A 72089-nucleotide genomic window follows, 5' to 3' on the forward strand; every position below is an offset into this window, starting at 1 on the left:
TTAACCAACACATTACATTTTTAACACAAACTCAGCCTATGAGCTGAGGCATAACACAAATGTAAACTTATAATCTTCACTATTCAGTTCATCAATTTACACACTAACATCCCATTGATCAAAACTGAGAAATTTGGAACTTAGACAACCCTGCGTCCATTTCCTCCATCTATTGCCAAAGCCCTTTCTTTGTAAGACTTCATCCAAAAATCTCCACTCCACATGATCATAAGCCTGTTCATAATCAATCTTGAATACCAATCCCTCCTCTTTCTTCTGCATACCCTGATGTGTATTGCATATCAATTTCATTACCACCCCAGTCACTATCACAATAATCAACTAGAATTAAAGACTTTCCTTTCGCATACTCAATTCCAAATTCAAGAGTTCCTTGCACATACCTGAGCACTCTTTTTGCAGTTCAAAAGTCCTTCTTTGTTGGATTGTGCGTAAACCTGGATAAAAGACTGGCAGCAAACATAATATTTGGTCCTTTTGCTGTTACATAAAGCAAACTCCGTACAATTTCTCTGTAAACAGCCTCATCTGCGTATTCACTTTGATCATCTTTCTTCATCTTGTCATTCACAGCAAGAGGAATACTCACCGGTTTACAATCCTTCAAACCAAATTTTTCTAGCAAAGTCGAAGCATACTTTTCTTGGTTCATGAAGATCTCATTTTCAGACTGAATAATTCTCATTCCAAGAAAGTGGTACAATCATCCAAGTTCTGGTTTCTCATATTTTCTCTCATGAGCTTTGAACTCATTGATCAAATCAATGCTACTGCCTTTGTACACTATATCAATCACATAAATGGAGACCCAAGAAAGTGGTACAATAATCCAAGGTCTGGTTTCTCATATCCATAGCTTCACTTAGACTTCTCTGAAAACCACAATCAAGTAGATAGGAGTTAATTTCCTCATACCAAGCTTTTGGAGCTTGTTTCAGTCCATAAAGAGCTTTTCTGAGCTTGTACAATTTGTCTTCAGATCCTGGAACTATGAATCCTTCAGGTTGATCAATATATACTTCCTCATTCAGCACTACATTCAGAAAAGCTAATTTTAGATCAAGTTGATCTAATTTCCAACCTTTCTGTGCAGCAAGAGCTATTGAAGTTCTTATTGTGTCCAACCTTGGAACATGTGCAAGGTCTCATTGGGAAGCTCGTCATACTTGTCCTTTGCTGAAAGCCTCTTCATGTTGCTTTCCTGCAGCACATCCTGACAAATTCCATCACCTCATTTCAATTTTGGTAGCCCATACACCATTCCCTTCAAATGTCTCAGTCTTTTATGCCATTCCCAAGCATTCTTCTATAATTGCTTTTCAAGCTACTGGATTCATATCCTCCATAATGAGAGGGAAACATCTATTCCCTGTCATTTGCAGTTGTTACATGGTATTGTAACTGCATGTCTTCAAAGATTGCTACTAGATGACCTCAATGGGATCAATTTCTTTAAGTTTCTTAGTTCTCTTAATCACAGACACTATATTATCATAGGTTCCTAGTGAGACTAATCAACAACTTCTCAGACAATTCTTCACCATACATCTTCATTATTAATTAAGCCAAACAATCTAGTCAAATAAGCAGGTAATGATTCATCATTTCTCATACGAGCATACTCAAAATCTTGACGAACACCTTGCTATTTCACAGATCTGACTTGTAAATCACCTCTATACCCTTGCTTCAGAACATTCCAAGCCGCCTTTGCAATCTCTTGGTTTGCAATCTGAGGGAAGATCATGTTTGAAACTGCACTCAAAACAACCCCAAAGCCTTTGCATCTTGAGCTATGAGATCCTGAACCATAATCTTCTCCTTCTCAGGCTCGTCTGGAATCGCAGATCCTTGATCTACAAATTTCCATAACTTAGTGACACTTGAAAATCGTCTTCATCCTCGTACACCAGAAGTCATAGTTCACTCCAGCAAACACCGGAGCTTGAAGTTCAGCTCCAGATCCAGCCATTTGATGCTTCTATTCAGCTGGGTTTCTTCATTGGAATACCCGGAAGAATTCACGAGTCACACCCCCTAATTCAAATCAAACCAAGCTCTGAGGCCATGTTAGTGTTTTGTAGTTTCAATTAGGGTTTGACTTGATGAATTGTGGATTAGTTTTGACAAGAAATTGAAGATGATGAAGGCAGCAAAAGGAAGTACATTGCTCCTCTTGGATTTGATTCCGAGAATGAGAAAAAGAGTGAGAGAGTACAAGTGACCATTACAAAACCAGTCATGCAAACAACATGCTCTCTAATCTCAGCCATTCATTCTAAACACTTTAAAAAACAAACACAGAACAATTCTAACAAGCTTGAGGGTGAAGAAATCAGTTCAAATGCTTATATTTAACATTAAACTGCTGTTTTGCCTTTAATCAGCTTCTCAGGCGACTACTTGTATATGTTTCAACTTGACAAACTATTCTTGTAATCCTACATGACAAACTTTAGGAAAACAAGGGGATTGTTTGATAAAATTTAAAAAAATTGGACAAAGAGGGAGAGATATGGAATAATGGAAGGAAAAAATGACAAATGATAGAAATGCCCAAAAAATGAGGGAGAACATTAAACTAAAATTGAAAACTTAAGACATTCTAAACTTGGTTTTTAGTTTTGATTCTGGTAAAGCATTCTATATATCTTATCTCTTATCTCTCCTTCACCTCAACCATCTCTTATCTCAATGTTATCTCCATGTTCTTATCTTTCTTGAACTAAAACAATAACATTACAGCATGATGCCTCCAATCATAACATTTAAACAACCTATTACTTGGCTTCACCTAGCTTGTTTATTCTTTCAAGTTTGAACACAAATGATGTTTCTTGTGATTGGCACATATTGATGGTCTATGATACTTAATGTGTGCAGCTTTAAGATGTAACGCTAATTGTCTCTTTACAAATTACAGGTTCTGGCTGCAGTAATTAAAGCAGGGGCTTCTAGGGAGCATGAAATACTTGCTGAAATAAGAGATGCCGTTTTCTCTTTTATTCGTAAAATGGAACCACAGAGGGCAATGGACACCATGCTTGTATCCCGTGTTAGAATTTTGTATATTAGATCCTTGCTTGCTAGATCACCAGAGCTGCAGTCCATCAAGGTAATGAATGTTAAAGAATAGAGACTTACCTTTTTATTTGTATGCTCCTTTTATTTTTTCTTTGTCTTTTCTCAAGGCCGGGGTGGGTGCTGTCAGTGCTTATTATTTCTTCTTTCTTACCATTTATAGGTTTCTCCGGTAGAGAGTTTTCTAGAGAAGGTTAGTACCGGACGTAGTAGGAGTTCCAGCCGGGGAAACAGCCCAGGAAGATCTCCTGTGCTCTATGTTGATGAGCATATCCAAGGCTTCAAAGTGAATCTAAAGCCAGAAAAGAAGTCCAAGTTTTCATCAGTTGTATCAAAGATACGCGGACTTGATCAGGTAACTGCCATCTCTCTCTCTCCCTCCCACCCCCCCTCTCTATATATAGAGGGAGAAGGCAAAAAGAGTGAAGCTTTCATAATCCCAACTTTGCTCCTCCCATTAGGATTTCAAAAGAAAAAAAATATTCACAAAAAGTAAAAAAAAAAAAAACCACCCACTTAGTGGGACTGTGAGTGGTTAGTAAGTAGTTTATTATATTTTTATTATATTATTTATTGTTTTGCTTTTTTGTTTCTTTTTTCAAACAGAAAAATAAATAATAAAATAAAAAGAGTCAATTGCCACTCACATTTGCGTGTGGAAAGAGGATAGTGTGTGTGTGTATACTGTATATATACAAACAAGGGATAAATGAGAGAGAAAAGAGAATCCCAACACGCAAGCACAAGGCAGACAAGAGAATGAAGAAGAAAAAAAATATCTAGCTATGCTTCTACCATTTTATCTATTTTAATGGACAAGAGTGGAAGTTTCTTTCACTTTTCTCGTGAACCTCTTTCTCATTCTTTGCTTTTTTGGTGCTTCTTCCCTACCCATATGTACACCAATTTAATAGTTTTGACCTGTTTCTGCTAATGTTGTCTTTTGTTGCAAATGTTTTGTATGGTGCGGCACTAAGCATTCAAATGTGCAGGAGACTCCAAGGCAGCAGGTAACTGCTGGAAAGCTTAAGGAAATAAATGAGGAAGCAAAAAGTTTTGCAATTGCAAACAAAGCGCTTGCTGCTCTGTTTGTTCATACACCAGCTGGTGAGCTCCAGGGCCAACTTAGATCCTGGCTTGCAGAAAATTTCGATTTTCTCTCTAGTACAGGAGAGGATGCATCAGGAGGGACAACTGGTCAGTTGGAGCTCCTTTCAACTGCAATCATGGATGGTTGGATGGCTGGACTGGGTGCTGCAGTGCCTCTTCATACAGATGCTCTTGGCCAACTTTTATCTGAGTATTCGAAGCGGGTCTACAGTTCTCAATTGCAGCACTTCAAGGTATGTATTTATTTAGCTGGCTAGTCTCCTACTTTAGAGTTGGTATCCGATATCAGCACATTATAGTTGGAGTAATGTTGCTTTTGCGCCCTTCAAAATGCCTGGAGGCCCAATTATCTAATTTGCACCACGTTATAGTTAGCTTATTATTGCTTTTGCTCCCTTTAAAATGCCCGAGGGCCCAATTACTTTGATAATATGCACCAGGGAAATCTGCACCTTTGTATGCTCTCCACTGTTTTTATGGCGGCCCATATATACTGGTGCCTTTCTATTCATCTTTTGGTAGCATCTCTGTATCTATGATTTTATGCTCATTAGCATTTTTGTGGTATACTTGTTGAATTTGGTGAAATGACGTGTATTTTCCTTCAAATATGAGATGCAATATAAATAGTTTTACTATATATATCTAAGATGAAACTTGTTCTGTATGCTCTATCAATGAATTATTGGTTGATTTCTGAATTTCTTTCATATTCCAGGATGTTGCTGGTACATTGGCATCAGAAGGTGCTGAAGATGCATCACAAGTTGCGAAATTGCTATCAGCTCTCGAGTCTGTTGATCACAAAAGGAGAACGGTAATCATTCTTTATTGATGTATGTGCATATCTTAGAAAGTATTTCTTACGTATATCATGCACTTCATAGATGTAAATTTGCATATCCAACAGAAGGGAAGAAATCCTTATAACAAAAAGGATGTGGTTCTACTAAGTAATCTGTTAAAAAGAAGAAAAAAAAAGCAAGCGAAAGTTTTGGCCCTTTGGGTTTATTAGAGTTTCAGAAAATTACTCGATGAACCTTCCACTGGGATGCGAGTTGAAATTCCTTTTTTTTTTTCCATTTTTATGTGTTGATTGGCTGAAGTTGTATTCTCTTGTTGTGCCGGTTATTGGATTTTATGCTGATTTCTTGATTTCATCAGATTTTGCAACAAATAAGAAGTGATGCAGCCTTATTGACACTGGAAGATGGTGGTCGACCTATTCAAAATCCTTCCACGGCTGGTGAAGATGCATGATTAGCATCTCTCATTTCCCTTGATGGCATATTGAAACAAATCAAGGTACTCTTTTGTACTTCTGGTGTGATACATAATGATTGGGTTATCGTAAATTAGAAAAGAGAAAATGTAATGTTATTTTTTATTTATTTATACAGGATTTAATAAGACAATCGTCTGTAAGCACCCTGAGCATGAGCAAGAAGAAACTAATGCTTGCATCTCTAAATGAACTTGCTGACCGGATGCCTTCTCTTCTTGACATTGATCATCCATGTGCGCAAAGTCAAATTGCTGATGCTCGTCATCTAATTCAGGTGTCTACGAAATGCTGAACGCTAAAAGGATATTTTCCCACATAATTTGTCTTTGTTTCCTCATTTTGTAACAGATGCTTTTTGTGAAACTGATGTGAATGTTTTTGCCTGATCATTCATTTGCTCCACTCCTGAATCTTTTGCAGTCTATTCCCGAAGAAGACGATCTTCTTCAAGAACAATCGCATGCTCGCAAACCATCTAGAGATTTCGGGGGGTTTAATACTGAAACCGATGTGGCGCAGTGGAATGTCCTGCAGTTCAATACAGGCTCGACAACCCCATTTATCATCAAGTGTGGGGCAAACTCAAATTCAGAACTGGTCATTAAAACAGATGCCAAGATTCAAGAACCTAAGGGTGGTGAAGTTGTCAAGGTCGTCCCAAGACCGTCTGTTCTGGAAAGTATGGGCTTGGAGGAGATGAAACATGTATTCTCCCAACTCCCTGAGGCTCTGAGCTTGCTTGCCTTGGCAAGGACTGCCGATGGAACGCGAGCTAGGTATTCTAGGCTGTACAGGACTTTAGCAATGAAAGTTCCCTCTCTGAGGGATTTAGTGGGCGAACTTGAAAAGAGGGGAGTCCTAAAAGACGCGAGGTCATGAAACGTAGTACGTAGTAATTTATTAGGACCTCCACCGTTTGCGTTTCAGAGGTATGTATGACACATATAGTTTCATTTGGAGGTGTCCAAACAATTGGTATTGTGATTTGTAATCTTGTTGATTCGTGTCGTGTGCCCGTATTCAGGCATGCTCATTGATTGCCTCACTTACATGACATATTACCAACTCTCTATTTCTTCTTCATGGTTCTTATGCAAGTTTAAAAATGTTGAGTTAGCGTGGTTAATACGACCTGATTCCTAGTGGCATCGGTTGCATCATATTCGACCGGTGTCACTTCAGGACTCGGTCTAATCCAAATTAATCCACCCTAAATTGACATGTTTAATTCGTCGTGACTCGTGTCAAACGACATGAGACGTGTTCAGCATGTGGTATTAATCGTGTTGTTATCGGACCACCCCACATCATCATATGAACATTCAAAATCTACTGCTGAAACGGATGACAGAGACTTTGCTTCCTTAGCGAGTGAGTAAACAGATCGGTAGGGACTGGTGTGATGATTTGACGAATCTACTTTCCTACCCTAACTTGGAAATTATCTACTTTCTTTTTTTAATTTTCCTGTTTCCAGTCAAATTTACCCTTTTTTCTTTTCCTTTTCTTAATCAAATTCCCTTTTTATTAATGGAATACAAGTATGATGGTTATTTGGGTGATTGCTTTTGTTTTTTAAATCTCCTAGACCTTAGGGTTTAAAGAAATCGTGATCAATCACCGATCGTATCAACTAATTATCAACCTTATTGTACCGATTTTGTGGTAAATTTTTTTACCAATCGGTAATGGTATGCTAATGTTTTTTGAAACAATTTTATGCATTGCAAATACAAAAACGGGTGAAAATTGCACCAAAATGCAAGTGCTGCACCAAACGCTGGTGGTTGTTTCTTGTTGTGTTCTCATTGAGTCCACAAGTGTCCATTGGAGATTGTGACCAACAAATGAGCCGACCTAGCTCCTTCTCCACTCACTAGGAGTTTGAAAGCTTCAGTCAACACAGTTCTAGGCGCACTAGGTCTTAGACTCGCACAAGTGAAAAGTATTTCGCCGCTTTGAAACAAAAAGTTTAAAAATATCGAAAAAATTCAACGTGGACGTAATAGATAGATAGACACCCCCCCTTTGGCCTGGATTGTGACCCCGGAGACATTTTTTCAAGTCTTGTTCAACTTATTTAGGTAAGCACTATGGGAAGGGCCCAGTCAGTAGCCCATTCGTTGACAATGGAAAACCGGGTTTCCAGGTAGTGGTGCCTCTTGGTCCAGGTCTTTCCCACTTATACATATAATAGTGTCCAAAAAAGAGTGATTGAGGCAATGATATAAGCTGCAGTAGAGCAAACCAATACGGGAGGAAACTTGAAAAAGCACATTTGTCTTATATCAAGATTCAGTGTGGTAAATGTGAAACACTTTGACCATCGGAATTCCGGCAAACACCAAGAAGTATCCATTCGATAAAAGAATAGGACAAAGGTATATATTAAAAGTCTAAAGTCAAGCTTTGAATACCTAAGTTCTGCACGCATTGCAGACGACAAGGTCATGCTCGTCACGAATGCAAAGCGGGGAATAAGGAACCTGGTGTGGAAAGGAATTCATTGATTTCGAACAACAAAAAAAAAAGGTCCATGAGCACTAACTTGTTGATTTGCTTATTGTCACTTTCTGGTGCTGTGACTTTTATAAGCCTTCATTCACTTCAGATGAAGTTCCCACGCGCATGTCATCAGTGCAAATTTCGAAATCATCTTATGCGTAACTCTTGGCATACCTTTTGGATCAAGGGTCCCACCCGGTAAACACCCCTGATGAGGAGTCCATATGTCAATTCAAGTTAAAGAAGAAATAGGACAGGTTCCCTTGGTAGACTCCAATCTTCCATATAAAGCCCAACTAACATCAGACAGCTCACAATCATCAAAGTAGATTGAGTAAGCGGATTTAACAACTATGGCACAATCAGTGTTGCGATATCTATCTGAAATAGTTAGATTCCCTGTTATCAGAGTCTTGATGTCAAACAGCTAATGGAAGCGCTTGAAACACCAACTGGTTCAGTCCCTTCCTTATAGCCTTGCTGTCTAATCTTTTCTACAATCATTTCTTTCTTCTAGGCATCAATCCCATGTGAACAAAAAGACATTTGTGTTCCTCGCCCTACACTACTTGCAGTCACTGTGGATGCACCTGGGAAGATAGTATTCATTGCATGAGGGGCTGTACTAGGGCCAAATCTCTTTTGGATGGTCTTGGCATCCCTCCTTGGTCAACTTCTTTAATTTTCCCTTAATGACTCAAGGTCAATCTATCTTCCAACCAAAAAACCAGGTTTCATTTGTGTTGGGGTCAAGTTTTTGGTTTATGTTGTTGGTTCTTGTGGAGGTGGAGAAATCTTGAAATTTTTGCTGATTGTTTTGGTAAAAATAAACTCAAAAAACAATATTTAGACTAAGTTTTTTAGAACGTCAAATTGATGTTTTCTTTGTTTTCAAGAAATAGTTTCCAAAAAAATAGAAAATAAAATATACATCGTAATACAAAGTTAGAGATTTAATAAAATCATGTATGCCGCCGCCACCACCACCATCACCACAACAACATTCTCCACCGTCTCACCACTATCATGACCATCTTTGACACCACCACCTCCCACCACCATTATCGCCACCGCCATCACCCTCGTCGCCATGGCCACCACCACATCTACCTTCTCACATTCAACACAACCGACACTACCACCACTTTTTCACCATTACCACCATGACATGCACCTCCAGTGCCACAACTACCACCACAACTAACATTAACACCACCATATTATCCACCGCCACCATTGTCATCACCACCTTCGTTGTGTCACTGCTACGACCACCACCACTGCCACCAACTTCTACCACCATTGCCACCACCACCATCACATTCTCCACCCCATTACCCTCACTACCACCACCACCACTACCACCACTCCAACCACCATTGCTACCAACACCACTCTCGTCTCAACCACTATCTCTTCCACCACCATTACTATGAAGTACACATTTTTTTTTTCTGACATTTTTGATATTGGTAAGATGTGTTTTCATTCTAACAAATCATTCTCGGACGTGTTTTGATTCTAACAAATCATTCTCGGATTAAAACTACCAAATGCATTCTCAAATCATAAAAATGCCAACGTTTTTGTTTTACAAAACCGTTCTTCACATGTCATTTTGCAAAATGTTACTGACCAACCCTAATTTTTCTATTCTTTTGGAATATGTTCCTTTTAGAAAACGTTTCCAAAATTTTGGATTTATTATAAAAATTGGAGCAATGGTTCCTGAATTTTGGACCAACTGGAGCTTTGGTCCACAAACTAAAAATGTATGAGTCTTGATCCCTCAACTTGCCATAATGTGGAGCAATTATCTTTTTGAGTAACCTGTTAAAAATTCCATCTAAAATAAAGATTCTATTTTAGGGCAAATTATACAAAACTGCCTCAACTATTGTGTTAATCACAGTTTCATACCTCAACTTTAAAACATTTCAATGTCATACCTTATCTTCGAATTTGTTACAATGTCATACCTTCCGTCAGTTTATCTGTAACTTCCTCTATTAAATGCTGACGTAGCTTGAGGCGAGGCCCACTCCCTATTAAAAAATTAATTAAATATTAAAAACTAAGAAAATAAAATCATTTAGTAATTTTTTTAAATGGGGGACCCACCCCTACAAACCCATCACCCCTTCTTCCCATCCACCCGTGTCCCCCTAACCTTCCTTCACCACCAAAACCAGAACCCCATCGCCGCCCTCTATTTCTCCATCTCCACCTCCCTCCCATGACACTCCTCCCCCTCTCTCTCCTCCTACACACCCATCACCCTCAGCAAATTAATCCTTGTAACCAATTTCAAACAAAATACCCCAATTCCATCCAACCCTAACCCTGAATTTCAAATTCTTAGCACTAATCATCCCCACAACAATGTCCACAACACCACCATCGCCGTCTCCCACGACTTCAGTCTCCACCACCACCGTCGTTGCCCACGACCTCTGTCTCCGCCTTGCCCCCAGTCCTAAATTTTGAATTTGCCTATTTCAGAGAAAGCTTTGGCCTTTGCTCACGGGTTTGTGGGTTTTGGCTTAAGGGACAAGAGGCAACTGTGCTTAGGTTCTGGGGTTGAAGGAGAGCGAGTTCGATTGAATTTTCTGGGTTTTGGTTTGGGGTTTAGAAGGGGAGGTGGGGACGATTGGGTTTGGGGTTTGGGAGTATTACTTGGATATGAATGGGTTGAAAACAGAGTTGAAGTTGGGGCTTTTTTTTACAACAGATCTACGAGTGCCAACTACTGATATTGATGACCATGGTGACTTTCTACGACGGTGAGCTGACGAAAAGTGAGATGGTGGTGGGAACAGAGGGGGAGATATGCATGAGGTTTTGATGGTTCAGTAGATGGCGTGGGAGAGGAGGGGTGGAGGAAGGGTGGGATGCGAGAAAGAAGATGTGGGTGGACGAGAGTTGCAGAGAGGTGAGGGCGAAGGAAGGGGATCTGGGTGTGGGTTTGGTTTGGTTTGGTTTTTTTGTTTTTTTTTTCAAATATTTAGTTAATTCTATAATTTAGTTGGAATTGAAAGTGGGTTTCGTCTCAAGCCACGTTAGCATTTAACAGAGAGATTGACAGAAAACCTAACGCGTGTCTGATATTGTAAGAAATTCGTAAGATGTGGTATAACATTGAAATGTTTTAAAGATGAGGTATGAAACTGTGATTGACCCAATAATTGAGGTAATTTTGTGTAATTTATCATTTATTTTATTATTATAATCTAAAATAAAGTGTTTAAAAAGACAAAAAATAAATAAAAATTCTAAATTAGTCAAAAGGTCGATTGCTTCACGTTAAAACAAGTAGCAATACTCACGATGTTTTTAGTTTAGGATATAAAAATTCTATGAAGCTGAAGTTGAGAGCCATTTCTCAAATTACTTTTTATTATAATATTAAAGTGTGTTGTATTGAATCCAAAATTGTAGGTTTGCACGATAGTATCGTTCCAAAGTTTGAATCCAGGGTTTAGGGTTCGTGAAAATGCCATGGCTAACGTGCACGAAGCTGACGCTTTTCACCATAGCTGGAGTCGCGATTCAAATGGTTGGCCTCTCCATCTTCGTCTTCGGCTTCTTCCCCGTCAAACCAACCCTTCCCGGACACAGGTACTCTGCATTTTCTTAGAATAATACCAACGAATTTATATATTCTTTTATAGAGCAATAGTGTTAGTGGGTTAGACAATTAGTTGCTAGGGGAGGGAATTGGTGGGGATCGAACACGCACCAAGGTGCATAAGCATGATTGCTTTTTGCCGCGGTAAAGCGCCATCTCCTACCAACGAATGTTTCCATTGACAGCTTGAAACAGAAACAAATCAACGAAAACAAATTGCAGAATTTTTTAGTTTTATATGCTCCGAGTTTGTTATAAATTGTCTGAGTTTATGTTGAATTGGGGTTCATTTCACTGGATACTGCCAGTGGTTCGGAGAATTTTCGAGCACCGCAGTGCGATTTGGTACGAAATGAGAGTGAGAGTGATCTGCATCCCCATCAGCTCAGGTCACTATATAAGGTACATGTTTCTTTCATGCTATTTTTGGGTTGGCAGCTTTTACTTTCACTCACGTCTTGTTTCGAGAAATTCGTCAGTCTTGCTCTTAGTGTGCACCTGCATTGGTGGGTATTTAGTATTTTTAGTTAGCTTCTGAATTGTTAGTTTAGGTGCCAATGAGGTTGCGAGGAATTCAATGGGGTCCAGGGCCATCTGTTTCCGGATAATATGTTTGCAATTTTGTTGAGATTTTGGGATTTTGACATAACATGCACAATCTTGTGTTCTTTTGGAAATGTAGGAACTATCAGGAATGCCGCCTGCATTTGACCGACTAATACTAATGGTATGTCTAATTTGTCTCTGTAAACTATACCTGTCAAGGTTTGCGTGGTGGTTTGATGTGTTGGTTGTAAAAGATGTTATCTTGAGGATAAGATTTGGTTTGTCCTTTACAATCATGCCAGTTTAGGTTATTGACGGTCTTCCAGCAGAACTCGTGCTTGGCAAGGATGGTAAGCCTCCAAGCAAGGCGTTAATGGAAGCTATGCCATATACTCAGTCACTGCTTGCAAATGGAATGGCAATTGGGTTCCATGCAAAGGCTGCACCTCCAACTGTTACAATGCCTCGTTTGAAGGTTATCTCCATCACAATATTTTGAATATGCAGACAAACATTCTTATATACGTCTTCTTTCTCATCACCCTTTGGTATAGGATTGCAGGCTATGGTTTCTGGAGCAATAGGGGGATTCCTGGACGTGGCTATGAATTTTAACACACAAGCTATGTTAGATGACAATCTTCTCGGTTAGTTAATAGATTGATATTTAATGCTGTCATAGTTCAGTAAGTGTCTTGTTATGAAGACTGTCTTGATTTTCAATTTACATGTTCATTTCTTTGCCTCGCAGGCCAGTTTTTCAAGATTGGTTGGAAAATGGTGATGCTTGGTGATGAAACATGGCTTAAGTTGTTTCCCGGATTATTTTTGAGGCATGATGGAGTCAGCAGTTTCTTTGTAAGTGTGAATTTACACCACCAACTTGTTACATGCAAATGCATATGGTGATCATTGATTAAACTTGCTTATTCAGTTTTTGAATGCTAATGGAGTGAATGTTTGCGTAAGGTATGCTGTTTATGAAAGCTTGGCTCTTTTACGTGATCTATTTAGGCCTTTGCCATTTTTGGTTTGCCAGTTTTCATCCAAATTTCCACTTTCAGAGTGTTAATTAATCTTGTGTTTGATCTTACTGCATTCTTGGAGAAGTCAAATTGATTATTTTGTATCTGGGTATGTAATGAAGATTGTAATATTTGCTTACTTGCAACATGCCCATTGTTCTACAGGTTAAAGATACTGTACATGTGGATCAAAATGTTTCTCGACATCTGGGTTATGAACTTAGCAGAGATGACTGGGATTTTCTGGTTAGTCTCAGTTACTAGACAGTGATGTTTAGTCCTGCACTCCTAGCATACCTTATGAGCAACAGTATGATGATTATTGTTGTAAAGAATATTTGTACTCTTACTTTGCCAATTTGATAACTATCCCAGCATTTTGTGGGTTTCACTCACAAACTGATTTTACAGGGTAGTTCCAAGTTTGTTTTATAGAAATATTTGAAGTAGTACTTCCATTATGATGAAAAAAATCCTACTGTGAATGTATGCAATTTAGATTGATCATCACCTCTTTGGAAAAGTCAAAGTATCCACGTACATGCATTGTGTTGATTTAAAGTAATCTTGAATGATAAATTTGGTTTCTTCTTGGAGGCATTGCTTCATTTTTCACTTTTAACTGAACCTACATTTCAGATTCTCCACTATTTGGGCTTAGATCATGTTGGACATATTGGTGGGCGCAACAGGTGTTCCACTTTCCTAATTTCTGTTGAATTTTCATTTGTTTGATTCAACGATCTTATTTTTTGTACATTTGTTTGATCATTTCAGTGCCTTGATGGCCCCAAAACTTCGAGAGATGGATGAGGTGGTGAAGATGATTCATGTGAATAGTATACTAAATCAAAAGAATGATGAAGGACAGACACTCTTGGTTTGTCATTTCTCTTTTTCTAATTCTTCTTGTTGACCGTAGATTCTTAATCATGTCTCATGAATCTATAGCTGTTGATCATGGGTTTTTCATGTAGGGAGCAATAACTGATCAGCATTTTACCTACCTTGTTTTGAAAAATCCCCAGAACTGACATAAATTAAAAAAAGAAAACGAAGCTTAACACAGAAGAAAAAATGTAACATGCATTCCTAGCTGTAGGGTTCCTTAAGCTGTTTTTTTATTTTTTGGATTTAATTTTGAGGCACCAGTTGTATCATGTAAAACAGCTGTTAATGTGTAAAACTGTTGTACATAAATACATGATATGCTGACTACCACTGATTGGTACAATGTTTTGTTAACATTCCATGCCAGTTTTCTCTACTTTCTTTATTTTGGCGGGAAAGAGAAAGCTATATCTTATAATTATTGTCTCTTTTGGAAATGTGAGGTTTTAAGGTGTTGTATATTCTATATTGTCAGAAGCCTTTGAAGAGCTGGAACTAATAATCACATCTTTCTATATCGTGATTTCTTATCTAGGTTGTAGTAAGTGACCATGGCATGACTGAGAGTGGTAATCACGGAGGGTCCTCCTATGAAGAAACTGACTCCTTAGCTCTTTTCATTGGCGTGAAAAATAACATCTCTGATGACTTCTTGTCCACCCATAACATTGTTCACCAGGTAATTTATATATTGAATTGTCTGTTTACAGTGTTCTATTATTATTTGAATCGAATGGGCTTCCTCAGATTCCATTACAATGCAAGAGGATTAAACTTTAATTTGCTGCCCTAGAGAATTTGGCCCAGAGTATAAGACCAATGTAATTCTTGTAACTCAAATTTATAATTAACCAATGGGAGTTGTTAAAGACACTCCAAAAAATTTACCCTGCACTCCAAACATATAGAAATATAAGAGAGAAATAACACTTGGGAGGACTGCAGGATAACTTTTTTGGAGTGCCTTTAGCAGCCCCCTTCACCACATAGAGCCTAGAGATGGTTATTGTTTCCTCTTCTGGTAGGTGATTTCTTATGTCTTCATCTCTTTTATGAAACTTAATTCATCTATGACCTGCAATTCTTGTGGTTCAGGTTGACATTGCACCAACATTAGCTCTTCTATTTGGTGTTCCAATTCCAAAAAACAACGTTGGTGTTCTGATTGCTGAAATTTTTGGGTATTTGTCTGGTTAGCTCTCTGTTTCTCTCTCCACACACATATCTTAAGATTGATGAAGTCCAATTCTAATAGGATCCCCTTTGATAAGAACTAAAAGAGGCATTGTTGTGGTCCAATGATCAAAACTGTCTAATTTCTTTAACCCTGTTTAAGAATCTTTCATGATTAAGATCAATAAAATCAGAAGTTGTTTGACTAGTTGATTATCATCATGAACATTTTATTATGTATAGGAGACACTGTATGTTAGATGATTAAGTGGTTTTTGTTGTGGGAATGATCCTCAAATGTTAACCTAACCAATGGACTGTTTGGATCATTGGATCCCTCCTTGTAAGTTTTGTATGTCACTATGAGTAATTTATATAATCTGTGTTATAGTTTGACTGTGTCTGCACTTGTTAATCATTATTCTTGGGTTGGTTGTAAGAGGTGTTGAAAGAATGATATTTGGATAATTTAAACAATAAAATAAAAATATTTCTTTAAGTATTTAGAGGATCAAACACTATGATACTGTTACAGCATCCCATTTTCCCTTGGTATGAATTAACGTTTTAGTGTTCGCTTAAAATAGCTGTTACGGTTTCAGGGAAGCTACTTAAATTGATTTGTTGTTGTCTCTTTATGCTCAATGACATTTGGATGCCTTCTTGGCTGATTATGCACAACAAATCAGCCAATTGACTTGTAATGATACTCCATTTGATTATATGGAGGCAATTAGTGTTAGATTTTGGTTACAGCCCTTTTTGTAAGACATCCATAAGAACCTTTTAACTGGAAAGACAATAAAGGTAAATTTGAGTAAACTTGAAACAAGTGGAAGTTTGAGCAACAAAATTTTCCTTTTCTCTCAGTTTATTTATGTATGTAAATATGAATTCTTTAATTGCCTTACAACAAAAATAATTTAAGTTGTTTTTTGACAAATATATGTGGATGATTATTTTTGTTGCTTTTGAACATATGAATTTTATAATCTATGGATCCCTATTTTAGTAGATAAATTATTGACTCTCACACTGAGTTGCAGCAAACTACTACAAAATTGTGTGATTTTCTGACGTTGTTTCCTCGTCTTTGGTGAGTAAAGAAGACCAACAGATGAAGGCACTGGAGTTGAATTCCTGGCAATTACTTAGATTATTGCAAGCACAAATACCTGGTTTATCATGTCGAAATTACCCATGTGATGGCTCAAGGGATGATCAAGAGTCCAGAATAGCTAAGTGCTCTGGGAGCATGGAAGCGATGTTTTGCTGCCTATATACAAATGCTGCACTTCTCCAAAAGTCCTGGATGTCTAAGGAAATCTCCAGGTGATACATAATACCATCTGTTTTTGTATCATCAGAAAAATCCATTAAGTAACGCCTCTAATTCCAGTCTTGCTTGGTAAATGTAAATAGGTCTAACAGTAGGGAAGACTACACCAGCACGGTTGTAGGATACTATGAGTTTCTCAGAACTGCAAGTGAGTGGTTGTCACGCAGAGCGACTGATGTATGTATCTGTCTCCCTTGTAAATCTGAATAGATATTATGATTGTTTTTGATGGACAGAGTTTTAACTGTTTCATTCTGTAAATCTTAGTTTCTTTCACACAACTTTTTTTACTGACAATTTTTTTAAATTCTAGAAACCTGTGAGACTACTTACTGTCGGAATTGCTGCAATGCTCCTATCTTGTCTGATATTATTAAGCCTTCTATTTCATACATGCAAAGAAGTCTACCTTAGAGAGCAGTCCCATTTTGACTTAGAGAGCATCAAGCAGACCTGGTATTTAGACGAGACTTTTGTATTAGGCGTAGTATTGATTCTCATTGTAAGTATGGCATCAAGTTCTATGGTAGAAGAAGAGCAATATATTTGGCATTTTGTGGCTTCCACATTGAATTTGCTATTATTGCGTAAAACAATAAAGTGTCCTACAGGGGCAGGAGCACAAGATCTCCGTAGTTCATCCAAGGGAAAAAACAAAATAAGTTTTTGTCGATTGAGTTCCATCTCTGTGGTTCTTATTTCTGGAAGGATATTGAGAGGCTGGCACCAAGGAGGTGTGAATTGGACTAATCTTCCTGACATTTCAAAGTGGCTTGAGCAGGCTGGGACTGATAATGTAAAATCAATTCAGCTAGTCTCATGCCTTCTAGTAATAAGCTTAAGCTTATGTGTTCTTTTTCTATTTGGATTCAACATGAAATTTGTTCTGGTGATTGGATTCAGCTTTCTTATGTCTGGATTGCTGGTTTTGCAACATTTTGTTAAACATCAAGATGGTATGTTTGCGTCATCGAGTTACAGTACAACAACATTGGTACAAATAATTTATGCAATTATGGGTATTTCCACATTTGGGACTGTTGTAGCCTTACCATGGTTCGTACGTTTCTCAACATCTGAGATGGGCTTGAGTCATGATTTGTACATGTCAACTTCTGTTCCCGATGAAGTTCAAAATAACACGCTGCTGGTGAAATTAAGAGAATCTCTGTATCTAGTTGGGTGGGAATACATCTCTTTCTGGTGTCTTCTGCAACTGCTGCTTCAGCAAACAATTAACTCAATGACTATATTGTTGCTACTTGTGCAAATTTTGGCCAGCATGCTGTATTTTTCTTATAGTGGCCTGCATCAGAAGCAATGGGTTGAGGTCAGTTTCAATAACCTCTTGTTTTGAGTTAAAACTGATTTCAGTATTGTGTTGAAGTCAATGTAATTATAGACCGGTCCAGTCACTAAATGCAATTATGTTGTACAGTTATTTATTCCCTAAGCCCGATTTATTTCACACGCTAATACTTCATTTTACATTTGTTCTTGTAGATTGCTGCGTTGTACTTTTTGGGAATGGCCGGCCATTTTGCTCTGGGTAACAGCAATTCACTAGCTACTATTGATGTTGCGGGAGCTTTTATGGTACTTCTTTACCCTGACATGGTTTATATTATATGCAGAAAAAAATGTATTTTTGGGGTGCAGTTGCAGTATTTTTTGGGTCTAATTTTGATTGTTTACTCGTTGCTAGGGAATCTCAAATCACTCGACAGTACTTTCTGGAATTTTAATGTTCATTATCACCTATGCATCCCCAATGTTATTTATCCTTAGCATGGTGATGTATGTCTCTGTGAGGGACACAAGCTATCTCCCATCTCTCGTGAATGCAGATTCCACACATCTCCTCAAACTGATGCTTGGCTTCCCTTGTCTGGTTCCGCTGGGGTTGAACTCCATTTTGCTAACAGCATACACCATCGTATTGCTGATAATGAGGAACCATCTTTTTGTTTGGAGCGTCTTTTCCCCAAAGTAAGTCTCACTTAAATAAATAAGAGCTTGTATTAGTTTCAACTGATTGTTATAAAAAAATTCTGTGATCATCTATATATTCTACTAGTGAACTCCTTGGTAAGATGTTGGACAATATATGACACCAATTTATATAGGGCAATGGTGAGACATCTAGAAAGAATTGAGAGTCGAAAGAGAATAATGACTGGAGAAAAATAAACAACTTAAAACAAGAGTCATCTGTCAAGAAGTATTAAACTCTTACAATAAGACCTTATCTATGCAATCCACATGATGACATACAATGAGAGTTGTAACCGGAAAAAAAATATTCGGTGATCAAAGATAAATAAAAATGAATCCCTAAATTCTATTTGTATGTGACATACTAATTTAAGATAAAACCGCCATCTAAGCTTATGTTTACTTGTAAAGTAGATATTAGTTTTCCTTGCATCTGCTGCCGAAGACATTTCAATAGCTAAATTGAGTACACAGCTCATTAACTTGACTTACATTGGAAACTATGGTGTACATCCATTTTCCAGGTACATTTATGTTTGTACCACAACTATATGCGTCTACATCGGTGTATTTGTAGTAGCTACAACAGTGACATATACTTACTGGGTGCTGGGGTTGAGGAAAAAGATGCAATCTAAGCGTGGCCATCACCATTTAAGATAGAGCTCGACTGCGGGAGTAATGCTAGTTTGTTGGCGGTAAACCAACACAGACAGATGATTCTTTTATATGGAAGTTTTTTGTAGAAGTAACAGTTACCGAAACAGCAGAAATACGGGCTGATTAAAGTGTTGATTTTTGAGTTAATTTTGTGTTGCAATAACAATTTTGATAAAGTTAAACTTAGAGGGTAAGACCTTTTATAAAATCATTTCCAATACAATGCAAAATGTTTCTTAATTTTTCTTTTGGTCTTTAGGTCTTTTGCAGGTTCTCACTTTTTTATTTTATTTTTATTTTTATGTTATACTTTATTTTCAGCAGAAAGAAGCAACTCACTTCCGTTATCTTTCTAATGACTTGGAAACCCCTTCAACACGTTATCTGTCTGCCATGTCTACCTGTTGTACTTAATAAATTACATTTAAAGGGCACCAGGTTTCTGCCATACAAATACAATCAGCGGCAGCTTCCCTCCACTCTCCTGCTGCTTCCAATCCAACTTTTATTGGAGAAACATGAATGGCATTTTCAATGGTGCTCCAATGCATCCGATGTTTCAGACGTTTTAGACGTTAGATATTTTGTATAAACACACAAAATTTAAGATTTCACAGTTAAAATGTTCAAGATATGGATTTAGGCTTTGTCCTATCATTTTAGAGCAGCATACAACTGTTAAATGATCCGTTTTTAATATATCATTATGCCATTGTTTTGTCATTTATATGTATTACTACATTCGTAAAAACATATAATCGATATGTTGTTGTTGATATTTAATTTCGATCATTTCAACAACCAATCGTCAGAATTTTAGCTAATTACCTGGGACTCACTCTGACTGGGGTCAGATGATACAGTCAATACCATTGAAAATTTTGAAACCCTGTCTCCGCACCATCTGATTTTCTGATTGAGCGCAGACCGCACCAACTGCACCAAAAAGCACGAGAAGTTTGTGCCCCAAGCAACAGCCACGTCTCTCTCCAAGCGTGCCACCTGTAATGCAACGTATTACTCCTCTAAATGACCAAAATACCCTCACAAATTCCAGCTCAAAACCGGCAAATCTCCTCAAAACGTCATGCCCTTTTGTGTCCATCAAAATCCTCCTCTTTAAAACGGGATTCCCTCTCTCCCCCTCTGAATATCCCCCTCAGTCCACTCCGCTTCTCTCCCACAAAGAAAGCACAAAATCCCTGAAAAATCAGAGAAACAAAACAACAAAAAATGGAACATGCAAAATGCAGCAGCGGCAGCGGGTCGTCCAAGGCCCAAACACTTCTCAACCGCTCTGCCCATTGCCTCAGCCGCCGAGATTTCTCTACTTGCCGCAAGCTCGCTCTTCAAGCTCGAGAATCCGACCCCTGCAACTCCGCCTCCGACCAAATCCTTGCCATCGCCGACGTTCTGCTCGCCGCCAACCGCCAAAACCCACCTGATTGGTACTCCGTTCTTCAAATACCCCGACCCGGACCCGCAAACCCGACTCTCATCCGGACCCAGTTCGAGAAACTCAGGACCCTCTTGCTCTTGAAACCCGGCAAGAACCGGTTCGCTTTCTCTCAGGAGGCCCTGTGGCTCATCAAGAAAGCCTGGTCCGTACTATCGGACCCGGAGAAGAAAACCCATTTCGAAAACGGGTCTGAGGAAGGGAAAGAAAGCGGAAAACAGAGAGAGGAGAGGGAAGGAATTGTGGGTAATGGGAAAAATGGCCGAGGGTATAATGGGGGAAAGACATTCTGGACTCTGTGTCCGTACTGCTATTATATGTTTGAGTACGAGAAGGTGTATGCAGATTGTTGCTTGAGGTGCCAGAATTGCAGGAAAGGTTTCCATGGCGTGGCGATAAAGCCGCCGTCAGGGGATGTGATAGTGGAGGGAAAGGAGCAGTACAATTTCTGTTTTGGCTACTTTCAAATGAGGTATATGGACCCGAATTCGAAGATGGAGTCGGAGGTAGTTGACAAGAAAGACGAGAATGTGGTGGTGATCTCCGATGATGATTCCGATGAGGACGATTTCGGTGATGGTAATGTGGGTTTTGAGGGAATGCATGAGGAAGTGGTGAGGAGTGGGAGTCATGGAGCTGAAGGGAAGACGCCGGTGAAGAGGGTGAAGATTCCTGCTGGGCGGATAAAGAGCACGAAATCAAAGTCCGTGGCGAGGAATACGAAGAAGATAATGGGGAATGGGATGAGGAGCAGGAGGATTGAGTTGGAGGATGTTGAGAGAGTGAAATGTGAGGACATGGAGGTTGAAGAGGGAAATGGAGTTGCTGAGGGAGAGGGGGGTAGTGGGAGTGGTGGAACGGGAGGGCTGGAGTTTTTTGAAGGAGAAGATGATATCTTTGTTGGAATTGGGGATGGTCCCATATGAAAGGAATGCATTGCTTTTCGGGGTCGTTGACGGAAGCCTTCTGAATGGTTGAGGTAGCTAGTGGAAGGGTTTTCACAGTTGAAAGGAGACTAGATGACGACTCAATGAACCAGGTGATTTCATATCAAATCTGAAAATTAGATGAGTAGTTTATTTTGGTAAATTTAACCGACTTTTATCTTGTAAAAATGAAAAGTAAAGCAGAGGTTCTGCTACATCTCTTTGCTTTCGGTATAGTGCATCTGTGCTAGTCACTGAGAGTACATGCCTGTTCTACTTCTTTCTGACTCTGGTTAGTTTTGTGGAAGAACAGATGGGGCTTAATGAATTTGGGGACAGAAATTAACCTTCTCATAAATCCTAGATTGACTCTCTTTTATCGGTTTATGCTTTGTTTAAACTTTGAAAAATGCTTGCTGTGAATGAATGTTAATGAACAGTTATATGCTGCTCTGCTTGAGACTTCAAAATGTTTCAATGAGTTATTGAACTAAGATTCTTAGAATGTTGGTTATCGCTCCGTTTTTCAGGGGCTCGATATCATCTATTTATACCAATGTTATTACAAGTTGACAGCTTAGTAGTAATACGGAAGTTCTCCCTGTTCAATGTTCCTTTTCCCTTCTGGATTGGAGGATATCAAACTTTCACAAGTCTTCACTTTTTATTTTCTGCGTTCTCGAAGAAAATGTTGTATTACTATTATGGTTAATATTGCGGTAGCAAATGAAATGAAAAAAAATGGATGGAGGTTTTCCTTGCTTCATATCCCTTCTTATTTCACAATTGAGCTGGTCTGTCTTATCAGTTCATACATCCTTTTATGGCAGGTCTGTCTAAGAAGTGTCTAGGCTACAATCATCCATCTGAGCTTATTGTGTTGTTTAAGATATATTGTGTATATCCTTACGAGTGTCTCTTATTGTTCCTCACTTAGCGTATGCTTCATACGAACCAACTTGGTTGTAGGACACATCATTTATAAGTATAATCTTCAGGACCTTAGTGATCGTGATGAAGCACCTAGATTTTAAGGTCAGTGAGAAAAGAGGACTAGTTGCAGGTTCAACTTTTGTTGTTGTTACATTGTAACTTATCCCACATCAATGTTTTTATTTACGTTGGAAAATGCTTTTCTATCCGATTTAGATGAAAGCAAGTTAAGCAACTTACATGACCACTAATATTAACCTCCCAGTATGTAACATATTTTGAAGCTTTTGCATTGTATTCAAAAGTTATAAAGCACTCTTCTACATGTTAATTATTTTATATTCGTATATACATAATTGAGTATGAGATGGTGTTGTTCAAGAAAAACAATAGCAATGGTGTTAAAAATGTTAATGTACTGTATGGCTACTGCATTGTGTCTTCATTCCTACTGCTACTGCCCATGATTTGTGTATGCAAACAGTTATATTAGTCACTGATATGGCATGCATATTTAAAATGATTGCAGCTTTCTATCATCATATGTTTCAATACAATTATAATGGCGGCCGATCCTGGACTGGACTTGGAAAGTCAGTTTGATAAGTGTTTATTCTTGTTAGATGTGACCAAAGTAGTTAGCCTGTTAAGAAGTTGAGATATCTCCAAGATGAATTAGACAGAAATCTATATATCGCATTGACAAAAATTGAAGAGTATGAGTTCCTTGAATTAGAATTCGATTTGGGTTTTTCTAGGTTGGGAATTGGGTTCTGGATTTTCTGCTAAATGAGTGATTTCCATGTACTGGACACTGCTTGAAAGATAGTAGACAACTTGGAAGTTGTGATATATTTATCTTCTTCTTTCTTGTTACCTTTTTACGTTGTTGTTTGTTGTTGGTGCTTTGGTGGTTGGGAATTTACGATTCCAACTCAACTAAAAGATGTGATGCGAACGAAGAGGAGAATGACTATACCTATACATCCCGAGACGTTACTGTGGCATTTCGAACTTATCACATGTTGCCATGCGTTTTAACTTCCCCACATGATGTTGCGGAGAGATATTGAGGTGTAATTATAGCATGTGTGGTGTTTCTTCTTCTTTCTGTATACTGAGCTCAGGTTATATACATATAATATGAGTTTGTTCAGGGAATTAAAACGTATGCAACCTATTTATATCACGTTTGGAAGTGCTTGACATGATCAGAAAATGAGACTTACAAATTTATCACATTTACTTAAATAACAAATTTAAGAAAGATATTACATCGTTGATCACATCTCTTACAAAGATAAGTTCCACGAATGTCACACATACTTAACACATAGTTTTATTCTTTAATAGGACTTTGATCGCTAAAATTATTCACCCAACATCTTTTACGAAGATAAGTTCCACGATGTTGCGGAGAGATAATGAGGTGTAATTATAGCATGTGTGGTGTTTCTTCTTCTTTCTGTATACTGAGCTCAGGTTATATACATATAATATGAGTTTGTTCAGGGAATTAAAACGTATGCAACCTATTTATATCACGTTTGGAAGTGCTTGACATGATCAGAAAATGAGACTTACAAATTTATCACATTTACTTAAATAACAAATTTAAGAAAGATATTACATCGTTGATCACATCTCTTACAAAGATAAGTTCCACGAATGTCACACATACTTAACACATAGTTTTATTCTTTAATAGGACTTTGATCGCTAAAATTATTCACCCAACATCTTTTACGAAGATAAGTTCCACGAATGTCACGCGTAGTCAACAAATTGTTTTATTCTTTAGCAAGACCTTGATCGCTAAACTTATGCACCCAACGGAACATTCCACAATGCATGGTAACAACTTCATGCTTTGGCAAAGTCAATTGTACCCTTCCCATCATGAGCCTTGCGGAAGAAATGTTTGACATAGTCGGAGTAGAGAACTTGTTTATACACTGCTTTCTCCCCACTTGCAAGAACTTCCGGCAGCGGAGCGATCAAATCCGATGGCCTTGGGTTGACAAAAATGGGAACCGAAATTCTGTTCTTACATCCATTGGCTGCGACTCGATGCTCGATGCTCTTGTATCGTCCGTTGCTCATTATTTGCAGTGCATCGCCTATGTTGATCACCAACGACCCCTTCACTGGAGGAACATGAACCCAGCTCTTCTCATCGGTTCCACGGACGTAAAGTCCACCGATGTGGTCTTGGAGGAGGATTGTGAGCGTTGAGACATCGGAGTGACGGCCGACTCCAACCGTGAGCTCAGGGTTTGGACACACCGGGTAGTAGTTAAGGTTAATCCGCTTGGATCCCATTAGAAGATGTTCCTTTTCTTGGTCCAGTTCTTTCACGTGTAGTCTTTTCATTAGCATTTCTAGGATTTGTTTTGTAAGAATGTCGGTCTTCTTCATGTATTCCAGCACTTCAGCCCTACAAGCATGTATGCATATATTAGATCATACGATAATTTCATTTGTAAGTTCATTATAAAGGTGTTAAAAGAGAATAATACATAGGAGAGATTTAAGTGAAATCGTCCTTTCTCCTTATCATGCATGCTAGCATGTCAGGTATAACCATTTCATGATGGGTATTTGGAAATGAAAAAGATCTAACAAATGACTTAATATGAGCAGATCGATCCGCCGTCACGATGACACAATACGACTATCATACGTACACTAATGATTCTCGACTGAACTAATATAATTATATGTATTACAATAATTCATTGATCATACTAGAGAAGGTGTGGTCAACATATATATATATATATATATGTATGTATGTATGTATGTATGTATATATACAAATAATTTTGATTTAATGTTGTGGTGTAAAGAGTAGATACTAGTAGTGCTTACTTGCATGCAGGAGGCCAGAATGCAGAGGCCTCATCCTCAGACACATAGAATAGACTAAGCCAATCTTTCCACTCCAAAGCCTTCTCTGCATGAGGACTAAAGCTCGTTCCAAACCGGACATTTTTTGAGGCCGAATGCTCAACCGAATACTTAGTCTTCTTCTCGGCTGGCAACTCGAAGAAGCGATGAGTTGCTTCCTTCACATTCTCAAGCACTTCAATTGGCACCCCATGATTCACTAGTTGAAAGAACCCCCACTTCTCCGCTGCATTGCAAATTGCTTCTGCAACTTTTGGGTCGTCAGAGTTCGACATGTCGATGATGGGAATGTACTCTCCAGGGTTTGTTGTGGCCACAACATTCATAGTAGTAATTCTTTCTTCAAGGGGTTGGATATATTGCTTGGGGAGGGCTTTTAGTCCCATTTCTGAAAGACCCCTTACTCCATGACTTCTGCTTATAACAAAATCAGTGACGCTTGAAGGGTCGGTGATGGTTTGTGCCACAGGTGGAGCCATTTCTGTAGGTTGGGACTTGGGAACGATCCAATGAGGGTTGCAAAATTAAATCTTCAAAGAAGTCTCTGGCTTGAAGAATTGGTCATAAAGTGGCAGCAGAGGTATATTTATATTTGAGTTTTATTAATTAACAATGTCTCACCAAATGAGCTAGCAATTAGCATGCCTAAGTTCTTCAAGCTTTGGGTTTAGGTGTGGCACTAGTTTAATTGTGTTCGAGTGACTATCACACAAACAATTGGTGTTACCAATTCTTCCGTAATATTTTTTTTTTTGAAAAAACGATGTTATCTATATTAAGGGGAAGGAGGGTGAGTTTAGTTTTACAACGAGTTAACAATAACGTGGTTCAAATTCGCCTCTGGCGAAAATTGAATCTAAGACATCTCACTTACAAGTGAAGAGAAATACCACTAGATCATAGTACTAAATGACCATTCTTCCATAATATTTATTTATTAATATTAAATTTTCGGCCTTATAAAATACCAATGAATTGTTTATCCTTATTGGTTAATAACATTATATGAATCATTCAGCTAGTCGCCATGCCAAATATATAGGTTAAATCTAATTCTACAAACTTCTTTTTCTATCGGTTTTAGAAATGCTTTTATGAAAAACATTTCTGTTTAGAAGCGCTTATAATTAATATTATATTTTTTATAAAAATACAAGTAATTTTCTGAAAAAAACACTTGAAGTGTTTCTTGAAGAAGCTTAGATCAAGTGCTTCATGGAAGAAGAACTTGAAGAGTGTTTTGTAACTTAGAAACATTTTTAATCTTTTATGTCAAAAATTTTAGTTAAAGCACTTTGGATGATATAAAAGCGTTTATCTTCAAACCAATTCCTCCCTCCCTCACTTCTTAGTATAAATATACTTTTTTATATCAAAACAAACACTTAGAGGACTTTTCTTAGGTAAAGTGCATGAATTATGAAAATCAACTGACTAAAGCATAGTATATAGGTCTTCCTTAGCTTTAGGGGTAGGTGTTCGTGGGTGCTTCATGTTGTATGCAGTATAATAGAAAAAATGCTAGTTATTTATTATTTTTATCTCATGTCATATGCAATATATTAGAAAAAATGCTAGTTTTGACTACTATATTATGCAATATAACAGTCAAAATCTTTTCCGTCACTATGATGTGAGGTCATATCTAATTTGTACTTAGGGTTACCAAAAATTGCGACCAAGAGAAAAAGAAAAGGTTCTTAAAAATCTAGTAATATTTATGGGGCTAAATTACATTTGATCCCTCCCAAATACAATCTTATATGACATTTTTAAAATATTTCAATCTCGTACATTTTAGTAATTATTTTATTTCAATTTTATACAACTGCTAGAAAATTTGTTAAGTTAGATGTTGAATGATGACGTGGTAACACTAGGTTCCACATTTGTGCTAGCGTGACTACCAACTTATGCCACATGACCAAACAAAATATTTACCCATCTTCTTTCTTTTTTGATTACCTTCCTTGCGTATGTATAGGACCGAATCCATTCGATTTCTAAAAAAGATTACATTTTGCACCATCAGGTTTGTGTTCAATTTCAACTTTATACAACATCATTAAAACATTTTAATCTCATAGATTTACTTATTATTTCATTTCAATGTCATACATCCGTCTCAAAAATTTGTTAAGCTAACCATTGAGTGATGACGTGGTAATAGTTGGTTCCATATTTGTACTGACATAACTGGCAAACTTGTGCCACAAGACCAAACAACTAATTACAAAACTATTTTGTCTATAAATGTTTTTAAAAAATTATAATTTAGTTGGCTTCTCCGAACAACTGATTAAGAAAATCCAAATATATCTGTGAACAATAAATTAAGCAAATACTAATTAACTAAAATCAGATTAACTAGTTCAGATTTTTAATTAATCAGCTCAATCTTCGCGCTGGAAAATGATTCTAGCAAATCAATGAACTCAAAAATCACATTTGTATTTAATGTCAAAGCAGAATTATAAACACCAACAAAGTCTTATCCCACTAAATGGGGTTGGCTGTATGAATCCTAGAACGCCACTGCGTTCAGTTTTGCGCTAAGTTTTCTGGTAGCTCGAAGTACTCCATATCTTTCCTTAAAGCCTCTTTCGAAGTCTTTCTCTACCCCTTTTGGCTTGAGCACCTATTTCATAATTGCATTTTCAAACCGGAACATATGTAGGTCTTTGATTTACATGTCCAAACCACTTTAACCGATTTTCTCTCTTAAGTTCAATTGTGGTCACTCTACTTCACCTCTGATATCCTCGTTCTTAATCTTAGCCTTCCTCGTGTGCCCACACATTTTCAATGGAGCACTCTATCTCCGCTACACTTATTTTTTTGCACGTGGTGATGCTTGACAGCCCATCATTTCGTGCCATGGAGCATTGTTGGCCTTAATGTTGTTCTATAAATTTTTTCCTTTAGCTTTATTGGCATACCAGGGTTGCACAACACACCTGATGCATTCTTCCACATCATCCATCCAACTTGTATTCTATGGTTAAAATCTTCATCAAATTCTCTGTTCTTTTGTAAGATAGATTCAAGATAATGAAAGCGTTAATTCTTTGGTACTTTCTGATCTCCAATCCTCACCCTGTCATTTAGACCCTCATTCCCACTGAACTTGCATTTCATGTTGGAGTTTTGAGGCTCCTTGTCCCACTTCGGGGAACATAGGCTTCCCAAGGACCTTTATATATTTTTTGTCTTCTACATTAGTAGTTAGGATTTGGACAATTTGGAAATGGATTGAAGGCTTGGGCCTTATAGTTGTGTAGATTAGGTTTGTAAAATATAGCCTAATATAATTAATATTAATTAATCAAGACAAGGGCCTTGGGCCTTGTAAGTTAAAATTATTAATTTTGGATTAAGTTTTTTAATTAACATATTAATTAAAAAACGTTTTGATTAAGAGACATGATTTTTAGAAAGAGTCGCGTATTTTCAAATAAGTTCAACATGTATTTGAAAGAGTGTGAAGCAACTTATATATTTGTAATCTCAATTTCCAAAAAAAAAAATCATATTTTCTTCTTCCTTCTTTTCCGCACTAAATTTTCGGAGAGTAAACACACAAAATAATTCGCTAGAATTCTATAATCCAGTGCGGGTTGTGGAATTAGATGGTTGTATCTTGGTCAAGCAGACGTTGTATAACCACAAGCACAAGAGTGGGACAAAAATACTGTTCGAAAGACATAGCTTTTATGCTAGCCTTTACTTGTGGTTAATCAAGTTAGTACTATTTTAATTCCTGTATTTATTTCTATATTTCATTATGTATAACAAGTATTTTTGGTTAATAAAGTATTAGAATTTCAAGTTCTATTATTTCTGTTATTTTTATTTATTTCTGAATTGTTCTCCAACACTTTATACTTTTTCTTTAACTTATTTAGGCAAAGATTTTTAGATCCCAATACTTCTAGCCAAGGGTTAAACTTTGTATTTACTCCACCCTGTATTTCATCTATCATTATTTGATTCGCACACTGTTCTTGATCTCGCGATCGACGACTCTGATGAGGTCGATCCCCACTTCAATTTGTTCAAAGGCTGAGGTGGGTCCCTCTTGAAGGAGAAGATGGTGAAGGTGCTTGTAAGAAATTTGTCTGCATCGTCGACAAGTCGAAGCTCGTCAGGGAGTTTTCGATATCAGAACCTGGTCTCCGTCGATGCCCTGTAGTTCGAGTTTGTGATGGGGCAGGGTGTGGTTGCAAGCCTTGCCCGTGGGGAGTATATGGTTTTAAGTTTTTTTTACTTTCCTTAATTAATTATTTTAATATCCTAACTAAATTATAATTTTTAAAAATATTTGTAGAAAAATTAGTTTTTGTTATTAGTTGTTTAGCCATGTGACACTAAGTTAGGTGACCACGTTAGCACAAATGTGAAATTCATTGTTACCACATCATCAATTAATAGTTAATTTAACAAATTTTCTAATGGAAATTGAAATGAAAGAATATATAAATGTATGAGATTGAAATATTTTAAAGATATTGTATGAGGTTGCAATTGAACACAAACTTGAAGGTGCAAAATGTAATTTACCCTATTTATGAAGCACATGTTAAAAGTATAATGAGAAATTCATTATGCCCACATTTTTGTACTTCTTTCCTACCTCTTAAACTCAGCGATAACTTTGCATTGGTTCAAAATATTGTTATGAATTATTAAGGGGAAAATTAGAATCTCATGCACTTTTCTAACCGTCTTTAGATCAAACATTGGTTTTATTTTGAAATTTGATTAGGACGCCTAAACAATAGCCATGTCAGCATTTTTATATTTATTTAGATTACATGTTATTATTGTATTTTTTTAAATTTAAAATGTTTATTATTAAATTCCATATATATTCATTTAGGTTGATATATTTTTGTACGTGGCCTATTTTGTAGGAAGTCGTATGGTTTCTTCTCCATGTTTAAATCGTATGGTTCTTCTCCCACGTTTGAATTCTGTGATCCTCAATTTCGAATTTTGAATGGACTTATCCATTTCAATTAGTGGTTGTTTTCACTACTTTATTTTGATATCATGTGGGATAATTAGATTTATTTCCTATTTTCGGAGGCTTGAGGCTGGTACGTTTAGAAGGTTTTATCGAGATTCTCTACAACGTCCACCTTGCTATCTGTGGTACGTTGTGATAAATACTTATACCTCATTTATAGTGATTGTGATATATTGTTGTTTAGACATAAAGGTGCTTAATGGGGTTTCAGATAATTATCATAAATTTAATGCTTTTTGTAGTTCTGTCGATTTTAATCTGGGTTCGAAAAGGGATTAGAATTGGTTATTTTGTTGTGGGTTTCAGATAACTATTCAGATGCATTTTTTTAGGTGCCATGTACAATTGTTATGTTGAGTTTTAATGGAGCGGTGCTTGTGTACATGATTTGGTTTAAGACTTGTCGTCCTAGCACTAATTCATTTTCCTCATTTTTATTCCTTCTCTTATTAATGCTCATTTATATTGATAAGATATAACACTGGAAGATGCACACTAAAGAAGTTGGGTTGAGTTTTTGAAGATTTGAAAGTTGCCCTACACATGTTCGATGAAATGCCCCAATAAGTATTGATGCTGTGTGCATTTTGCTTGGGTGTGTAAGGCTTATGAAAGTCATGTTTTACACCAATTTAAAAAAAAAAAAATAAACGAGATAAAAATTAAGCAACTAATAAACTAATTTATCTTCTTTGGTATAAATAAGTTGTTGTAGAATAGGTTGTTTTTTGCTTTCTTCTCTGCTACTTTGCTAAATAGGAATTCCCTGGTCCATTTAGTTTTTCAGTATTGATCGATATAATTTTACATTTTGCATTGGTAATCTCGTGTATAGCTTATGTTTCCAATTTATGTTTTTATGTAGGACTTCATGGAAGGAGCTATTGTTGGGAGATGTACCCATAATGATATTACTGCTTCTATTCCCATTTTTTAGCACACTTCATTTTCTGAATTGTGCAACCAGGTTAGCTCAAGGTTCAATGATTTGGTGGTTGATTCATTTAACCTTACATGTGCTATGAATGGATGTACGTGTTGTCCTTTGGAATGTGACATGGATGTGCGTGTATTGCACATGTCTGTAACGAAGGAGAACACATATTTTGTTGATATATTGGTGAGCTTAAAAGAATCAAATGAAATTCGCAATGCTAGTCAAGATATTCGTATTACAGAACCATTTTTGGCTGAAGGTATAATGCACACTGATAGGAATGAGTTTTTGGGGAAATTTAAAATACCTAATGCTAAGATGTATTTATCGCATTCTTGGAAAAGCTATATTAGTCATGTTGGTCAGGATTATGATTTATGAGGGTGGAGCGGATGAGTTCAGGCTTAAACCGTGCAAGTATGCTGTTGTTATGGGTTTTGAATTTGAGTATGTCGCAAATGAGCATAAAAGGATAACAGCTTCTTGCATTAAGAAGGATATCGAAGGTCCGTGGCGTGTTCATGCATCTATATGCAATGCTAATGGCCATTTTGTTATCCGGACATTAAATAATTAGCACACATGCACCGGTGGCAATCGAGAACGTAAAACTGGGATGATGACCTCAAAGATTGTGTGTTCCATAATGGTTGAGCAAATTCGGTCCAATCCACACATTAAACTAATTCAGATGGTTGATGATTTAAAAAAGAATTATGGTATGGATATTTCCTGTTACAATGCATGGTATGGTAAAGAGATGACAGGCCAAGGGTTAAGAGGATTAAGTCTAATGGGGAAGAATGAAGACCAATGAAGTGTGGGAGGTGCAAGAAGCTTGGACACCACAATAAGAACACCTGCTCAACACCCTTTTGATTATTAGTCATATCTATCATTTTTTTTTTTTAATTTGCTCACCACCCCTTTGATTTTGCTCAGTATTATGTTTTTGGTAATAAATCATTATGTTTTTTTATCTTACCATTATAAACGCTTCTCTTTCATGCTCAGTGTTGTATATGCTAAGTTATCATATACTTTTGAAAGACATAGCTCATCTTCAAAATATTCTCAATACCTCAAAAACCCACCTATCGGAGAACCATTTGATAATCAAATAGTATAAATAGCGCATAGTAATTTACACGGTAATTTACAATAGTTCAAACTTATTGCATTAATGTGTAATTTACAATAGTTAATATATTGCTAATTAACGTACCTATTAGTTGATAGTTTAATACCAATCAACTATTAGTTGATAGTTGCAGCTATAACGCTAATTAACGTACCTATTAGTTGATAGTTTAAACCAATTAATCATTACTTGTCGAACTAATGACAAAAGACAAACCAAATAATTGATACATTTGGATTAACACACCAACACTTTGCCAAACCCTTATGTTTCAAAAATAAAAAAATTTTACGTACCAAACACCTTGAATAATCTAATTTAATATTATATCATGAACCAAACGATCATTATGAGTCAATGTAACATTAAGTAATGTATCAAACTCCTGATACATTACAAACATACTGTATAACGTTTTTCCAGAGAAATACGTTTCAAAAATAAAAAAACTTTACTTACCAAATGTCTGGAATGATCTAATTTAATATTATATCATGAACCAAATGATCATTATGAGTTAGTGTAACATTAAGTAACGTATCAAACTTCTGTTACATTACAAACACACTGTATAACGTTTTTCCGGACAAATACGTTTCAAAAATAAAAAAACTTTACGTATCAAATGCAATGAATGATCTAATTTAATATTATTTCATGAAGCAAACAATCAATATGAGTTAGTGTAACATTAAGTAACGTACCAAACTCCTAGTACATTACAAACACACACTGTATAACATTTTTCCAGATGGATACGTTTCAAAAATAAAAACTTTACGTACCAAATGATCAATATGAGTTAGCATAACATTAAATGACATACCAAACTCTTGGTACATTACAAAGTTGCAGTCCAATAATGTACCAAATTAAAAAATGTTAACTGGTCCATTTGAGCCAACGCACAAACATAAATAATATGACATAAAGTCAACTTATATTCTCAACAGAGCAATGAAAATTACTTGCAAGTACGTTTCTACTAAACCAAAATAAATATAAAATATTATCCTAATGAAGGTCTAGCAAAGTGCATTCTCAAAACGCAATTGAAAAGATAGCAATCACCACAATGATGCCTTATTCGACTAGTACTAATATAATAGCATTTTGCCTACTGTTGACTCCAATTAAATTCATCATTTAAAAGACTGCTTACTATTGTAGCTCTCATTTCCTTCATGTCATCGTCTTAACAATGTTCAAAAACAGGTATGCCAGAAGCCATGCTCTCTATGATGTTTTACTATTCTTAGCTGTTGGTAGCGTCATAATGTACCTGAAACATTTTTAGTCAAATAATTTGTACCAATATACATATATATATATATATATATATATATATAAATTCTAGGTTGCAAGATGTCCACACGAATCATATATATAGCACACTACACGAATCATAAATTCTAGGCTGCAAACGTACCAAAAGCTAGGTGTCAAACTACGAACATGTTTACCAAATAAAAATTGTGATCAAAATCTTAGAATTCAAAAGACTATCAAAACCAAATAGCATATAATATTCATGTTCAAGCACACTACAAGAAGAGATGTACCAGTACGCTAACGAATGTACCAATCATAGCCTTGCTCAGGACCCTCAACTTCTTATACTAGCTACGTACGTTGCGGTGTAACTCCTAGCAAGTTGGATGGATCTGAGATCCAACCGAAGCTCCATATGGGATTCTTAATTCGATTAATACTAAAACCCTAGTTAACAATTTAGCTAATACACAACATGCATTGACCCTAACGCATGAATCATTTTTTTTTAACTCGATAACAGCTTCAACTATACCTAGATTAATCAAGTTTTCATCTTTTATTTTTTTTGTTTAATCAAAACCTTCGACTTTGAAAGACAATCAAAATCAACGCACCCAACTAATAATTGAATAAAAATCAGTAACTGGAACTTGAATACCAACGTTGACCTCAGTACGAAAAGAAGGCTTCTGAAACTTATGGTATGTTCATAGGAAGGAAGTGCCATTGGAAAATAAAATTCACTAGAAAAATAACATTATTAATATCCTTAAATTCAAATCCTTATGATATTCAACAAGTATTCTTCTCGGATTAAAACTCTGAGACATTAGTTAGCAAGAATCTAGGAAACTTGCGTGCATTTTGGGGTGAAGAAACTGGATACGACAAAGAAATATGTTAAAGGCTATGGCAAAATATGTAATTTAGGTACATTACAATGGGTTAATTAAAGTACACATGGCACCAAAATTGTAGGAGAATGTTTAATCAAACTGTTAAATTGAACAAATGATTAATCTAAGAAGCCTAAAAATGAGGGGTCTATATCAAAACGCCCCAATTATTAAACTGATTAAGTTCTAAATTGTTCTTGGATGATTGGGAAATGGACCCTCTCCGGATCCCTTCCACCTAATTCTTCTCATCAAACAATCCGGGCAATTGAAATTTGATCCAACGGCTAAAGTTATTATAACTTTTAAAGTGGGCCTGTGCTTTTTAGCCGTTGGATCAAATTTCAAGGGCCCAGATTGTTTGATAAGGAGGATTAGGTAGAAGGGATCTGGAGATGATCCTTTTCCAGATGATTGTATGTTGTTGGGAACAAATGAATAGCAAAGAAGAGAATTTTTTTTTATTTTACACATGGTCCAATATCCTAGTGGATAGGGTATTGGACTTCCACTTATGCGTCCTGAGTTCGAAACTCTCTCTCCTAAAATTAGTCATTCTGTTAAAATTTTGTTAATATTTTTGTTAGTGTCATAATATGGTCACACTAATCCAATCATATGGCGCCACATGGATTAACTATAAAAAACTATTTTTTTTTAAGATTTAAAACTAAAAGTAAAATAAGAAATTAAAAACAAAAACTAAAAGAAAAAAAAGACATCATCATCTTCATCTAGGTATGCTTAAAAAGAAAAGGAAGGCACCATGACACTATTACAGCTCTTGGCCTCCCTGAACTCACTCCTCATTCTCTCTAGTTGGTTATAATCCTATCAAGTTTAAATTGAATTTGGATTCAATTTTATCAAATTTAGGTTGAATTTTTTTTTTCAATTTGGATTATGGGATGTGAGAGAAATGTAAGCGGTGAATACTCGTCAGTTGGTTCACTCTAAAAAAAAAAGTTATGTTTTTTAATAGTTAATCCACTTGGCACCATATGATTGGATTAGGAGGACCACATCAACATATTAACAAAAAATATTGACGAAATTTTAACGGAATGACTCAATTGATGTGCGATAATGAAAGTCAAAGACCAAATTTATCAATTTTTGAAACTCAAGGACCAGAATGAAGAGTTTGATCAATTTTAGGGACCATTTGCTATAAAAACCCTTCTTTTGTGTAATCTACGTGTCACCATTTTATTGGATTTGTGAGTCTCACACACTAACTAACGGAATAATTGACGGAATCTAAACGGAATGACCAAATTGATGTGTGGTGATGAATGTCAGGGATGACATTGATTGATTTTAAAATTGAGGGACCAAATAAAACCAACAATAAATGACAAGAGTGTGAGAGAAGTGATCAATCATAAAATAGGGGAAAAAAAATAAATGGGTACCACATTTAATATATAAAACTCACCTGGATTAAATTGGTTTTGCAAAATTGCAAGAATTTTGAAACTGATCTTGCACAAATACAGAAAATTTTGAAATTGATCTTGCAAAATTGCTGGAATCTTGAAACTGATCTTGCAAAATTACAGAAAATTTCAAAACTGATCTTGTAGAAATGCATGAATTATGAAACTAATATAGCAGAAATGCAGAAAATTTTGAAACTGATATTGCAGAAGTGCATAAATTGTGAAACTAATCTTGTAGAATTAGTTTTTATGAATCTAAAGCCAGTTTGAAGTTCTTATAGATTGCGTAGTTTTAGACAAGTCTATTTGGAGCATGGCTGGAATTTTTAAATTTTGGTTTCCTTGTTTTTGGGCTAGGTTTGGGTTTTTCATTCTCTCCTTGAAATGATTCAAAACTAGTAGAGTTCTATGAAATGTATAATTGTGTGTACATTGTTCTTCATTGGACACCCAATTTACTATGACATATTTCTTTGGACATCCAAAATAATTTACTTTCAAAATTACCGTTTTTTTTTTTTCCTACTTTTATGAATTTATTTCTATGGACACAAATTTTCATTTCCCTTGGACACTCGTTTTCCTTGTATTAATTATGAAGGATTTATCTTCAATTTGAGAATTTCCGCTGATGGCATAATTCTTTGTCTACATGTGACTGGATGGTTCTTTTATTCCATGAAGCAAAATTTGCACTATAACTAGACGCAATATGAGGAAGAGTCCCAAAGTTTAGATAAGCATGATAAAATAAAATTCAAGAGTTGCGAAGTTCATTAGTCGCTTGGTTATCACATTGTTTGTTTTAAAACTCTGTGGGTGTCCAAAGAAAATAATAGTTTTCATTAAGAAATCACCAAGTGTTGCAGTCATATTTAATATAGGAATGTGATTGTGTAAATCCTAGTATATTTTGGGATATCTAGGAATATTCTTTAGGGTTAGATATTATCCTATTAGAGTTGTAACCTATTAGGGTAAGGAATTAACTTGCCCTACCACTATAAATAAAGGCACAATGGGGTGAAATACAACACACATCACAATTAAATCTCTCTCTTCTCTCTCTTGCCACCGGCCTCCCCCTCTCTATTCCCTTAGAATAGTTTAGTAAATTAGTCCTACAACACATTATTAGCACGCTTTTGCCAGAAGCTAAGAAACTGAAGGATTGTGGAAGAGGCTTCCTTCTACAAAATTCAAAGGCTTGTATTCAGGTGTGCTTAAAATAAATTAAGATATTTAAAACGATCATGAAGCATGAAAACATTCCCCATGATTCATGAACCCCTTATATTTATATTTACCTTCCGATATATATATATATATATATATATATATATTGTATATTTTTCATACAATTGTCAATATATATACATGTTTCATGCATTACACAATTATTTATTTTGCTATGTGGAATTTGTGAGTCAAAGTATTGAAATAAATTAGAAGCAATTAGGGTTCTTCAAACCCTAGAATGGTCGGAAAAAAATAAAATTCAAAAATGGGATTTTTTTTTTTCGCGGCATGAGCCGCCACTCACCGCCGTGTCACTGGCCTACAGCCCAGCCATGTGGGGTACCTTGGGATAACGTCGTTGATTTCTGGACCACATGGCAGCAGCCCTGTAGGCTTTACTGCGCATGCAAGACACTTCAGGTCTTCGGCCTGTTTCCACGGGCCATTAGCCCCTGCCTAACTCCAAAGAGACATGCAACTCTCTTAGACTTGCCCTACCGTGTCCCTGGCCCAAAAACCGGTAGCCCTAGATGCTACTGGGCTTACCTACCCCAGCCTAAAACCTCGAAGCCAACTACGGCTGGGTTTCCCTGCACACCCCGACCAGCCCTGTGGATGAAAATTTCTTCCTCCTTGTTCTTGGACAAAATTGCACCTACAAAACAAATAACACCTTAGGTTAAGGCCAATAGCCTCACTCACCCACGATGAATTTTTGTGGGAGGGGGGGTGGCTTTGGCCAAAAAACCTCTAATGCCAAAGTTAGAATTTTGAGGGAAAAGTGTTTGGAGAATTTTGAGTAGTATTTAGCAAGAGTGTAGACCTAGGTTTTTAGAGAAAATGGGGTAGTATATATAGGGCATGGCCGGCCTCCTTGGGGAAGAAGGTGGCCGACCCTTTGTGGTGTTTTAGAGTGTATTTTGTAGTTAATTGGTAATTTAATTAGCCATTAATAGATTAATTAGGTAATAAATCTATTAATTAGCTAATTAACATAATTTAAAAGGAATGTTTTGGGGGTTACCTTGTGGAGAAGATGGATGAAATAGGTTTTGAATAAATACCTATTTTGGGCACTTTTGACTTGATTGTGGGATGATTTTCCACTGCTCGCACGTGAGAATTCTGGTGATCCTCAAGGGTAATTTTATCCTTTCTGCCCAAAAATCCACGTGTCATCTCTGGATTATTTTTGGCTCCATAAATGCCTCTATTAGGCTACTCGCAGGAAAGGGCAACAGGTGTAGAGATCCCCAACTGTGATGCAGATTCTTTCTTGGACTTGGAATTAGATTCTTCTAGGAAAGGGAAATAAATCACCTCCAAAGCCTATTTAAGCCTACCTTAAGTAGGGGATTAAATCAACTTCGGAGGGCAATTATTTATCCCTACAAGAAAGAGAGAAAGCTAGAGGATATTTGTTCCCCCTCCCCTAGCACTCTTATTTGCTTGCCTGTGCAAAGAACCATATTTTGTTGATTTCTTTGTCTTCTTCGCGCCGCACCGATGTAAGAAAAACTTAATTCTCCTTGTCTTATTCTTGGGAGGTGCTACCACGGGGCAGCTGTTGGGGTGGTGCGACATGTCGGTTGGTAGGGGCCAGGAGTTGACTTGGCATGGACCAAGAAGGTGGTGTGGCAGGGGTCATTGCTTGTGTTGCTCGGCTTGATTGAAGCCAAGGATTGGCTCGGCATGGGCCGAGAAAATAGAGTGGCATGGGCAACGATTTGGGCTGCCATGTCTGGGCTGCTTGCCAAAAATAAGAAAACTACTTGAGTTTGATTTCTCAACTGCTATAGATAGAGCAGTTAAGGATGAAGCTGCTAAGATCGGAGCTGTTGAAGATGAAGTGTCCGATGAGCGAACTGTTAAGTGCAAAAGTGGCTGCTGCCTTCTGACCATTTGATGCCTAGTTGATCTTCAAACATTTGATCTTTTGAGCTATGTGGCCTTCTCGCATTGGAGAGCTTACCCAGATGGGTGTTGGGGAATTAGTTTATCTTCTCGCACTCGACAGCAGACCCATATGGGTGTCGGGGGTTCGGTTTACCCTTTTGCACTGGAGATCAATTAGTTTATCCTTTTGCACTGGAGAGTAGACCCATATGAGTGTCGGGGATTTGGTTTACCCTTTCGCACTGGAGAGCAATTAGTTTATCCTCTCATACTGGAGAGCAAACCCATATGGGTGTCAGAGATTTGGTTTAACCTCTCGCACTGGAGAGCAATTAGTTTATCCTCTCGCACTGGAGAGCATACCCATATGGGTATCGGGGAATTGGTTTACCCTCTTGTACTGGAGAACAATTAGTTTATCCCCTCGCACTGGAGAGTAGACCCAAAAAGGGTTTTGAATAGATGTTGTGGACAGTAGTTGAGGAAAGCTAGACTGCTGGACAATTGAAATAATCTTCAGCTTGCGAGGTCTTGTTTGGCGAACTGCTTGAGACTTCGAACTACTTGTGGAACCCACGTAAGGGTGTAAGTGCAGCGAGCTGCTCCCAGAATTATTGCGCCATCATTAGGTGTTTCGTCGTGTGCCTTTTTGAGGCTTGGTTGACGCGAGCAACATGGCAAAATTGGCATGGCTGGGAGCCGTGGTGCAAGATTGGCTCAATTATGAACCATGATGATAGGTCAATGGCTGCTAGGAGTCGTAGAGCAGGTAGGCACGGCTGTGAAAGCAGTGCTTGGGTCAGGTTGTGCGCAGTAGTAGGAATTTGACCACTAGGTCCGTGATGCTTGGCTATTGATGATGTGATGTTTTAGTATTGAATCATCTGGAGTGTTGAGAACAAGGCCTGCCTCCGATTCTTGGTAGTTGGGTTGATGTGTCATTCTGGTACTCGTCTGCCCTCGGTGCGCCATTAGGCTGAGCTGCTGTTTGTCGGAACAGAAGTAGTCTTTGTATCCGGTAATCTATGTGGGGTAGTCCCGTCTGCTTGATTTTGTCATCAAAAGATAACTCGCTTAGGTTGGTCATGTCTCATCAAAGTGCCTTGTCAATAGCTTCGTTGCGCGAAAAATCACGCAATCGCTCGGTCAAAAGCCTTTCTACTTTTTCCTGAATTTTCCTTTGTTGGGGGTGGTTGAGCTCTCGGCTGCCCCCGGTCGTGACATGCTGGTCTAGGTTGCTCATCCATGTGTTCGGCTTGTTTACGGTGCAGTTGCGATGTATGTGGTATGTTTCTAGCAGGCGAGCAGGTAACTCGCATGCTGCTGGTTGAACTTGAGCCGGATTGAGTAACTATTTCTCTCCGTCTGCTGTGTTGCCTACTTTGATGTGAGGTGGATGATGCTCCTTGCGGGCCTTGCCACGAATGAACACTTCGCCTGGAAGGTTGCTCATGTTGATTATCGGAGTATGGCCCCAACCGTAAGTGTATGTTTATCCATGAGCCTAATTGAGAATGCACGCTTCTCCACGGGCTAAGACAGGGGGCCCAGTCAGGATTGTACTCCATTAGAATGCTCGATTCGTGACTGGTCAAGTGGCTGCTTGCTAGGACGTTGTTAGAGAGATTCTTCGTCTGCCCTTGTCCTACATTACATCTCGGTGCGCTACAAGAGCTGATTCACCAAGGTTGTCTGCTATGCAAGGGCACTCGTTAACTCTATAACTTGTTGAGACAAGTGTTGTTCTCCATTTGGGTTGGAAGAGCTTGAAAGAAATGTATCTCATCGAGCAGTAAAAGTGTGGTAGACTCCGGGCGCGAGATTTGAGTTGGGAAATGTCAAATTCGCAAAAACATGTGGTGAAAATGCTCCCGATTCGATCGTTGGTCAGGAAATTTGGAGTTAGGATAGTTGAACTAATCTTGGACCGATTTGGGCTGCTTGGAAGGCCACGGGAGCAGGCTGGGCCATAGAAGTGGGTTGCTCGGTGGGAGAAGGCTACGCTACTCGGCGATAGTAGGCTGGGCCACCGGAGTGGGCTGCTCGGCGTGTGGAGCACGCGGGTGCGAGGCTTGGGCTCGGCTTGGCAACGTATTGGGCGTGGAGTGACTTGGCTTGGGCCGTGACCTGGGTGTCATGAGCCTTGGATGGCACGGCTCGGGCCGTGGTGGTGACACCATGGACCTCACCGTGGGTGGCTACCGTGGTAGCCACTGCGGTGGTTCCTGTGGTGGAAACTCGTGGTGGTGGTGCCACTCCACTTATTGTCACATTTAGCCTCGTGGATCGCTGTGGTCCCATCTCTTGAATATTGGAATTTTCACTTTTTGAATTTTCTAAATTTCTAGCCATTGCACTTCTTTTTTACATCTTATCAAAGAATTTTTGCAAATAGAAAATTCTAATAATAAAAATATACGAAAAATCTACAAATGGACAAGAAAAATAGAAAAACCTTGGATGTGAGAGTCTTCTACGAGTGTGGGACTCAACTCTCAATGAAAGCACCGATTTGTGAATGCAAATTTCTTCCTCCTTGTTCTTGGACAAAATTGCATCTACAAACCAAATAACACCTTAGGTCAAATCCAATAGCCTCACTCGCCCACGATGATTGGGGAGGGAGGGCTTTGGCCGAAGAACCTCCGATGCCAAAGTTAGAATTTTGATGGAAAAGTGTTCGGAGAATTTTGAGTATTTAGCAAGAGTATAGACCTAGGTTTTTAGAGAAAATGAGGGTAGTATATATAGGGCATGGCCGGCCTCATTGGGGGAGAAAGTGGCCGGCCCTTTGTGGTGTTTTTTAGTGTATTTTGTAGTTAATTGGTAATTTAATTAGCCATAATAGATTAATTAGGTAATAAATCTATTAATTGGCTAATTAACATAATTTAAAAGGAATGTTTTGGGGGTTACCTTGCGGAGAAGATGGATGAAATAGGTTTTGAATAAATACCTATTTTGGGCATTTTTGACTTGATTGTGGGATGATTGTCCACTGCTCGCGCGTGAGAATTCCGTTGCTCCTCAAGGGTAATTTTGTCCTTTCTGCCCAAAAATCCACGTGTCATCTCTTGATTATTTTTGGCTCCACAAGCCCCGTGCTGGGCGTTTCCCTCCCATGCCTTGTTTTGGCCTAAAAACCAGCAGCCTTTGCTGTTGGGCTCACCCTGGACCCACGACCTTGAGGCTCGTAGCCTCCTAGAGGTCCATAATGCCTGTAACCGTGCTACAAGGCTTGTCCGTGGACAGTAGCCAACCCAATAAAGTTAGGCCGCAACCTTTTGTTGACCCAATGCCCATTTTTGGCATTCCCGTGTTATAAATCATACCCATTTATTTTTTTCAGGTACTTTTATTTACGCTAATTAATTAATTTTAATACAATTGTCACTTGGCTTATCACCAACCAGAGCTAATATGAACCGTATGTTATTATTTGCTTTCCCAATCGATCCCGTTTGGTCTCGATCTATTGAATTAATTAAAAGTGACCAGTAGTCTATTAATCTAACAATTAATACAAAATTACTGACTTGAAGATCACTTTTGGACATTAAAGATTCAACAATTTATTTTTCTACTTTGAACCGTTGACATCCTTTCGTAGTCTCGAAGCTCTCACACTTGAGTTCCTGAAGCAACTCAAATCCACTATGCTTCAATCAACATATTGTATTTTGTGTCCTTGTAGGAACCTCTCCTTTATGAACTAATCGTTCATAAAACTAAATGGAATCTGTAGTTTCATGTTTAGTGCCTTTAAAACTCGAAGTTTTCACTCAAAACTTACTCATGAAACCCGAAGCTTGCATGTTGAAATTAAACCTATACATGTTTATAGAACCCGAATGTTCTACAATGTATGTCTATGGACTACCATATGACTAACCACAATTTTTTGTAACCTTCATTTTAGGGACATGTCGAACTTGAACAATCTCAATTTCACCACTTTGGAAGTTTCTAGAAGAAATTATCTAAAGTGGGTTCAAGACGTGAAGCTCCATCTCACCACAAAGAGCCTTTGAGCCACCATCGAGGAACCTATGGACGTCTTGATCGACGAAGCTCAGAAAGTTACTGCTATGATCATCATCCGAAAATACATCCATGATGCACTGCAGACTGAGTATCTCACTAAGGAGGACCCATGCACCATTTGGCTCACTCTGACCGATCATTTCGATCATAAGAAAGACATCTACTTGCTTGAAGTAAGACACGACTAGCATCATTTATGCTTCCAAGACTTTAAGTTCGTGAATGAATACAGGTTCGGAGTTTGTAGAATCCGATCACTACTTTAGTTCTGTAAAAAGGACTTAATCGAAGATGATCTTTTGGAGAAGACATATTCGACCTTTAATTGCCACCAATATTGTCCTGCAGCAACAATAAAGGGCACAAAAGTTCACCAAAATTTGGGATTTGATTTCTATTTTACTTATCGCTAAAAAGAAGAGCTAGCTTTTGATGAAAAATTATCAAGCTCGACCCACTAGCTCGAACGCTACGCCTGAAGCACATGCGACTAATTCTGGTAGCCACAAATGTCAAAAGAATTATCGTGGCTGTGGACACATGCATTAGCACTAGCCATGGGCTTAAGGTCAATAGAGCAGAGGCCCATCCAAGGGAGGAAATTTGACCTAGAAACACCAACCCCTTGCCCTTAAAGCCACAAACTTCAAGAATAAGTGAAAAGCTACCGTTAAATTGGATTCCACTACAATGGATATGTGCTACCACTGTGGATCAAAGGATAATTGGTCACACGTATGTAGAGCTACCCCTGGAGCCATTGCCGAGTATCATTCTTGTCGTGAGGCTAACTTTGTGCATGTGGAATATCCCGAAGATACTACCATATATATGGAGATGATAGATTTTCAGGAGGCATCAACTCTTATCTAGACATGTTTATAGGGTGTTTTCACCCCTAGTGGCTGAACCCACTAAGAGTGGCCGAACCTCTACCCTATTTTTCTAGGATTATGGTTTAATTTTTCAGCCAGTTTTTCTAAGTCTTTGGAATAATTTGTTTGGTTTTGGCTTGTTTTGAATTATGGATAATTATTTTTATGGATATTATTTCTCGATTGATTAATTGAATGATTGGAATTATATTTATGCATGTGACCGATTCAATTAATTTACTTTTAGGTATGACTAGTGGGGAAGTTAGTTGTCTGGTTGATAGTGCTACCACGCATACCATCTTACGTGAACGACATTATTTTACTAACTTCGTACCTAAAAAGGCACATCTGAGAACATTCTCAGGCTTATCCAACCTGATTGAAGGATATGGAAAGGCCCGCATAATGTTGTCTAATAGTAATGTCTTAACCATTAAAGAAGCCCTCTACTCTCCATGTTTTGGAATAACATTGCTGAGTTTTAGAGATATTCGAGATAATAAATATCATATTGAAACCACTGAAGAGAATGGTTCTGAATGTCTTTGCATCACTTCTTATGAGTATGGCCAAAAGCGTATTCATGAGAAGCTAGAATGTCTCTCGAGTGGGTTGTACATCACAACCATTCGCAGCATAAAGACCCATCATGTGGCCGGCCCTGTGCCTGGGTTCCAGAACACTTTGCTACTTTGGCATGACTGTATGGAACATCTCGGACGTGACATGATTCGCCGTATCCTTAAATCATCATATGGGCATCATTTATCTCTTTACATTGGATTCTCGCCTTGCAAAGCTTGTTCTTTAGGGAAGTCGAATACTTAACCCTTATCCACAAAGATTATTCATAACCCTCATAAGTTTCTTCAGAGAATTCAAGGGGATATTTGTGGACTTATCTAACCAACATGCGAACCATTTAGATACTTTATCGTGTTGGTTGATGCATCGACACGTTGGTTATATATCAACTGTCCACATACAATATTGCATTTACGAAACTCCTAGCTCAAATTGTTAAGCTTAGGGCTCACCACCTTGATTATCTGATCAAGTCGATTCGACTTGATAATGCTGGAGAGTTTACATCACAGACCTTTGATGATTATTGCATGTCACTTGGGATTAAATTTGAATATCATGTACCCTATGTTCACACCCAAAACGGTTTGGTAGAAGCTTTCATAAAACGCCTTTAATTGATAGCTTGGACTTTAGTTATGCGAACCAAATTGCCGATATCTGCTTAAGGCTATGTAATATTGCACGCAATTATGTTGGGCCACCTGAGGCCCACCGCTACCCAACCTTATTCACTGTTATAGTTGGTTACTGGATACTAGCCTCACGTCTCGCATTTACGTGCGTTTGGGTTCGTAGTTTTTTTGCCAATAGTGCTGCGATTACGCACCAAAATGGATCCTCAGAGAAGAATAAGAATTTATTTCGGTTATGATTCACCATCAATTATTCACTACTTAGAGCCTTTGACAGGAGATCTCTTTACCACACATTTTGCGGACTGTCACTTTGATAAGACATTCTTCTCGTTGTTAGGAGGAGATAGGAACACCACAAATTGTCATGGTATGCTCCCACTATGTCTTATTTAGATCCCCGCGCTGCCCAGTTTGAAATTGAAGTATGTTATATTCTATATCTTTAGAGCATTGTTCACTGTAACATCGCCCTGGAAGGACGAACCGTCCTCGAAGGAGGGGTGCCGCACCTCCCATGCGACCTGGTACACTGGTGACTAGCAAATCTTCTGGTCCTACCCTGAAATGTGGCAGACCCCCTGGTTCAAAGGATTCACAACCTCGAAAGACGAAAACAAGACAAACTAGTGAACCTAGTATGAATCTAACCATCACTTACTCATTTATTCCAACGTATGGGGTTATTTTAGATGACGATGATGTCTTAGGCGAGAGAAACCAGCCTCCTGAGAATCGCGAGATTTTGGTCCACTATGTAGTATTGAATGAGGTTTAGAATCAGAATGAGATGATTGTTGATGATGCATTTGCGTACACAGTAGCTACTGATATCATGCTTAGTGATGACATTGAACCACGTTTCGTTGATGAATGTCGACATAGAACTGACTAGTCAAACTAGAAACAAATAATCCAGATTGAACTCGATTCACTTGGGAAAAGTAAGATGTTTGGGCCCGTAGCTCCTACACCACCACATGTGAAGACCGTGGGCTACAAGTGGGTTTGCGTGAGGAAGCGTAATGATAAGAATGAAATAGTGCGATACAAAGCATGACTCGTAGCGCAAGGTTTCTCTCAATGCCCTGGGATTGATTACGAGGAGACGTATTCCTCCGCAATAGAAATCATAACGTTTTGCTACCTTATCAGTTTAGTAGTTTTTGAAAAACTAAATATATAGCTTATGGACGTAGTAATTGCGTCTCTATAGGGGGATTGATACAGAAATCTACATGAAAGTTCCAGAAGGAGTTCCATTGATTGGTTTAAATAGTTCTAGACCACAAAATACCCTATCAATTAGATTGAGGAGACCACTCTACAGATTGAAACAATTCGGGTGGATGTGGTATAACCGTCTGAGTGAATATTTGACAAGTCAGGGTTATGTGAACAACGAACTATGGCCATGCATGTTTATCAAGAAGTCACATTTTGGATTTGTAATCGTTGTAGTTTATGTCGACGACATGAACCTCATCGGCACTCCCACAGAGGTTGGGGAAATTGTCGTTCACTTGAAATCAGAATTTGAGATGAAGGATCTTGGGAAAACTCGATATTGTCTCGGCTCGTTCGGACTTTAGATGCTAAACGAGATCTTTTCCATCCCAAGGAGGATGGCAAACAGATTTTGGAGCTTGAAGTTCCATACCTAAATGCAATTGGTGCTTTATTATACTTGGCTCAATGCACTAGACCAGACATCTCCTTTGTTGTTTAATTTTTTTTGCTAAATACAATAATGCGCTTACACACAGACACGAAATGGTGTTAAAGACATTTTCCGTTACCTTAAGGGTACAACGGATTTGGGCTTATTCTACACCTATGAATCCTCGAAAGAAGCCGCCGCTCCCTCGGTCCTCAAGTTGATTCTCGCCTTGTTGGTTACGCAGATGCTGGTTTTCTATCTGACCCATGATGCGAAAATAGTTAAGCACACAAATTAACCCTCTTGTTGTCAAATTGTAGTAAAGATGCAAGTAGGGATCGTTCTAGACCGGGGATTAGGAGGGCTTGCTAAAACCTCTAAACTGACTCAAAAACATAAAAACAAAGTTAAAAACGTTCACAAAGACTCAAAGGACTCAAAATAGGTTCAAAAGACTCAAAACTGCCTAAAAACACTAAATAGGCAGTTTCTGACCTTAAACACAATTTTGGACGAATTTAAGGTTATGGCTTGATTCAAAACACTTTAAAACATAAACTAAACAGATTCTAAACACTAAAGAACAAGAAAGTAAAGGGGGGTTTTGATTTGACGAAAATTGAAATAACAAAACAAGTTGTAAAACTAGGCAGATTGTAAAACGAATTTTGGAAACAATATGATGGATGGATTAGTTAGAGGTCCATTCTCCACACATGACACATTTATATATGAATCGATTCTCCAATTGCTTTTCATTAACTATGATGCTCAACACCCCAAGTTAACCGTGATGCACTAATTAACTCTCAAATTTTCCTTATGTTATTGAATTGGATGATGCATGCGACAATTCAAATCATTCTCCAATGGTTCTCAACATGAATGCATAGAAGAGATACAATGAGAGATCATTATGCTCTATGAAAATTATAAGTGTTGACGAGGCAATTGTAACTATGAATGCATGATACTTTTGCCAAGAATTCAATTAACGCGGTTGTGACTAGCAACCTTCACTACTCATGTTTATAAACTTGTGACGATTAGGTGAAACTCGTTTATAAACTAGCATCGAGTTTATGCATGAAGACTAAGTATGCATCCCTAATCAACATACAAAAACAAGTTTTTAATAAACATGATAATTGAATTGCAATCACAACTTAACAAATCACAATTGGAAGAAATCAATTCATATTTCAAACATGTTCATGGCTTCAAACTTTCCCCTAACTAATTAGGGGTTTAGCCACTCATGATTACAACAAACTTAGAGAGTAATAACAAAGTAAACATTGAAAACAAGAATCGAAGTACACCTAAAAATTCCAACAACTCAATCTTGAATTGTATGAACGTTTAGGCCTCTTCTCCTCTAGTTGCTGCAGCACAAGGGGTTTTGGTGAGTTTTGGGGGTTATGGATGATGTAGAATGATGTGTTTAGGGTAGGGATGGATGTAGGGGAAGGCAAGGAGTGTTTTTGGGCAGAAAATATGAAGAATGGTGGAGTATGGCTGTGTTAGAGAGAGGGAATGAATTTCTGGCGTGAATGAATGTGAATATGAGATGGTTTTCTGAATATGGAAGAGTGAGTGATTTGTGGCTGCAATGGGTGCTTATTTATAGGTGAAAAAGAGGGAATATGACAGCTAGGAACTTGGTGGAAAGCTGAAAATGCATGTGCAATGTTTTGGGAGAAAATGGGAGTGCATGTGGCTGCAATGGATTAAAGGGTGAATGCATGTGCAATGATGAAGTGGGATGGCTGAAATTGTAAGGGGAATGCATGTGGGTGAATGTGTGGCTGCATGGTTGAATGATTAAAGGGTGCATGTGGCTGAATTGGTGGTGCAAAGAGAATGAATAATGAAATGGGAAAGCATGTGCAAGGTTTTGGTGTGAATGATTGAATGTGCATGTGGCTGATATGGATTAGGAATCCTTCAAATTCGTCCATTCCTTTTGCTCCAAACATAAGCTATCCATTCCAAGTCCAATTTTGCTTCAAAATGCTCCAAAATGCATCTTTTTGCTTCCTTAGCCATATGAACCTAAAAACACACGAAAATGGCTTAAACTACTAAAACAACTATGAATTAACAATATAAATGCACGAAAACAAGCTAAGTAAGTCGCCTAAATATGCTCCTATCAAATTCCCCCACACTTAGCTTTTGCTAGTCCTCGAGCAAAACAAAACGAAAGAAACTAAAAACAAACCAAAACACATTCTAAACCTTCCAACATGTATCTCAGGGATTTCAAATGAACATGACACAATATAGAACATCATTCCCACAACATTTAGCTTACTTTACACTTCAACAAACACTTAATCATAGTTACCACTTATTATTTCACATTTAATCAATTAAAACATCATTTTGAATGTAGTAACATGCCTTAGAGAATTCCCTCAATTCCTTACTAGAATGCACTCAATTTTCACACAGATTTTCTAACTCCACGCCCTACACTAGGTATATGTGAGGAGATTGATGTAAATATGAATTCTAACACTCACATATGTTAAATCAAAGAAAGCATTTTTCTGGATTTACGACAATGACATGAATATGATCTCATGAATGGAATGCTACTACTTAGAATGAGAACCAGTGATTCCATATGCTCATACCAAATTCAAACTCCACAAATTGAACACATAACATCAAGATAGAAGTTGAGGGTTGTAACGGGGCTAAGGGTAATGGTTTAACAAAGAAAAGTAAAGTAAAACAAAGGTTCTTAAAGCAATAGGAAGCAAAGTAATGAAATTGACACCTAAACTCACTTTTAATGGCAGAAATCAACTTTTAAACACAAGGGAAGATTCATGCACAATTAGGGTCAAATTCACTCTTTTGGACCCTTCCTTCAATAACCAATACTTGTGAGATCATTCTCACTTATTTTTCAACTCTTTTTCTTTCTTTTCAACTCTTTTTTCTTTTTATTTTTCCACGAATTTTTTTTCTTTTTTTTTATTTCATTTCATTCTTTGGCCGTGCCCTATTATCTTCCCCCACACTTATTTTCTGCAATATATTGATCAAAAGGAGTTCATTCTAAGTCATGCTTCACTATCCTTTAAGAACAAGGGTATGGAAAGTCCTAATCTAGGCTAGGTGAGGATAATGTGGTTAACAAAGAAAATAAGCTTGAAAAGGCTAAAAAGGGGTAATCCTACAATACATGTGAAAAGGGATAGGCTTTTTGGTTTTGGCTTGACTAACAACTTCATCTTATTGTATGTTATGCAATCAATATCATGCTTTGAATTAATTGGGCATGAGTTCTAGTATTTGGAACTATAATGAAATGCATTCCAAGTAGCAACCAAGCAAAGAATGATGAGATCATGCAACGACTTTAGAAAACAAGAAATCACAGATTTATACTCTCCAAAGAACGTTATAGGCTCAAGTCTCACAAGGATGTAGCTTTAGTTTAAGTTCCTTCGTTCAAGCATGTTACAAAAACAGATTTTCTCTTTGTAATTACATGTGAATTCATAAGCTATAACCATAACCAAGTATAAACCAAAGCATAAATCAACTTCCAGCCATGTTTACAACATTCTTTAATAGTCATGCAATTAAAACCAAATCCTCATCATTGTGTTGGAAGGTACCCTAAGACACAAAAACAACTCTTTTTGGGTTTTTTGAAACAATTTTTCAAATTTTTATGGGATTTTCGAATTTTTAAGTCAAAACACACTAAAACAGTTTAAAAACACTTAAAAACAGCAAGAAACAACATTAGAAGTTATGGTGGATAAAACCCTACGAATTTGCATCACAACACTTTAGTTACCCCCCCACACTTAAATCAAACATTGTCCTCAATGTTTCAAGCATAGACTCACACAATTAACAAACAAACAAACAAAACAACAACTAAACAACCTAACATGGCAAAAACGAAATAGCAACAAAGAGAAGAGTTTAGGAACGCAAATCTGGAATTGGAGTGCTTTCTAGGTCTTCCTTTGTTGAATGCATGGGTTGCCTCAATAGTAGCGCTTGCTTTAACGTCGTACAGCCGGACGAAGAACCCAATCACTCCAGATTGGAGCCCACGGCACCCAAGGGAAGCTCTTCCACAACATGCTCCACAAAGTTCTCATAGTATGGCTTCAATCTATGTCCGTTCACCTTGAACTCGTGGCCACTTTTTAAGCTTTGGACTTGGACTGCACCATGAGGAAAAACATTAGTAACAACAAGAGGTCCAATCCATTTAGAACGTAACTTACCAGGGAATAACCGAAGTCTTGAATCAAAAAGCAACACTTTCTGCCCCTTGGAGAACGTTTTGGTACGAAGCATCTTATCATGATAAGCCTTCGTCTTGTCCTTGTAGATGCGAGCATTCTCGTAAGCCTCGTTCCTAATCTCCTCAAGTTCATCTAATTGGAGCTTCCTATGAACTCCAGCAGCGTCTATGTCCAAATTGAAGGTTTTCACAGCCCAATGTGCCTTGTGCTCTAACTCAACGGGCAAATGACATGGCTTACCATATATAAGCCGAAAAGGTGACATGCCAAGGGGAGTTTTGTAAGCCGTACGATAGGCCCACAATGCATCGTCCAAGCGCAAACTCCAATCTCTTCTTGAGGGTCCCACGGTTTTCTCTAGGACTTGTTTGATCTCCCTATTTGAAACCTCCGCTTGCCCATTAGTTTGAGGGTGATAAGGTGTGGAAACCTTATGAGTAACGTTGTACTTCTTGAGCAAAGCTTCAATGGTGCGGTTACGAAAGTGAGAACCCCCATCACTAATTAAAACTCGTGGCATCCCAAACCTAGCAAAAATATTAGATTTCACAAAATCTGCAACAACCTTAGAATCGTTAGTACGGGTGGCTTTGGCTTCCACCCATTTGGAAACATAATCGACAGCTAGCAAGATATAAGTGAAACCAAAAGATGGAGGGAAGGGGCCCATGAAATCAATACCCCAAACATCAAAAATTTCCACAAAGGAGAGAGATTGTTGCGGCATTTGGTCCTTAGGCCCTATGTTACCTGTTCTTTGACACTTATCGCATGTTACACAAAACATTTTAGCATCTTTAAAGAGATTAGGCCAATAAAATCCAGATTGTAACACCTTTAGGGCTGTCCTTTGGGTGCCAAAATGTCCCCCACATGCATAAGTATGGCAGAATGTAAGAATGGAATTAAATTCAGATTCGGGCACACATCTACGCACAATCTGATCTGGGCAGAATTTCCATAAATATGGATCATCCCAAACATAAAAACATGCATCATGAACAAGTTTATCACGTTGGAACTTGTTTAGGGTACTAGGAACTTGCTTAGACACCAAGAAATTGACCAAATCGGCATACCAAGGGGTTCTTACCTCAATGGACAGAAGTTGCTCATCCGGAAACGTTTCTAAAATGGGGGTGGACTCTTCCTCACGCACCATTCTACTTAGGTGGTCAGCCACCACGTTTTCACACCCTTTCTTGTCTCGGATTTCAAGATCGAACTCTTGAAGTAGGAGCATCCAACGAATGAGTCTTGGCTTAGCCTCCTTTTTGGTGAGAAGATACTTCAAGGCTGCATGGTCAGTGAAAACAATTACTTTAGTACCAAGAAGATATGATCTAAACTTATCTAATGCAAATACAATAGCCAAGAGTTCTTTTTCGGTTGTGGAATAATTAAGTTGAGCATCATTCAACGTCCGTGAGGCGTAGTAGATGACATGCGGCCTCTTGTCCTTTCTTTGTCCCAAAACAGCCCCTAAAGCATAATCGGACGCATCACACATAAGCTCGAACGAGAGGCTCCAATCCGGGGGAACAATAATGGGTGCCGTGGTCAACAACTCCTTGAGTTGGTTGAATGATGCCGTGCATTCCTTAGTGAATTCAAACGCCACTTCTTTTTGTAGGAGACGGCATAGTGGTTGTGCAATCTTAGAAAAATCCTTGATAAATCGCCTATAGAATCCTGCATGGCCAAGAAAAGAACGGACCTCTCTAACCGAAGTAGGAGAGGGTAAGTGACGTACAAGATCTATTTTAGACTTATCAACTTCAATTCCTTTTTCAGAGATGATATGACCCAAAACTATACCTTGTTTAACCATAAAATGACATTTTTCCCAATTCAAAACAAGGTTAGTTTCCATGCATCTTTTCAAGATTAAAGTGAGATTATGCAAACAAACATCAAATGAGTCTCCAAACACACTCAAATCGTCCATAAATACTTCAATTATCTTTTCAACATAATCAGAGAAGATACTTACCATGCATCGTTGGAAAGTGGCCGGTGCATTGCATAAACCAAATGGCATACGACGATATGCAAAAGTACCAAATGGACAAGTAAAGGTGGTCTTCTCTTGATCATCCGGCGTTATGACAATTTGATTATAACCCGAATAACCATCAAGAAAGCAATAAAAAGAATGACCGGCTAACCTTTCAAGCATTTGATCAATGAATGGCAAAGGGAAGTGATCTTTCCTTGTTGCGGCATTTAGCTTCCTATAGTCAATGCACACTCTCCAACCGGTTTGAATGCGTGTAGGCACAAGTTCATCTTCTTCATTCTTCACCACAGTCACTCCGGATTTCTTTGGCACAACTTGAACCGATGAAACCCAACGGCTATCCGAGATAGGATAGATCACCCCACAATCTAGAAGCTTGATAATCTCCTTTTTCACAACTTCCATCATTGGAGGGTTGAGCCGGCGTTGAGCCTCTCTCGTTGGTTTAGCCCCCTCCTCTAAAAGTATGCGATGCATGCAAGTTGTAGGACTAATACCCTTTATGTCGGCCAAGGTCCATCCTATGGCCGTCTTGTGCTCTTTCAACACCCGAATCAATTTCTCCTCCTCCATTGCTGTGAGGGATAAGGAAACTATGACGGGCAACGTCTCATTGTCTCCCAAATAGACATACTTCAAATGATCCGGCAATGGTTTAAGCTCAAGAATAGGTGCCTGAATCACTGAAGGTAACAACTTGTTAGTCGAAACAGGAATTGGACTCGGGTTTGGAGGCTTACCAAAGTGTTGTGGCAATGACTCAAGTGCAGCAACCATCTCGGCCTCATCTTCACTTCTAGGCAAGGCAAAACCAGATTTTTGCCCAATTCCTTGTGCAATTGTTGTTTCAAGTGTATCCCTCTCCAAAGAATCGAGAAATTCCTGCGCCAAATCATCAATTATATCAATAGAAAAGCAAGAATGATCGTCCTTAGGAAATTTAATACTTTCAGAAAGATTGAAATCAATGACTTCCCCATCAAATTCCATCGTTAAAGTTCCTTTAAACACATCTATCTTGGTGCGGGCTGTTTTCATGAAGGGCCTCCCTAATAGAATCGGTAATGGGGTGGAATGGGGTGAATCCTCCATGTCAAGCACGTAGAAATCCGCTGGAAAAATCAAGTTATCAACCTGTACCAAAACATCTTCCAAAACACCCTTTGGATATGCATTAGAACGATCGGCTAATTGAATTATCACACCATCATTTTTAAGCTCACCTAAGTTCATAGATGCATAAATAGAGTATGGCATAACATTAATCGAAGCCCCTAAGTCTAACATGCATTGTTCAAACTTAGTATTACCAATAACGCACGGAATTGTAAAACTACCCGGATCTTTGCATTTAGGGGGTAATTTCCTTTGTAACACAGCAGAGACATTTTCACTTACCTGGACCACCTCCTTGTTTGAAATCCTCTTCCTCGTTGTGCAAAGCTCTTTTAAGAACTTGGCATACTTAGGGACTTGCTTGATTGCATCAAGGAGCGGAATGTTGACTTGAACTTTCCTAAAGGTTTCCAAAATGTCCTTTTCACTCTCCTCCTTCTTTGATTGCCTAAACCTGCTAGGAAAGGGCACGTTTAGTGGAATAGAACTTGACAAAGTCGAATTTGGACTTACCTTAGGCATGTTGGACGGTTTTGGCACAATATGGGGCTGCGGCAAAGATTCTTTCACCCTTGCCGTGGCCTTTATTCCTTGTTCCTCCTCTTCTTGCAGCAACACGTCCTCTTCTTGACTTGTTTTGGACGTGCTTGGGGTGGTTCCGACCTCCTTACCACTTCTCAACATGATTGCCTTGGCAGATTCGAATCCTCCCTTTGGATTGACAATGGTTGAGCTAGGGAGCTTGCCTTTGTCTCGGAATTGTCCTACAAACTCCGCAATCTGCCCAATTTGTTTCTCCAAGTGATCCACCCTTTTGTCTTGGTTTTGCATGGCTTTGGTTTGATTCTCTTGCCCCTGAGACAAATTGGTAAGTAATTTAAGAAATGTTTCATTGTCCAACGACGTACCTTGATTGTTTTGGGCAGGTTGTGCTTGGTTTGGATTGGGGCCGAATGGCTTGGTGTAGAACCCCGGGGGTTGTTGTCTAAAGCCTCCTTGTTGTTGAGGTTGTTGAGGCTCCCTCCACTTGAAGTTTGGATGGTCTCTCCAACCCGGATTGTATGTGTTGGAATATGGATCATTCCTTGGTTGATTGTGGCTTGGAAATCCAATGGCATTTGCACTCTCCCATCCCCCATTCTCAATCAATTGAGGGCATCTTTCCGAAGGATGTCCTTGGATAGAACATACACCACATACAATCGGTTCTTGTATCTTCATTCCTTCGGCCATCTGAGACACAATAGAAGTAAGATTAGCTATCTGAGATTGAATATCGGATTGAGAACTTACCTCATTCAAGTGTTGCCGTGGGGGGTCCCTTTGCCCAAGTCCTTCATATTGTTGTGCATTTAGAGCACGGTTTGCGATTAGGGTCTTGGCTGCCATAGGAGTTTTGTCTACCAATGCACCTCCCGCCGAAGCATCGAGCATTTGCCTTTCAATGGGAAGAAGGCCCTCATAGAAATATTGAAGGAGAAGCTCCTCCTTCATTTGATGTTGAGGACATGATGCAACAAGGGCTTTAAAACGCTCGTAGTATGCCGGAAAAGATTCTCCTTGACTTTGTTGGATTCCGCTAATTTTCTTCCTCAAGAGGATGACTCTTGAAGTAGGGAAGAACTTCTCCAAGAACGCTCTCTTCATGCTCTCCCAAGATGTAACGGTCCCGGGTGCCAATTCATAAAGCCAATCCTTAGCCTTTTCCACAAGAGAGAATGGAAAAGCTTTCATCATTAGAATGTTCCCATCGACATTTATGGGTGTCATGCTCGAACAAACAACCTCGAACTCCTTGAGATGCTTGTTGGGATCTTCCATGGAAAGCCCATGGTATTTCGGAATGTGGTGCAACAAGCTTGACTTCAACTCGAATTCATCGGTCTTGCCTTGGGCAGCCGCGGGGTATTGAATGCATAATGGTGCGGCATTGGCCAACCCCGAGGCCGAAAGCTCTTTAATGGTCCGATTGTCCGCTGCCATTACTTCTTCTTCCACACTTTCAAACTCAGATTCGGCCTCTGAACTTGAACTAGGTTCACTAGGTTCGGGATGCCTCCTCTTTCTTCTCAAATCACGTTCAAAATCGTCGTTAAAGTCCAAGATATGTGCATGCACAGTTTGAGAACTCCGCGTCATGCACTAGTACCTAAACCAAGAAAACAAAACAAAATAAGAAAACTAGGTAAATTACACTAAAAACATACGGCAAAAACACAAGGGATTAGCAATTTTGCTAATCCCCGGCAACGGCGCCAAAATTTGATGCGAAAATAGTTAAGCACACAAATTAACCCTCTTGTTGTCAAATTGTAGTAAAGATGCAAGTAGGGATCGTTCTAGACCGGGGATTAGGAGGGCTTGCTAAAACCTCTAAACTGACTCAAAAACATAAAAACAAAGTTAAAAACGTTCACAAAGACTCAAAGGACTCAAAATAGGTTCAAAAGACTCAAAACTGCCTAAAAACACTAAATAGGCAGTTTCTGACCTTAAACACAATTTTGGACGAATTTAAGGTTATGGCTTGATTCAAAACACTTTAAAACATAAACTAAACAGATTCTAAACACTAAAGAACAAGAAAGTAAAGGGGGGTTTTGATTTGACGAAAATTGAAATAACAAAACAAGTTGTAAAACTAGGCAGATTGTAAAACGAATTTTGGAAACAATATGATGGATGGATTAGTTAGAGGTCCATTCTCCACACATGACACATTTATATATGAATCGATTCTCCAATTGCTTTTCATTAACTATGATGCTCAACACCCCAAGTTAACCGTGATGCACTAATTAACTCTCAAATTTTCCTTATGTTATTGAATTGGATGATGCATGCGACAATTCAAATCATTCTCCAATGGTTCTCAACATGAATGCTTAGAAGAGATACAATGAGAGATCATTATGCTCTATGAAAATTATAAGTGTTGACGAGGCAATTGTAACTATGAATGCATGATACTTTTGCCAAGAATTCAATTAACGCGGTTGTGACTAGCAACCTTCACTACTCATGTTTATAAACTTGTGACGATTAGGTGAAACTCGTTTATAAACTAGCATCGAGTTTATGCATGAAGACTAAGTATGCATCCCTAATCAACATACAAAAACAAGTTTTTAATAAACATGATAATTGAATTGCAATCACAACTTAACAAATCACAATTGGAAGAAATCAATTCATATTTCAAACATGTTCATGGCTTCAAACTTTCCCCTAACTAATTAGGGGTTTAGCCACTCATGATTACAACAAACTTAGAGAGTAATAACAAAGTAAACATTGAAAACAAGAATCGAAGTACACCTAAAAATTCCAACAACTCAATCTTGAATTGTATGAACGTTTAGGCCTCTTCTCCTCTAGTTGCTGCAGCACAAGGGGTTTTGGTGAGTTTTGGGGGTTATGGATGATGTAGAATGATGTGTTTAGGGTAGGGATGGATGTAGGGGAAGGCAAGGAGTGTTTTTGGGCAGAAAATATGAAGAATGGTGGAGTATGGCTGTGTTAGAGAGAGGGAATGAATTTCTGGCGTGAATGAATGTGAATATGAGATGGTTTTCTGAATATGGAAGAGTGAGTGATTTGTGGCTGCAATGGGTGCTTATTTATAGGTGAAAAAGAGGGAATATGACAGCTAGGAACTTGGTGGAAAGCTGAAAATGCATGTGCAATGTTTTGGGAGAAAATGGGAGTGCATGTGGCTGCAATGGATTAAAGGGTGAATGCATGTGCAATGATGAAGTGGGATGGCTGAAATTGTAAGGGGAATGCATGTGGGTGAATGTGTGGCTGCATGGTTGAATGATTAAAGGGTGCATGTGGCTGAATTGGTGGTGCAAAGAGAATGAATAATGAAATGGGAAAGCATGTGCAAGGTTTTGGTGTGAATGATTGAATGTGCATGTGGCTGATATGGATTAGGAATCCTTCAAATTCGTCCATTCCTTTTGCTCCAAACATAAGCTATCCATTCCAAGTCCAATTTTGCTCCAAAATGCTCCAAAATGCATCTTTTTGCTTCCTTAGCCATATGAACCTAAAAACACACGAAAATGGCTTAAACTACTAAAACAACTATGAATTAACAATATAAATGCACGAAAACAAGCTAAGTAAGTCGCCTAAATATATAGCTTATGGACGTAGTAATTGCGTCTCTATATGGGGATTGATACAGAAATCTACATGAAAGTTCCAGAAGGAGTTCCATTGATTGGTTTAAATAGTTCTAGACCACAAAATACCCTATCAATTAGATTGAGGAGACCACTCTACAGATTGAAACAATTCGGGTGGATGTGGTATAACCGTCTGAGTGAATATTTGACAAGTCAGGGTTATGTGAACAACGAACTATGGCCATGCATGTTTATCAAGAAGTCACATTTTGGATTTGTAATCGTTGTAGTTTATGTCGACGACATGAACCTCATCGGCACTCCCACAGAGGTTGGGGAAATTGTCGTTCACTTGAAATCAGAATTTGAGATGAAGGATCTTGGGAAAACTCGATATTGTCTCGGCTCGTTCGGACTTTAGATGCTAAACGAGATCTTTTCCATCCCAAGGAGGATGGCAAACAGATTTTGGAGCTTGAAGTTCCATACCTAAATGCAATTGGTGCTTTATTATACTTGGCTCAATGCACTAGACCAGACATCTCCTTTGTTGTTTAATTTTTTTTGCTAAATACAATAATGCGCTTACACACAGACACGAAATGGTGTTAAAGACATTTTCCGTTACCTTAAGGGTACAACGGATTTGGGCTTATTCTACACCTATGAATCCTCGAAAGAAGCCGCCGCTCCCTCGGTCCTCAGGTTGATTCTCGCCTTGTTGGTTACGCAGATGCTGGTTTTCTATTTGACCCACATAGGTCACGTTCTCAAACGGGCTAGGTCTTTACCATTGGAGACACCGCAATATCTTAAAGGTCTACTAAGAAAACGCTAGTTGCGACTTCTTCGAACTATGCTAAGATTCTCGCCTTGCATGAAGCCTTGCGTGAGTGTTTTTGGTTGAGAGCAGTCATAGAACATATTCAAAGCACTAGTGGTCTTACTACCGTTGTTGGCCTTCCTACAACGATCTTTGAAGATAATACACCATGTATCGAGCAGTTAAAGAAAAGATACATCAAGGGAGACAACACCAAACACATTGCACCGAAGTTCTTTTATTCTTACCAGCAACAACATCATCAGAACATCGAAGCCAAGAAAATCCGTTCCCAGGATGGTCATACTCCATTGAGTTCATTACCTTCGTCCTGTATGACATTTGTTTTAGACATTATGCATACTTCTCACTTTTCTCCTTAGTCTATGGGTTTTTACCTGCCTTAGGTTTTCCCATAGCGAGGATTTGTGAGTTTACTACCAATGCATACTTTCTTTAATTTGAGACTCGTATTTGCCCGTTGTGTTGATGACTTCATCAACTATTCTACCTCAACCGTTGAAGACAACTATTCTACCTCAACCGTTGAAGACTTGATGCGATATTTTGTTTGAGTATTTACATACTCAATGGGGAGTGTTGCAATCATATTTAATATAGGAATGTGATTGTGTAAATCTTAGTATATTTGGGATATCTAGGAATATTCTCTAGGGTTAGATATTATCCTATTAGAGTTGTAATACTATTACGGTAAGAAATTAACCTTCCCTACTACTATAAATAAAGACATAATGGGGTGAAATACAACACATATCACAATCAAATCTCTCTTCTCTCTCTTGCCGCCGGCCTCCTTTTCTCCATCCCTTAGAGTAGTTAAGTAAAAAGGCCTACAACACCAAGATATTTACGGTAATTTTCTATATGGGTATACAAATCTTTTCCTTTTAAATAAAATTAATGAATGTCAAGAGATGAAATTTGGTGTCACAAAGACGTACTATTTGTGTTTTCGTCCTATAGGTAAAGCTCCCTTCAAATATCATTTTGTCAATAAAATTATTGCTAAGACTAGGCACATTTTAAGCGAGATGATAATATTGACGTAGCACAAGACCAAGACCAATAGCTAGCTAATTGTAAAGCCAATCGAAATTAAAGGTGTGCAATCCAGTATAGAGAATACCCAAATTAATATATTATATCACAAATTGTATTGGTAATTATAAGAGTAAATTCCATTTATTAGGTTGAATGCGTCACGTACTGACATTTAAATGCAAATATATAAATTCCATTTATTAGGTTGAATGCGTCACGTACTGACATTTAAATGCAAATATATTCCATCGTAGCATTTATTTGAAAGATTTCGTTCCCGAACACTTACTATAATAAAAAGATAAAATTGTTGTTCCCTCCATTGTTTTCTGCTATTTTTCATGGTTTTACTGCAAAAGGTATGTGTGCGCATGCACGTCTATATACGAGTCATTTTGGTTTTCTACCCTTTCCAATTTATTTTGTTCAATTTCCTTTCAATTTTGATTGGATTTTGTTTTTTAGACAGGACTTCGTTTTTCTAGCCTGATCAAGATATGCAATCCACTCAAAGTTATTATCCGAAGCAAATTAGCTTCCCCAAGGGCCAAGGAGTATTCCCAAAGAATAATATCTACAACAAAAACTTCTTCAAACCAAAATCAAAAGCAGAAGCCAAAGTAATTGCCGCCAAGAAACACAGTGAGTCGGAGAAAAGGCGAAGGATGAGAATCAACGGTCAATATACCACTCTTCGTGCTATCCTCCCAGACTTAATCAAAGTATATTATTTAATTGATTTGATGGAATTTTGTTTGAATGTGTATGGTGTAATATGGAAAATGTCTCGCAAACTTTCCTCACTTAGAATACCTGACATACAGATGGACAAGGCATCTGTGCTTGGAGAGACAGTCAGGAAAGTAAGGGAGCTTAAAAAGGCGTTAGCAGAAGTTGAAGCAGCTTGTCATTGCGGGGACAGGAGGGATGAGTGCGTTTTACCTGGCGGGGTTGACAAGTTAAGTGTCGAACAATGCGAGGGGGAGAAAGGAGGGCTTGTGAAGGCCACATTCAGCTGTGAGGATAGGCTGGGGCTCATTTCGGACATGACAAGGGCACTGAGTTGTGTAAAGGGAAGGGTTGTTAGGGCTGAGATGGTGACAGTCGGTGGAAGGAGTAAAAATGCATTGTGGGTGCAAGGGTTAGGTGGTGGAAATGAAGGGGTGGTGGCGCTGAAGAGAGCACTGAAGGTGGTTATTGATCGCCCTGTTTTGCCAAGGAATATTATCTGAGGAGATTAGACGGCCCTTCTGTAAGACTATGTGCTAACCCTAACCAAAAGGACGCTTGGACAGCCATAGTTGTGTTCATAGGGGACCGAAATTTATTTATCTTTGATTGATTTCTTATTAATTTATCATTAATAGGAATTGATTGTCTGATCTACCTATTTCTATTTTGTGGATCTTATTCACAAAACAAATCAATAAAGATCCAAGTTACAAAACTTGTTCATCCATGTCAAGTAAAGAAGCGACGCCCCTTCAGGTTGGAGGGGGGATTGTGCCATGCGACCTAGACATAAACTAAATCACGAACATTGATCTTCATAGAATTTTCGGTAGATAATCTGGCTGGAAAAAGAGTTCACACGAAACCTAGATTACATAGCTAATGGCACATACTTGTAGCTTATCTGTACATGAAAGTTCTTTGAAAATCTATGTCCACATTTTCTCAAAGCAGTGGACACATCCTTGTTAATTGGGTCGTTCCATATGGTAGCTTTAATGAAATGATTAAACATTACAAGCCTTAAATAGGGCATTCCGAATGAAGTCCGGAGAATCCCAACAAAAACAGAAATCGTCCGTAAAAATTAAGGCCATCTTAGCTAGTATATGCGCTGAGATACAAGAGTTTCAGAGGGCCTGCAGATAGGTTGCGATATCCTCACTGATAGGGCTTAGCAGCGAAGAATCAACCCTTGAGTCTTCAATGGCATTCAGCAGTTGTACCGAGTCAGTTTCAAGCCAAAGTTGTGCGAAATAAGGCCTACAGCAAGTTGCATTCCTTCACGGGCTGCCAGAAATTCTGCCATGGCCGGGCCAGAGCCATGGGGAAATCAACGAACAAACCCGCAAAGAAAATCACCGGCCTGATTACGAAAGATACCACCAAGGCAGTAAGAATGGACACATCCCTTTTATGCATCGTTCAATTATTCGAACCGTTTCTTTAAATCTTAATTCTGTGGATACATCCATTTTATGTTGTATATGCTGAAAAAGTAGAGTACACAATTGTAGGTGTTTGAGAGACAAAGCAAGTAAATTAAAGGGGGTGTAGTCAAACTAAGATTTTAAAGGATTTTAAAAGTGATAGATTTGATAGGATTAAAGAGGATTAAAGACTCCTACAAAATTCATATGGATTTTTAAAGAATTTGAATGGATTGTGGTGGAAGGATTTGAAATCCTAGGGGGTGAGATTGGATTCTTTTTAGTATTGGTTATATATACTTTTGGCTCTCAAATCTCACAAAATTCACAACTTATTGAAATCCTCCAAAATCTTAATTTTTTGAATACGTTTAGATTTGGATGGATTTTAAAATCCTTTAATTGACTACACCTAGATTTTAAAGGATTCTAAAATCCTTTAATTGACTACATCTAGATTTGAATGGATTCTAAAATCCTTTAAAATCTTTTAATTGACTACACTAGGATTTTAAAGTCTTTTAAAATCCTCTCAAATCCAAGTTTGACTACACCCCCCCTAAATTACTTGTATTGCACTTGTTGAAATGGTATCAGCCATGTAGTTTGTAGGTTGATTTACAGATAAAGATTAAGGCTTTAGCAGAAAAACTTGATATTGAGAGATGAACACAGAGAGTAGAGAATTCTAAATAATACTTGATTGAAATCGAAAAGGGGGAATACAAGGTTATAACCCTAAATCAGTCACTTGCTTATATCCTACATTTTAGAGAGCAAGGACACATCTCTAGCCATTCAGGCCATCAGAGACCACGATCCGTCCACTTGGGAGAGGATCAAATGACACAGTACAATCCAAAGGGATAAGAATAACAGCTATGTTACTTACTAAAAATTAGAAACTAAAACTAGCCGCTGCAGATTTAAGTCTAACAACTATTTCTAAAAATAGCAAGTTCTTCACATCCTTCTATTTCAGTTTTCTCTTCAATGTTCTTCTGTAGGATCATCATCTGCAGATTTAATCTTAGGCCTGTGAGAAGCTTAACTCTCAACAGCTTCTCCTAAGCTACTTACTAGCTTTACACCAAGCCTTAACCTTAATTGATTAAATCTCTCATTTGGTAATGCTTTTGTAAATATGTCTGCAAGCTGTTCTTCACTTTTGCAGAACTTCAAATCAATCACATTCTCTTGTAAAGCTTCCCTTATAAAATGGTACCTTCTGTTTATATGTCTAGTTTTCTGATGAAAAACAAGATTCTTAACCATGGAAATAGTTGACATATTGTCACAGAATAGGGGAGTTGCCTCAGTTTGCATTTCTCCAAAATCATCAAGGACAAATTTCAACCAAATTGACTGTGCTGTTGCTTCTGATGCTGAGACATACTCAGCTTTAGCAGTTGATTGTGCAACTGTATTTTGTTTCATAGATGCCCAAGAAGATACCCCACTGCCAAAGCTAAAAGCGTAACTTGAGGTGCTTATACTATCATCTTCACTTTCTATCCAATCTGCATCACAGAAACCAATGAGAATTGCAGACTTGTCTTTGACATACTCAATGCCATAATTGAGAGTCCCTTGCACATATCTCAATACTCTTCTTGGAACTCCCAGATGTTTCTTTATAAAGCTATTCATGAACTTGGATAACAGACTTGGAACATACATTAAGTTAGGCCTAGTTGCACTTAAATATAGCAAGTTTCCCACTATTATTCTGTAAAGACCTTCATCAACCAATTCACTTCCATCCACTTTCTTAAGTTTTTCACCTATAGGTAATGGAATGGATACTGGTTTGCAATCTTCAAGCCCAAACTTCACAAGTAGTGATTTGGCATACTTACTTTGGTGTATAAATTCACCTTTATCAGTTTGTAGTATCACTATGCCTAAGAAGTGATGTAAGAGACCAAGATCAGACATTTCATATCTCTGCATCATCTCTCTTTTGAACTCACTAAGCATCTTCTCATTGTTGCTAGTATAAACAATGTCATCAACATATATTGAGACAATTATCAGACCTTATTCATGATCAGATCTTGTATATAATGTGGCTTCACTTGTGCTCCTTTTGAACTTAGACAAAGAAAGATATACATCAATCTCACTGTACCAGGCACCAGGTGCCTGTTTAAGTCCATTTAGAGCCTTCCTTAACTTGTAGACCTTGTGATTTGCATTTTTCACCCTAAGCTGCTCAACATACACTTCTTCATCTAGCACACCATTTAGGAATGTTGACTTAACATCCAATTGAAATACTTTCCAACCCTTTTGTGCTGCTAGGGCAATGAGAGTTCGAATTGTGTCTAACTTTGCCATTGGTGCAAAGGTTTCATTATAATCTGTGTCAGGTTTTTGTGCATAACCTTTTGCCACAAGCCTAGCCTTGTGCTTTTGAACAATCCCATCCAAATTTAGTTTAGTTTTAAACACCCATTTCACACCTATAATTGGTTTATTAGTAGGCCTCTCAACAGGATCCTGAGTATCATTCTTTTCAATCATTTTTAACCCTGCATTCATAGCTTCTTGCCAAGCTATATCACTTGCTGCTTCTTGATAGTTCTTTGGTTCTATAATACACATGTGGCATTTTGTGCATATATCCCATATTCTTTATAGCCTTTTTCACAACTTCCATGTCCCATAAAGATAATACAATCTTCTTGGACTGCAGATCATATACTCTATAGCATTTTTCACAACTTCCATGTCCCATAAAGAATCATTTTCTAGCTCTCTCATCAAATTTATGTCTCAATGGTGATGGAACATGAATATAACAGATACAACCAAATACTTTAAGATGCTTAATTCCAGTCTTCCTACTTGTGAAAGCTTCAAAAGGTGTTTTGTCCATCACAGATGTTGTAAAGCATCTATTTTGCAAATACACTAAGTACTCATAGTTTTTACCCAGAAAATCACAAGAATTCCTTTCTCAGCCATTATAGACCTTGCCATCTCAGTAATTGTTCTATTTCTTCTCTCATCAACTCCAATTTGTTGAGGAAAGTAAGCAATAGTCAGTTGCCTTTCCATTCCCATGCTTGCACAGTAGTCCAGAAACTCATGTGAGGTGTATTCACCTCCTTTGTCACTCCTTAGCTTCGTCAAATTAAAACCACTTTGTAATTCTACAAAGGTTTTAAACTTCTTGAACACATTGAAGGTATCAGATTTGTTTATGACAAAGTATACCTAACACATTCTTGAGAAATCATTAATGAATGTGATGAAATACCTATTTCCACCAATGGACTCATTTTGCATTGGTTCATATGTCTGTATGTACCAATTCAAGTGGATAGCTTGCGCTCCACACTTTCTCCTTGTCAAATGGTTCTCTGCGATATTTCCTAGATACACAACCTTCACACACATCTTTCATTTATGTCAATTTAGGTAATCTAAGTACGATATCCTTCTGCTGCATCTTCTTCATACTACTAAAGCTCAACTACCCTAGTCTTCTATGCCAAACCCAAAAGTCTTTAATCACATATACTTTTCTTGCTGCAGAAGTTATAGATTTTAGTGAAAGAGGAAAACATCTATTTTCTGCCATTAACACTTTTGCCACAACATTTTCAAGGCTGTTATCATCAAAGATTACTGCTATGTTACCTCTAAATAGCACAGAGTACCCATGTTCCATCATTTGACCTATACTTAGAAGGTTTTCATCCAAACCTAGAACCAGCAACGCTTCATTTATATACCTTTTCCCATGCTGAGTTTCAATCGCTAGAGTGCTTTTCTTAGTAGCTTGTACAAGATCTCTAGTGCCTATTTTTTCCTTACATGTCATTGTTCTATTAAGGTTTATCAAAACATACTCCTGAGAATTCATAAGGTTGCTGCAAACACTATCCAGAAACCATATAGATATATCTTATGCAATTAAAGCTGAGTGACAAACATAGAACATGGTTCATGTGGTCACTTCTTCTTTTGCATAGTTTGCCACTTGTTTGTGATTATCACAATCCTTTACAACATGACCAACCTGGTTACACTTCCCACACTTGGCTTTTCCTTTGTATTTGCTAACACCAAAATGATACTTCTCATAAACTTGGCACTGCGGTTTCACACCATTTTGACTATTACTCACTTGCTTGTTATGAGAGTTGAACTTGTTGTTCCAATTTCCTCTATAGTTGTTCCAATTTGTGCCATTATTTTTGTTCCAGTTTGCATTTTGAGACCAATTCTTCCATTTCTTATATGACCCTGCCACTTTAGGTTTTGCTTGTTCTATGACCTTTGTAAGCTCCAGTGACATTGTTGTTACCAAACTTGAGACTACTAAAGGCTCTCTCAGTACCTATTAACTTGTCCCTTTCATCATGGAAATCTTCTTTCATATCATAGACTTTAAGAGATGCCATAACTCCTTTAATTCTAATAGTGTCAAGGTCTCTTGTTTCCTTTATAATTGGCACAATAGACTTATACCTTCTTCTTAAACTCATCAACAGTTTTTGCACAATTCTTTCTCAGGTACATCTTCACCAAGTGACTTGAACTTACTCACAATTTCAAAAACCTAGCCAAGTAGTCATCTAGGGTTTCACTTTTTGTCATTCTCCAGTATTCAAATTCAGCCCTAACTGTTTGAAGTTTTATAGCTCTTACCTTTTTGTCACCTTTATACTCTTTTCTCAGAATGTCCCCGGCCTTTTTTGCAGTCTTCTCATTTCTGATATAAAGAAAGAGCTCATCTGTTATTGCTTTTTGAATAAGACTTAATGCCTTGGCATTTTTTGATTCTGCCTTCTTTAAAGACTACAGGTGCTTCAACTGGACCTTGGTTTGTCTCTCCCTCATTTTTCTTTGAGTCTTCTTTTTTTGAGAAACTACTGTGATTGTGCTTCAAGTTCTACCATATGTTATGATGATAGTCTCTATCTCGAAAGCCTAAAAATCGTAATTTGCGGCATTGAACTGTGGAGTTTGTAAATCTCCATTGGAAGAACTCGATCCCACTATCTCTCAGTGATTATCAGTGAACCAAACAAAAAAGGAACCACCTTTATCCCTTCTGGGAATTTCAAGAAAGAACCTCACTCACAGCTTACGCCCCTTCTTTGGAATCAGACCTCAAAGCTTTGGTACCATGTTGAAATGGTATCAACCATGTAGTTTGTAGGTTGATCTATAGATAAAGATTGAAGCTTTAACAAAAGAACTTGATATTGAGAGGTGAACATAGAGAGTAGAGAATTTTGAATAATACTTGATTGAAATTGAAATAGGGCAATACAAGGTTATAACCCTAAATAAGTCACTTCCTTAGATCCTACATTTTAGGGAGCAAAGACATATCTCTAGCCATTCAGGCCATCGGAGACTATGATCCATCCACTTGGGAGAGGATCGAATGACACAGTACGATCCAAAAGGATAAGAATAACATCTGTGTTACTTACTAAAATTAGAAACTAAACCTAACCGTTGCAGATTTTAGTCTAACGGCTGTTTTTAAAAATAGCAAGTTCTTCACTTCCTTCGATTTCAATTTTCTCTTCAATGTTCTTATGCAGGATTATCATCTGCAGGTTTAATCTTAGGCCTGTGAGACGCTTAACTCTCAACAACACTCACAAAATATTACAACACAACAAATTACTTGTATTACACTCACAAAATATTACAACACACACTCTCAAAGAAAGGAGACATAATTTAGAAGGTATTTCTTACTCTATCGAAACAAACTCAAGAACACTCACATTCTTCACAAAGACTACTCACTTACAAGACCCTTCTTACTTCTTACTTGCTTCTCACATCTTGGGTGATTCACATAGGGTGGATGCCTTCTCCTTTTATAAGCAGGGATGGAGCCTTGGAGAAGCATGGAAGCACTATTCTGGAAATACCTAGCTAATTCCACTTTCTTTGCTAGAATTGTCTAGAATATTTCCATATTTAATATGCATCCTATGAATATGAAAAAATCTTCTAGCATTTATCTAGAGAACATCAAGAGACTTGCATGATGGGTTGAGCTTACTGAGCTGGTGTTGATCTTTAACACTTACCCTCAACGCCAACTCATTCTTTTCACCATGCTGAGTTGATGACAAAACTTTTTGAACTTCGCATACACAAACCTTTTGTGAATAGGTCCACAACTTGATCATCTATCTTAATCTATCGCATCTTAATTTCTCATTGTAGAACATTCTCTCTAACAAAATGGTAATCATGCTTAGTTCTTGCATGAAAAATTGGGTTTTTCGCCAAATGAACAAACGATCGGTTGTCGCAGTATAAAGTTACTGAATAATCTACTGGTTGATTGAGATCATTCATTAACTATACTAACCATGCAATCTCAGTGGCGGAGCCATATGAAATAAGGCCTATACTGGATCTCAACCCTATATGTATTGTCTATTGATTTTTAATTGTTCTCCAATTAATTATATTACTATATATTTTTTTTTCTAATTTCTTTCATTTAACTTAAATGCCCATTCTAGCATGGATTTTTGCCTTCCGCCACTACAATATATTGAGCAACCATTCCTACTGCCCTGTACTCTGCTTCTATAGTTGACAAAGATAATGTTGGCTGTCTCTTACTACACCATGAAAATGCTCCATAAACAATTCTGAAGACATACCAGTAGTTGATACCCCGGTCTCATGATCTTTTGCAAAATCTATGTGACAGTAGCCAACCAGCTTACAATCCTCACCTTTCTTATACAAGAGACCGTAATTAGTTGTACTCTTTACATTTCTCAATATTCACCGACTCACATCTAGATGAGGCTTCTTTGGATTTTGCATGTATCGATTCATCATACAACTCTATAACAAATGTCAGGTCGAGTTAGAGTTACGTAGATCAAATTGCATACCAATTGTCGATACAATGCTTCTAAGTCTTTGCCTTCATGTGCACACATCTTGGCATTGGGTTCCATTAAGGGCTTCCATTCAAGTATGCCAAATTTTTATCACAATTTTTTTGTATATTTCTATTAACATAGAAATATCCCTTCTTGTGTGCGATTAACCTTTAGCCTAAGAAAGTGCTTAAGTTGACCAAGTTCTTTCATCTAGAAGCGAACTGACAAATTCTCCATTGTTTGGCAATTTTTTGCCTCATCATCCCTAGTGATGATTAGGTCATCCACGTACACCAGTGCAACATCTAATTTTCATCCATTAGCTTTGACGGGTAAACTAGAATCTACAAGTGCTATAGAGTAACCACTTTGATAGAGAAATTCAGCAATCTTACTGTACTATATACTTGGGATGAGTTTTGCCTCTAAGCCCATTGGTTGCATCATGTAGATATGTCAATCCAACTCCGCATTCAAAAAGGAATTTTCACATTCATCTTATGTAAGCTCTAGTCTTTGTTAGCTGCAAGTTCAATTTGAACTCATATGGTTGTAAGTTTTGCCATTGGACTAAACATTTCATCATAATCTATTCCATACTTCTAAGAGAAATCTCGAGCCACCAATCGAGCTTTGTACCTTTCGTTTGATCCATCAGAACGATGCCTTATCTTGTACACCCATTTGCAGAATATGGGTCACATTTCTTGGCTTTGGCACCAAATCCTAATTATGATTTTGCTCAAGCGTAATGTAGTTACATTGGCGTATTTAGGATTTGGCTTTCATATTCTCGTTAACCTTTTAAGTTATGATTGGGGGGTTGATTATTCCATTTCACTAACTGGTGGCTACTATACACCAGTTTGCCAAGGATTCTTAGTTACTTCTTACTCAATATTGTCACCATCAAGTGAATCTTCAGACTCATCTACACTTGACTAGATTTGAGCAGTTTGCTCCCTCATCTTTTTGTTGTAGCTTATCTTCAATTTTTCTTGAATCAAGTAAAATCTCATTATCTGAGGACCACCAAGAAGATGCTTCATCAAACATCACATCTCGTGATGTGTAACAACTTTTAGTCCTAGGATCACAACATTTTCATCATTTTCTCTTGCCATAATATCCCACAAAGATACACTTGATTGCCTTCTTGTCAAACTTGCTACATAAATGACTAACAATTATGTAGCACGCACATCCAAATACCCGAAAGTAGCTAAATGTAGGTTTCACATCTAACATTTCTCAAAGGCTAAAGGAAATTGTAACCTTGGTTGAGGAAACCTGTTGAGCATATGGGCTATAGTTCTTATTGCTTTAGCCCAAAACCTTTTTGTACGTTCTTCGCATGTTGCATATTTTGACAAATTTCTGCAAGATGTTTGTTTTGTCTTTCTTCTACATCGTTATGTTGTGGTGTGTTGGTACAAGTGAACCGATGATGTGTGTGGAGAAGATGCACAAACTCGTTTAACCTACAAGACAATAAACAACTGTAAACAACCAATGACAGATAGGTGTTGGCCAAAGGGCCTCTGACGGTTAAGTTAGTAAGCAAATATTTGTGACTCAAGTAATAGAAAAGGGAATAAGAGAGATAATTATGTTACCAGAGATGAGCCCTAGATGGGTGTATTTATACCAATCGAGATATAAACCTTTTAGGATATGAAATTTGTATTAAACTAAGAAAATCTCAGAGGATATCTAAGAGTAAATATTGCATCCTCTTAGAAGTATGATTACTTGCAGTGCATGCCAATCTTTAGATTGTAAGTATTCCAAGAATATAGGAAACCTGGCTAATTCCTTACTGAATAGGATGATGGGGTCATTATTGCTCTGGCTGTATAACTCAGTTGCAAAAGTTGTTGAATCAATGACCAGACTTCTGAAGTATACGTATTTCAATTTGCTTTACTTCGGTTCTCGAAATCATGGTCCCAAAGTTACCCTTAACTATGCTGAAACAACTGTTTCTCTTAAAGGTGGATAGTTATCTAAAGACTATGCCTTTCAAAGTAAATCAAAATTTGTAGCATTTAAAAACTTTTCTAACACTTGGCGACCCAGCCTCGTAACTACTACAAAGAAATTAAGGTGTTTCGGATTCAGGCATGCAGTCTGGATAATCATGCCACAAATTTCACAATGATGAATGTCTTAGTTGTGTGTGCATGGAGAATGAGAAACTGTCTGTTGTCTTCCCAACTAATTTCGGCTGTCGAATTTGTTGATATTGCAGCGACGGTTTGGATTCGATGATAAGATGATTTTGAAATATTGTCTGTAAATATGTATGGAGCTTTTCTTTGTATTTTTCACACTTCCAAAATTTTCAAGTTTTACGCTTATCCAAGAAAATTCCAAATCTTTCTACCTTTTGTTTGTCTAAAATTCTGTGCTTTCTCAATCCTTCCTTTAAATCTTCAAAATTTTGAACCATG

The 72089-nt window shown here is 37.8% G+C and overlaps 5 protein-coding genes across 7 annotated transcripts in view; 4 read left to right on the forward strand and 1 right to left on the reverse strand.

Annotated features, from left to right (window-relative positions):
* LOC137708474 (kinesin-like protein KIN-14A) overlaps positions 1-6580 on the forward strand; it is a 20738-nt gene extending 14158 nt beyond the window's left edge. The window contains exons 17-23 of the mRNA XM_068447561.1: positions 2945-3136; positions 3266-3457; positions 4095-4445; positions 4931-5029; positions 5377-5517; positions 5613-5771; positions 5918-6580. Of these exons, the coding sequence (XP_068303662.1) occupies positions 2945-3136; positions 3266-3457; positions 4095-4445; positions 4931-5029; positions 5377-5472 (930 nt within the window). The 3' untranslated portion in view covers positions 5473-5517; positions 5613-5771; positions 5918-6580. The remainder of the gene's footprint in view (positions 1-2944; positions 3137-3265; positions 3458-4094; positions 4446-4930; positions 5030-5376; positions 5518-5612; positions 5772-5917) is intronic.
* Positions 6581-11057: 4477 nt separating this feature from the next.
* On the forward strand, positions 11058-19463 carry LOC137739754 (uncharacterized). Of its 3 annotated transcripts, XM_068479463.1 has the most exons (17): positions 11058-11620; positions 11939-12032; positions 12313-12357; positions 12484-12651; positions 12739-12823; positions 12928-13034; positions 13367-13447; positions 13841-13893; positions 13979-14081; positions 14628-14771; positions 15188-15284; positions 16372-16597; positions 16688-16781; positions 16918-17934; positions 18108-18200; positions 18310-18593; positions 19124-19463. In XM_068479463.1, exons 1-17 carry the CDS (start codon positions 11496-11498, stop codon positions 19260-19262), a joined length of 2955 nt encoding a protein of 984 aa, XP_068335564.1. In that variant the 5' UTR covers positions 11058-11495; the 3' UTR covers positions 19263-19463. The 3 variants fall into 3 exon arrangements, with proteins under 3 accessions (XP_068335564.1, XP_068335572.1, XP_068335555.1); XM_068479471.1 differs by lacking the exon at positions 11058-11620 and having other exon boundaries at positions 11943-12032; positions 12479-12651; XM_068479454.1 differs by lacking the exons at positions 11058-11620; positions 11939-12032; positions 12313-12357 and having other exon boundaries at positions 12523-12651; positions 12731-12823.
* Positions 19464-20437: 974 nt separating this feature from the next.
* Positions 20438-21710, forward strand: LOC137731290 (uncharacterized). The gene has a single exon (XM_068470389.1). The coding sequence runs from the start codon at positions 20493-20495 to the stop codon at positions 21639-21641; it is 1149 nt and encodes a 382-aa protein (XP_068326490.1). The 5' UTR covers positions 20438-20492; the 3' UTR covers positions 21642-21710.
* Positions 21711-24437: 2727 nt separating this feature from the next.
* On the reverse strand, positions 24438-25963 carry LOC137724892 (feruloyl CoA ortho-hydroxylase F6H1-3-like). The gene is made up of 2 exons (XM_068463546.1): positions 25446-25963; positions 24438-25011 (listed from the first exon to the last, which is right to left on the reverse strand). Exons 1-2 carry the CDS (start codon positions 25961-25963, stop codon positions 24438-24440), a joined length of 1092 nt encoding a protein of 363 aa, XP_068319647.1.
* Positions 25964-61081: 35118 nt separating this feature from the next.
* LOC137724900 (transcription factor bHLH131) lies at positions 61082-61816 on the forward strand. The gene is made up of 2 exons (XM_068463553.1): positions 61082-61306; positions 61409-61816. Exons 1-2 carry the CDS (start codon positions 61082-61084, stop codon positions 61814-61816), a joined length of 633 nt encoding a protein of 210 aa, XP_068319654.1.
* Positions 61817-72089: the final 10273 nt, after the last annotated feature.

This window comes from Pyrus communis, chromosome 1 (assembly GCF_963583255.1).
Source record: "Pyrus communis chromosome 1, drPyrComm1.1, whole genome shotgun sequence".
Lineage (NCBI taxonomy): Eukaryota > Viridiplantae > Streptophyta > Magnoliopsida > Rosales > Rosaceae > Pyrus > Pyrus communis.

Coding starts and splice junctions, on each gene's coding strand:
- LOC137724892 (XM_068463546.1), bottom strand. CDS start 25,963: ATGGCTCCACCTGTGGCACAAACCATCACCGACCCTTCAAGCGTCACT. Junction 25,012..25,445: donor TTCTGGCCTCCTGCATGCAA/GTAAGCACTACT, acceptor ACATGCTTGTAG/GGCTGAAGTGCTGGAATACA.
- LOC137731290 (XM_068470389.1), top strand. CDS start 20,493: ATGGAACATGCAAAATGCAGCAGCGGCAGCGGGTCGTCCAAGGCCCAA.
- LOC137724900 (XM_068463553.1), top strand. CDS start 61,082: ATGCAATCCACTCAAAGTTATTATCCGAAGCAAATTAGCTTCCCCAAG. Junction 61,307..61,408: donor TCCTCCCAGACTTAATCAAA/GTATATTATTTA, acceptor CCTGACATACAG/ATGGACAAGGCATCTGTGCT.
- LOC137739754 (XM_068479463.1), top strand. CDS start 11,496: ATGCCATGGCTAACGTGCACGAAGCTGACGCTTTTCACCATAGCTGGA. Junction 11,621..11,938: donor CCAACCCTTCCCGGACACAG/GTACTCTGCATT, acceptor GGATACTGCCAG/TGGTTCGGAGAATTTTCGAG. Junction 12,358..12,483: donor TTGACCGACTAATACTAATG/GTATGTCTAATT, acceptor ATGCCAGTTTAG/GTTATTGACGGTCTTCCAGC.